This window comes from Platalea leucorodia (assembly GCF_965183815.1).
Source record: "Platalea leucorodia genome assembly, chromosome: 6".
In the NCBI taxonomy this organism is placed as follows: Eukaryota; Metazoa; Chordata; class Aves; order Pelecaniformes; family Threskiornithidae; genus Platalea; species Platalea leucorodia.
Genome location: NC_138828.1, coordinates 40,281,418 through 40,353,506, shown reverse-complemented (window position 1 = coordinate 40,353,506; position 72,089 = coordinate 40,281,418). Strand labels below are relative to the sequence as shown.

Here is a 72,089-nt window from a genome sequence, read left to right as displayed (position 1 = left end):
TATTTTAGTATGTTAACTACTGTAACAAGCTGGCTCTGATAATCTAAACCAAAGCTCAAGCAATAAAAATCAGCTACTCCAACTGAAGTAGCAAATTAATTAAAGTTCACAGTTTTCTGGGCAACGTGCTCTCCACTCTGGCAGAGTCAGTTTTTGAAAATTCGCCGTATGGAATACCATTTTGTTCTAATTTCAGATCAGAACAACATTTATCAGTTTCCTAACCTTAATTAATCAACCTAACAGGAACGATCTTTCAAAAGAGACAAAAAGTCAAATGAAGAGACTGGAAAGGTGAAATACAATTGCAACACATAGCTTGAACTAATCACTGCAAAACGGTCAGAAGAAGTAATTGAAATTAATCGCTAATTTAAAAAATAGTCATACCTGGCAATATGGCTTGGGGATAAACATTAGGTTTGTTTTTCCTGACTACACAGTAGATCAAAAAGTAGACGGTACTTGTAAGAAATATGCCACTGAAGTGTGCAAAAACATAATCTAAATCTGAAAGAGAAATTACAAAATTATATTAGATTAAAACACCAGTTATTAATTTTAACTAAATTTATTTCACTGATAGCATTCACATAGACAAAAACACATAAGGCGATACTGCTAACAACTCAAATTCAATTGTGATTGTGATGAATATAGCTGCCAGTCTAACTGTGGATGGATTTGGTCAATCACATATATATTAAACATGAATTAACTACTGCATTGATCCTAGGATTCGTCACAAGCTTTTATGCATTTCTGCAAGTTGTTATTTTCAGAACTCTACTAGCCAAACTACTGAATTAATTTATTAAAAACTTAAGAAAATCCTCAGGTGAGGCTACAAAACTGGGGTGAGGATTTTACATAATTATATCCTCTCCTGACCATCTACCTTTGTATTCCTGTATGTAGCCTTGTTTCTTTTCCGTACATTTAAGGGAAAGAAAACTGCACGTACTGTGTAAGCTAAACACGGCACAGTTTTACCCTTTTTTTTATCTTGAAAAACGTATCATAATTTTGATCACTATAATCATTAACAATAATAAATCCTTTATGGACTTGGTATGTGCTAAAGAGAATATTTCCAATATGGTAAAGCAGAAGCATGTAGCAAGGTGATCTCTATCTCCTTGGAGTTGTAAATCCTCAGCAGGAAAGGCGGCTACAGTAATGATAACATCTGTTTTGTCTAGGTGGGGAATATATAAGTTGCAGTATTCAAGAGAAATTGTATGTGACATAACAAACAATTTCTTAACGGCAACATTATGAGGTGTCAGCAATATGTTGCTCTCAAGCTGCTTCTGGTATTACCTGGTAGACTATATACTAAATCTTAAGGAAAATGTTTCTGGGGAAATGTTTGAAACTGGCAATTAGGCTTATGTTAAAAGGTTTCCATTTCAAAAACTACAAGGTTTTAATTACTTATGTTGTTATATATCTCTTCTGCTCATCAATCATCATCAAGCTTCTCCTCTTCCTTTACTGGTGTACTAATTAGGCAATTGGTACAGCTTGTGACCTTGTTTACCTCATGTTCCAGGCATATGAGCTTTGTGTTTTGAGAATGCTAGCTACGTTTCAAAAGGCATTAAATGCTATGAGTTAAGTACGGTATTCTCTGGGCTGTTTCTCACTGTTCTTTTAATGATGTAATTCACCTCTGGGAAAAAGGGAGTACTAGTATTATGATTACAACAACATATAACATAATGTAGAACTGATAAGCTGTCATGGTATATTTCCAGGTGTATCAAGAATTACACTCTATGCCTTTACGAAAGCAGGAAACCACAATATACTGATGAACTAAAGTAGAAGTGGTCTTTTAGCCTTTACCAAATTGACTTGCTCCTGTGTATATAGTTTCATTTCTTCTTCCATGGTCCTTGATGTAAAGTACTGGCACAAAACTGGAACCGTAGAGTATTCCAGCTACTACAGCCAGGCTACATCCTCTTTAAAAAGAGCAAAAATCAGAGAAAATAGCCTAGCGTTAATTAGGGAAGTAGACAATACACTTCAGTCCAGTAATGCAGTTAAAGACTGTGTATCACATGAAAATTGCTAGCAACACTATAATACATTTTAACACATTTTCATTTTCTAGTGTAGGAATGGTTCAACATAGTAACTTAGTTTTCCTATACTTTGTGGCCAAGGAACACAGATAATTCCTGCCCAAAGTGCCTGCAGTCTTGATTAATGACAAGAGAAATCAACTAATTAGGATTACCTAAAAGCAGAGCTAGGAGAAAATGAACAAAAATGTAGTTAAAATGCTCCCACCATCAGCTTCACTGTTGAAGTCTATACATTCTTTATAACTATTCCCAGGTTCATTGCCTCCACAGTCCCCTTCTCTGCCTCCAGACTGTTGTGTTCTTGGCTGTCTCCACTCCCCACACTAGCCCCTTGCTAGCTGCTGCTTCCACCTTGGAGCACTTCTGCTGCCTCCTTACCATACTGCCATGCCTTCTCCAGATGTATTCACTTGGAAACCACACCTGGAAGCATGTTATTAGCATAGGCTCCTTCTATGCTGGAGTGCTGATCAACCAGGTGATAAAAAACAGCTCTGTAATTATTTAGTTGCTATTTACTTTGCAAATGTTGCACTTTTGTAGTAGTAACAAATACTTGATAAGTTAAAGCACACACAACAGTGCAAAGGAAAAAATCTAATAAATTGAGCAGCTATACATATTGGGTTTTCATTGTATTCATGGGTATTCATGCGTTTATGAAAGGCAGGTCCTGCTTAACTAACCTGGTCTCCTTCTATGACAAGGTGACCTGCTTAGTGGATGAGGGAAAGGCTGTCGATGTTGTCTACCTAGACTTTAGCAAAGCCTTTGACACAGAATTCTCCTGGAGAAACTGGCTGCTCATGGCTTGGACAGGCGTACTGTTTGCTGGGTAAAAAACTGGATGGACGGCCAGGCCCAAAGAGTTGTGGCGAATGGAGTTGAATCCAGTTGGCGGCTGGTCACAAGTGGTGTTCCCCAGGGCGCAGTATTGGGGCCAGTTCTGTTTAATATCTTTATCAATGATCTGGACGAGGTGCTGGAGCGTTTCCAAAGAAGGGCAACGAAGTTGGTGAAGGGTCTAGAGCACAAGTCTTATGAGGAGGGGCTGAGGGAACTGGGGTTGTTAAGCCTGGGGAAAAGGAGGCTGAGGGGAGACCTTATTACTCTGTACAGCTACCTGAAAGAAGGTTGTAGCGAGGTGGGGGTCCATCTCTTCTCCCAAGTAACAAGTAATAGGATGAGAGGATAATGGCCTCAAGTTGCACCAGAGAAAGTTTAGGTTGGATATTAGGAAAAACTTCTTCACTGAAAGGGTAGTTAGGCATTGGACCAGGCTGCCCAGGGAAGTGGTTGAGTTTCCATCCCTGGAGGTATTTAAAAGAAGGGTAGACCTGGTGCTTAGGGACCTGGTTTAGTGGTGGACTTGGCAGTGCTAGGTTAACGGTTGGACTCGATGATCTTAAAGGTCTTTTCCAATCTAAATGATTCTATGATTCTATATATAGATATGCACACTAGAGTAGTACTTTAAAAACTGTTAGTGCATGAATGTGCTAGGAGAACCACAGGACAAAAATTCTGCTTTTCCTCTGTGTTCAACTGCTTTCTCTGGCTACTTGGCCTGCACCAGTAAAAGAACTGTTAATAACTTACATGAGTCTTTTTTTTGCTGGAGAAAGTCTATTCACCCATGAGTCATCAGAGGTATCTTCAGAAACATTAATAGACTGCAAAACACCAAGAGTTTTCACTCAGGCTTGTTTTGGTTTTGGTTTTGTGTTTTTTTTTTTTAAATCTCAAATATTGTATTAAACAGAACAGTTTTGGTTTAAGAAAATAAAATGAAAATGAAAGGAGAAACAATAGGAATTTACAGAAATATTCTGAAGAAAGGAGAAATATGTACTTTTTTAAGTAACAAAATAATACTTGAATCTACCTACCTCAAAGTTTACAATTATGAGTTTGGATATGGATTTTGGGTTTACTACATAACAGAGCATTCAGTAGCATTTTTCTTAAATCTGCATGCAGATAGATCTGACTTTCAAAACTTGTCCTTCCTTAAATTTGATGAATGATTTAATCCATAGATTTTATTTATGATGTGTTTTTGCCTTCTGTTGATAGTTCTCATGTTACTATGAGAATATTAGGACTATTTGCAACCAGGGAAATTAACACGCCTGTCTGCAACATAAAGAAATTGCAATATTCCTTTATTCTAATCCTGCAACCAGATTGTCTTCTCTGATTTGCTCTGCTAGTCTGGAACCTCTAGTGAGCATTGAGCACAGCTAGAAAACTCTGAGAGGCTCTCTGTTCAGGTAGCAATTGAGTTTTGATGCCTCACTGACCTACAAGAGTAAGGTAGAACGGTAGTAGGAGCCTACTGTTCTCCAGCTTTTGTTGCACACTTTGGGCTCCTGAAGGAGCCACAGCCAATTTCGCACCCCTCTGCGGCCTCCAACCTGTGCCACAGCTGATGCTGAGAATCAGAGACTCTTGACAGTCTTCTGGCTCAGTAATGTGGCAAAAATCTGGTGGATAAGAGTTATACATCCTGTTGCCTTTCATCTAAGTACCCTCCTATTTTTATAGTTAAGTTTTAATTAAAATTGGTTCCTCTTTTCAGATAAGAAAGTAATACACTTTGTCTTTTATAAAACCTCTGTCATAATGAAAAAGGACTTCTAAGCCATTAAAGCTGACAATAGAGAAAGAACACTTGGGAAAGCCTTTTCTGTTGCTCACATTTGACTGGATCCACAAGAGCCACAAATTGAATACAATCAATGCATATTTATGTAGTTTTATGTAGTCTACCACAAATCCTAGTAAACCTGGTTAACATTAAGCAATTTTTTTGTTTTTAAGTGGATATGTACTTTCACTGCTGTAAAATAACAACTGTAGAGTACTTACACTTTCTCTCAGTAAAGGCGTACTTTCTAATGAAGCTGAAGAACTCTGGACTTCAGTTTTTATAAAAAGAAATATGACAGCACTCAGAAGAGAAAAATACACCAATAAATACCATGACAGCTCACAAGGACATAACATTTAGCGTCCAGAGACGGAAGTTATATTTGGAGGCATATTACTTTATTTTCATTATTGCTCTAGAGTCACTTCGATACATTTTAAAAATGCAATTGTTTTTAACAGTCTTAACAAACAACTTAAGTGAAAGTAAGTAAATAAATTAGTCTTTGTATCACTTTGTAGCTCTCTCTTCTATGTAACAGGATTGAAATGTCTCCTTTTTACAGTGTGTAGTTACAACCACATGCTAACAGTTGTTTTAGTTAACCGCGCCCTTTTGTACTAAACCTCACATACAATGGAACACCCGCATGAAAATTCCGTATGAAACAACTTAAACCTGCACAAAATTGGCTCTGTGCTCAAGGAAAAATGTTAGGTTTTAGTCTATCATATGCGAGTGAGGGAATACTGCTCCTACAGGGCCTCATGCATCTGTGGAACGAGAAGGGGTATTGCTCAGTGTTGCTCCAGTGCACCAAGTGAACAAAATGAAGAAGAAAGGGTAACATTACTACTGGTACCCCCAGCTCCAGTAAATGAGGTAAATATGTGTAATCAGAACTGGCAGGATCTGGTTTTTATTTTTATGCAAGATATTTTAATGATTTAGGAATTCCTACTCATAGCTGTAAACAGAATGTCTCCATTTGAAGAGTAATTAATCTCCTGCTGATGGAATAAGGATGTCAGCTTCCTCCAGAGGGACTAGGCAAGCGTGCACAGGTTCCACACAGGAGGCTAAAATGAAATACATGCATCTGAGCTCTGCAGAGCAACATACACAGGCTTTGTGCAGCTTGCCAGGAAAACATGTTTGGTCAGGATCTTTTTCCCTGTTGATCACTTCTCCATGATATCTCAGAAACAGGCAGGAAGCAGGTAGTGAGCTGAATGAATTAATCAGGCAGGAATAGCAGTACTGCTACTATTTTGTGAGTACCTCACAAAATCACGTGCTACATGTAACGGCAACGGGTAAAATGCTGTGGAATCTTAGGAAAGAGGAAGGGTGGAAGCAAAATTCATGAATCTAAGGCAGCATCTCTCTCCTACCAATCAAGAATGGCTCCATCATCTCCAGGTTCTTAACACCCTTCTTTCCTAAAGGCATTATGTGCATCTGCTGTTCAGCACGCTTATGGCAAACATACTGCCCCTGGGATTTAGGGCCACTGTTATGTTCCTAGAAAGACCTTCCTGGCCACCCAGGTGGAAAGCAAGAACACTGCTATGTAGCAAAGACTTCTGTGTTTGGACCAAAATGTGCACTCATACAAATAATAAACAAATAAACAAAAAATAAGAGTAGAAGTCCTTCTGAAGATCCCAAAGGAAGTCACTGTTTGGGAGTTGTTGTAAGTGCGGCTTAAGAGTTATGAGACAGGGAGCTATTAAGGGCAAGAGATAATGCAAAGCCTCTGGCTTTTCATGGATGCCAAAGGATCTTGGAAGGGGTCCTGTGGCATATTCTACAGTTAAGAGGAAGGATTTGTACCCCTGACTGAGTGAAGTCAGATCAGAAATCTCACAGGTTTTTCTCACCAAGGTTCTTCTAGTCAACTTTTCCTCTCTCACAAAATTTGGGGAAAGTGAACCATTTGAATAACCTAGCTAGGGAGACAATCAGTGCATCACTGCTTTGCCTTGAACATGCCTATCAGCATAAAAATATGTTTCTGTGTTTATGAGTAACTTTTTCACCACTGTACTGGGTATCATGTATGTTTCTATTCTGAAATACAACCCTGGCCAGCTAGGTATGGACAGCTCATGAATTCTGCGGTAAATCCATATGCAAAAAATACTTCAGTACATTTGCCGTCTAGTTAAATTGTCCCTGTGGTTATTAAATATGTATTTTACATTACAGAAATTTATTATAAAAATAGATTTTTACCTTAACAGGGAAAGTCCAGCTCCAATATAATTTAAGATTGGTCTTGATACCTCTTCTGGGTCAATTCCAAACCAACCAAACCTGGAATATTTAACCAGTTTCACTTAGTTGCATTAACTGCATACAAATAGTTAAATTATAACCTAATCTCTGAAATCTTTACTCATGCAAATAATTCTGCTTAAGTTTATACTTGCAATATTGGATTGGTGCTTCAGTTGGCTTGCAAAAAGCTATGTCTCCTTTACAAAAATAATCTTTAAACTAATTTAATTTACATTGATTTTTTTTTAACCTGGGTATTTAAAAATTGAAGTTAATTTAAACTATTTTATCAGCCTGTGCTGCAGAAGAAAAAAATACAAACAATGTACTAATTTTACATTAACAAATACATTATTTATTCAGTCAATTAGTTTAATGAACATCACTGGGCATTCTTCTTCCTATTAAGACGAAGGAAACAAAGAGATAAAATAATTAACCTGAGTACTTTCCACTGAGAGGGAAAAAGATCTTATATATATGATAAATCCTCTTTATTGGTGATAGTGTTTTCACTGCAGTAATAAATGAAGAATTGGCAACATTAATTATGTATGACTTAAGACTTAAACATACTCACCTTGAACTTGCCCAACCAGTCAGCAAATTAAAAGAAGCCCATATCAAAAGACCAAGAGCTAAGCCAATAGTTTTAACAATAGGGACAACTGTAACGTTGCCTGAAATACAAAAAACAAAATTAAAATCAGTTAAAAACTAGCCTGTGATCTCGTATGTTTTCGCTTTAGATTCTGTGACTGCTCAGAAGGCAAAAACATTTAGGCAACTACAAGGTGGTAGAAAATAGTGGTTTTTAAAAATAAATACATTAATTAATACATGGACTTTTCATCAATACATCAATACAATTTTTAAAGTTATTTTTGGTGTGAATTTGCTGCTTATAAAACAAGCATAATAAAATAATATTTGTTATAAGGGTACAGCTCCATTAATACCGAGACTTTAAAAGGCCAAATAACTACTAAATATTACTACCTTATATATGGAAAAGTTTTTATCACTGTTTTATCTATGAAGAGTTAGGATTACTTTGTGTTTCAAGAAATAGAATCTCTTTATCCTTACCTGTAGCCCACACGAAACCCCCAACCATAGCCAGAGGCCAAAACCGGGGGCAATTCTGGATTAAATTGACCACCAAAGAAACTATCCATATCGAGGCACAGAGAATCCATTGGAAGAACATGCCTATGGAAAAATCAAATGCACACAATAGAGAGCTTGTGAAGTACTGCATGTGTGAATCTCTTAGCATACTATATTTTAGATAAAATAGTACAGAAGAACTGAAAGGTGGCCACCTCCTTTGTGAATCTCAGGGAACCATGTTACAATATATTCAAAAGATGTATTTTAGGGTGGGGTGTTATAATTCTGTCAACCTTTTCCTTACCATGCATTCTTTATACACAGCTGCAAAAGACACTTTGCTGGACAAAATTTACACAAGCCCTGATTCTCAAACACATGAAAATTTTGACAGGCTTCTGACAAAGAGGATATTCAGTTACTGCAAACTTCTCCCACCACCCTAGTAGCAGCTAACACAGATGACTGCACAGGACAAAACTCCTTCAAAGCTCAGAGCTCTGGCTTTTCCACTAATCCAGGACATTGAGGATGATAAAAACTTGGGACAGATCTCTTCTACCTTTGTAGATTCTCTAAGGGTCAACTAGGCAGACCTTTATGCCAGCTGAGCTAAGACTTTTGCTTTAAAGTCTAGCCTTGTCTTGTTAGGACCATATTTGGCACAAAGAAGAGAGAGAGGTTATATCCAGCCTGTAATGCAGATACTATTATTGCAGTAATGGCAGATTTATTCATCTAGGGATACGGTAATTGACTATGCTTCATATAAACATGCAAATACAACATGAACCTAGTATAGTAAAGTGATAAAATTCCAAGTAGGAAACAGAAGCAATTGTTTCCCCTTACTGAGTCACCAGATAAAAGTATTAAAATGTCAGTTTTTGATTGTTTTTATGTTAGGTCCACAATTGAAAGGCAATACTCCAAAGTCCAAGAACTTTTACAGTACAAATAACACTGCACGTATTTGAGAATCTCCACAAGAATAGAAGAAAGGTCACTTCACTCTCCATTGTGAAATGCTCATGAAATGCACACCATCACTGTTAAAGTGCACGACAACACATAAAAAGGCTCTTCTAAAGATTTGCCATATCCTGAACCAATACATTATTGCTTTATACCCTAACAATATCAAAGAAAATTAAAACATGCTCTATGGATTAAGGCTGTGATGATAATTGTAACTCTAGCTATAGAAACGCTCATATTTGCTGGTAGAATATTATTCCTATTAGCAAAAATACCAAAAGCAACAAAAGAATATAAATAAGTTTACCATCGCCGGTATCAAACTTCTTAACAGGCACAAAGTTTGTTCCAAATAGCAGGACAGCTACCGTGGAAGAGGTAAAGCCAATAGCTAGATCTGTTCCATTGCTGATGTTAAAGGTACTGTAAGCTTTCCCAGCGTTCATCTTTATTCTGAAGGTGCGTCTTTTTGTAGAGTTGTTTTGACACAGGTCCTGACAGATTCTGAAATCAGAGAGTGGAATTAAACATGTGGAATATTAAATAATACCAACCTACTTCAGAAATCTGAAACTTAAGGGACCCTACTTATTAATCTCTCAAAATCTGGAAAAAACTGCAAAGTATACTGTAGAATCCCATGAAAAGCTGCCATAAAACATGGATGAAGTAACCTAAGAACAGATGCACAAAAAAATCACTATTGTGTGTTTCATAATCAGCTTATCACAGAAAATCATGTCTGAAAACATACAACAGCGTGAATGTAGAGATGCACTCAGAGGTTATGAGGACTTGAAACTGTGAGGCCTATGGGAAGCCCTGATGCTTTACGGAGATGCTCTATCAGAATATTCCTTATTCCTGTAGCCACAGTGAAGTCACACTGGGGTGTGTAAAAAAGCAAGGGTTAGACAAAAACTTAATTGGCAGAAGAAGCTATGGCAATTTGCAGCCCCGCTGCCTAGAAGTCAGGAACAGGCGCAGAGATTCTATAGATGCCACAGTGGGATCAATATAGGATCATAAGGTAACCACAGGGATTGCTCTAGCTGATACAAAATGCGAATAAAGGCTCATTTTTAATGTGGGGAACAAAGGGAGAAGCTGCCTCTGAGGTTTCTTCATTCATTCCACATAACTGTAATAACAAAGGCAAAGACTTTTTTTTAATCCCATAATACATCTTTTTTTTTTTTTTTTTTTTTAAGCGGGAGATTCATCTTGAGGTTACACTCAACAGAAGTACCACATGTACTTTTGATATGGATTATGACTTTGACAGAAAAGGTAGCTCTGAGGACAACTATAACAACATGATCTTTGCATATGTAATCTTACCACTACAGTTAAAAGACTGCATGTAAGAAAAGTGTTTGGAAATTTAACTTCAAATGGCAACAGGATACTTAATATGCTGTGAGTATAAAGGGGCATATTTATAGAGATATGTATGCAATCCTGTTGCTGAAGTAATGCTATTTATACTGAATCAAATGACATCCTAATACAGTTTGACATTCCCAGTGTAGGTGGACTAGCTACTGCCTGGAGGAAAAAAGCTAAAATAGGATGGCAGAAATCTTGCCAAGTCTTGTAAGGAGTGCTGTGACTACACTCTCCACACAAAAGGAAGAGCTGAGCTGCTGCGTATTCTTTCATCTTATTTTACCCTCCAGTCTTACCCTCCCTGGAGTCCCTAGGACACTGAGAACTGTATCTGCTGAGGTTGTGCTTTTATCTACAGCTTCAGCAGGGCCATCAGTGTCAGCTGTAATTAATTATTTGCATTAGTAGGTGAAAAGTTCAATTCCATAACTAATATAAACATTTCGTTTCTATAATTTTTCCTCTGGAAAGATGTCAGTATATCTTTAACTTGAGTAATTAGGAAAAACACAGATGACATTTAGAAGACACATCATGAAGGTACAACAGCACAGGTATTTCCATTTATCTTATTATCTTTTTCTCTTTCACTCTTCATCTTTCTTGCCTACTCAGAGGATAAGTTTTCACTGTATTTAAGACTCTTCTATAAAGTACGTTTTACCTGGGATCTCTAGACACTGAGCAGTGCAAATAATAAGGCTGGGATTTCTTTGAAGAGTGACTTCACTGGGTTAGAAACACTGTGACACGAGTTAAGATACATAAAGGCTTATATCGGCTATCTTCATTCCACCAAACATGACTCAGTAAGTGAATAAATTTAATTCATTCAGTGGACAAGTAAGGCACAAGAACTTGCTTTTGCACAGGAAGAACTTCATGCTGTTAAGGACATAGAAATAAAGCTGATTACACTGCACCTCTACAAATGCAGGACTCGTTACTTTAGCCTTTAAATAAATAAGTCATTATGCAGGTGAAATACTAAGAACCTTTCAAATTTAAAGTGGTTTATCAGCTGTTTGGTTTTTATTAATGTACAGAGAAATGTTACTTTAAAAATACTTCAGTTTTTTATCTGCTAAGAGAAAATCTGTGTGCTGCAGCACAATATACTTTTCTGCTTGCTTTTTATCTTCCAAAAATCTCTATATCGTGCATATTGAAGATTGTTGCACAACTGGAGAACCAGAATCATGACAGCAAAAATGGAACAGAAACACAACTTCCAATTAACCAAGGAAGAGTATGCTTCATTCAGACTGTTTAAAACTCTGAAACTTTCCAAGGTTTGGGATACTTAGTCCCCAAATTTGGCTAAATTTTAGACCCAACTTTCAACTCCGTTTTAATGCCTTCAAGAGAAGGCTCAACCAGACAAGGCCTGGAGGTACCTGCTCTAACTTCGATGATGCACTGCTTTAAGCAGGGAGTTGAACTAGATGACCTCCAGAGGTCTCTTCCAAGCTAAATTATTCTACAATTGTATGATCCAATGTTAAAAGCAAACAATTTTTGCACATGTTTGCACATACTTCGTACTTCAGAGAGTTTCAGAGAGTTCACTACAAGCCTATTCTCTACAATCCTAGGTATTGCCAGACTGACTTGCAGCATACATGCCTCCATGGGTTTATAGCTACCAAATGCCAAACCAGAAGCACTTGCTGAAGGTACTGAGATGTTAGAATGCAGCGGTTGTATCTGAAACTGAAGCAGAGACAACTGAAATTGTTGCTGTTATGGAAGGGTTTTTGTCACTAACTAGCCCTTACTGAATGGCACGCTGGGGTTCCTAAGATGCAGAGGAATTATAATGGAATTTTGTTGGCACACATTGCCCTTATCCTACTAACTTCATTGGTTTACCTCACTGGAAAGTTATGCTCTGTATTTTCACCGTTTGCTCAGAATTATGCCACGATTTTCTTCCTTCGCACAGAGACAAAACAAATTATGATGCTCACTTAATGCAACAGCAACACAATGCTACAGTCTCTGCAGACGAGCATGAAATCAAGAAGCCTGCCCTTGAAAGTTTCTATCTCAAGGTAGATCCATGCTGTTGTCAAGATCAGAAAGAAAATGCCTGTGCTAATTGCGCAGGTATTTTTAGAGGCTGCATGTCACATTGACTGTTTATTTGCATGTTTCTCCTATCATCTATTTGCCATCAAGGGTGGATACTTCCATCCTTATTTTAGGAGACTCCCGTCAGGCCCCAGGTGGCTCAGAGTGACACCCTCCGGTGACACCGCCACCCTGATTAGCTGCCAGAGGAACGTTTCTTCGCTTCCCTAGGATGAACGCTTTTGAAAGTCATTCTTCGGGCAACATTCTCAGTAAGCAGCATCACGCAACAAGGGAAAACGCGCAGCTGAGCTCTCGACATAGGCGGATGTTGCTTCTCCTATTGACGCCAACATGCCCGGCCTTCCGCGGGGCAGGCCCACGCTGCGAGTGGGACGCGGCCCGCAGACAGGGCAGGCCCAGCCCTCGGCCAAGGCCGCGGCCGCCGGCAGCGCCAGCCGGCTGGGCCGGCCGGCTGCTCGGCAACGCACCCCGAGAGGAAAGCGAAGAACCCGCGCTCCAGCCGGGCACCTTCCTTTCCCCCGCGCCCTGTCCCCGGCTGGCCGCCGCGGCATGTTTTGCGGCGCTCCCCTCCGCAGCCGGCGGGGCGGGAGGCGGCCGGGGATGGGCCCGCACCGGCCGACCCCTCTCCCGGGCCCTCCGTGCGGCCTCGGCCCTCGCCGCCCCGCCGCTGCCCGCGCCCCGCCGCCCCAGCCGCGCCGCGCTCACGCACAGGCCTCCCCCGCCGCTCCGGCCTCCCGCCAGGGCCCGCGCCGCCCCTCGCCGCGGCCCGCCTCCTCCCCATCCGCTGCCCCGGCCGGGAGGCGGGGTGGAGGCGGGCAGGCGCAGGGCCAGGCAGGCCTCCGCGCCCCTCTCGCCCGCCTTTCCCCCGCGCAGGCGGCCCCGGGCTGCGGAGCCGAGCCGAGCCGAGCCGAGCCGAGCCGAGCCGAGCCGAGCCGAGCCGTGGCGGCGGCGGCGGCTCAGCGGGGCGGAGGGACTTTCCCGGGCTGCCGGCCGCCGGCCTGGCGGGGAGAAACGCTAAGAGAAGCCTTAGATTTTAGGCACTGACGGAGGGATAAAGGCACCGTTGCCCCTCCCCGGTCTTAAACGGCAGCTGATGGGACTCGGTTATTTTTCAGTGGCAGTGCACCCGTGTATTTGACGGGCTGTTGCTGGTACCATGCTACCCGTGGAATAAAAGGCGCCCGGGTGTTGGCAGCGCGTGCCCAGGGCCGCAGGCAGGGCTTGAAGACGGGACTGCTGCTAGGGAGGAACTCTTGGGGCGGCCCCCCTGGGGCTCCTCTGCGGGTCCGGAGGCCTCCCTGCTGCTGGGCTGGGAGCCCTCAGGCACCCGCTGAGGCCGGCGCCATCTCGGGGAAGGCAGCGACATGTCGAGGCTGCGCAGCGGCTGCTGACCCTGTGGTGCGCAGCAGGGCAGGGAAAGCTCCCTGCCGGGTCGGGGCATCCAGGCTGGGCAGCTGGCACGCAGCGGGTTTTTTTTCCTAAGCACAAAAATTATCAGCTTTGGCTCTGGGAAGCCCCTGTGTTATTCAACAACCAAAACCGAGTGGGGAAAAAACCCTTTTGCATGATGTTGAGAAGAGATTTTTTGCAGATTTCCCTGTATGGATGTGACCCAGACCAGTTAAAGCGCAGACTGTTAGTCAGCATGTTTAGTCACGAAGCAAACATTTCTCTCTCTCCTCATGGAGTACAGTTTCCAGATGGCAGCCCAAATCGATCTCCTTACAAACACAGCACAAGCCTTCTAAAGTAATGCTTCATATTTTGCAAATCAAATCTGCATTATCCATAATAAGAACATACGTTTTTTCTCCAGAGAATAAGTTCTCAGTCCCATGGACTTGGTAAAGCTAGGAGTGGGCCATTTATCAATCATTTTAACATAAATGTCTTTCCATGTGACATTTAGAGAGGTGAACTGCAGAACATCTCTATGGAAACAGTTTAGCTGTAGTGCATCCAAGAGGAACAACATCCCATACAATAATCACAAATGTAGCCTGGAAAAAAAGAAGTGCTTTTTATTCTAAAGGCAATGAGAATCTATGATGTGTTACATTATTTTATTTAAGAAAAAAAGAAAATGTTAAGAAAAATGTTAATCATCTTTTACATTGAACTGCCTGCACATAGAAAGCAAGAGCATGCACAGTAAGGAGCCTAGCCTGAAACTACATACTTTCAAGTGTCCAGATAAAGAGGGGTGTTGAGTTTGGCTTCAGAAGAATTTTTATATTGAAAAAAATGTTTTCCAAAAATCCTGCCCCTGGTTTCATTTGGAAAAATGGATCTGAGAGGAATCATCAGCAATCACTTCTAATTACTGTCTCTATCCCATTTGAATGGATACTCACCTTTTCCTCACTGTTTCACCTGTTCCTCACTATTTCTTCAAATCATGCTGGCTTTGGAGCATTGTTTCTCTCATTAACACAACGGTTGAAATGACACTGATGGTATGAATGACAGTCCTCAAATATGGACAGACTCTGATTCATTCATTTGTGCTCTTTGGTTTTATTGAAATCATAGGTTGCTGAAAAGCGTATGGGAAAGGAAGTCCATAAATGCACAGTGCTTACTAAAATGGAAAATGGCAACATTCATATTTCAAATTTCAGAGCCTTTGATGAGTATAACGAGTATCCACTTAAAGAGCATCTTTTGTTGCTCTACAAACCAGCACATACAATATTTTGTTCTTTGCTGAATCACAGCAACTTCTACAGTCATAACTACAGTGGGAAGAACCAAACTGAGACATCACGGAAAACTAAAAAAAAATAGACATCTTTAAATCCCACATCTCTTAAAACTGAAATGACTGCGTGGAGCAAGAAGGAAGGGTTAGAAGAAGAAATAGGAGATGTATTGCTTTAAAATACAAAACTGATACTTGTAAAAATTGCCACCCAAGCTGGCATTTTGGAGAGAAACATACTAGCTGCTAGGTGGCTTTTGTATTAATAATAACATTGTATCACTGTGTTGTTACATATGGTTTTCTCTGTGTTTTTCTTTAGTTCTCTGGGTGTAGTATTCACTATCTGAAAAGGCTGTACTTAGTCTAGATTAAAGAAGGAAGGTCACCTACAAAGGAAGTTGTAAAAAAGGAGTATGAATAATAATTCAGATGAGAAAGAAGAAGCTCTACTTGGTAGGATTAAGAAGGATGCGAAGGTGAAAGGCTATAGGAGATTGCGTAGGGGAGGATGACTGATGTATAAATCCTGTGAACTGTAGGTTTTGAGCACTTTCTGGTGAATTAGTGAATTTTTGTTATTTCCTAAAAAATGAGTTACTATTGCCTTCCCACCTTCAGAGATTTGCAAATGGAACAGAGCATTTAAGTAACTGGATGGTACTCTCTGAGGTTGCCAGCACATGAGTCAAGATGCAGGAGGTTGTGACTGGTGGCCATTGGCTCAGTCCACCCGTCTCCTGCAGGCTGGCCAGAGACTGTCTGCTAGGAAGGCTGGCGGCAGTGCTGGCCACCAGCTGCTTCAGAGTCTGTAGCTTGTCCAGCACCATCAGCAGCACCACGGGTGACAGTCCTTCCCACAAACACAAGTTGGTCTGGTTTCTTCTACAAATGCAGGTACAGGCAGAGATGAATTTCAGAACTTAAACCAAAAAAAAAAAAAAAAAAAAAAAAAGAAAATTGCAAATCTGCAATTCAGCTGCTTGTTTAAATTTTCAAACTATACCTAAGAACGTCAAGGACTAGAAAGTACTTATTAAATTCCCCTCTTCCACTCATTACTATTCTCCAATATTAGTTTTGATATTCCTGTGTTCCTAAACTTAGGAATAGATAATACTGGCCATGAAATGTGGGTATATAAAGAAATGACCTGAGAAGTTGAGTTTAATGGATGCAGATAGCAATACCACAGATATAGTTTAGAGCAAGGAATAAATACAGAATCTAACTGACATCACAGGCTAAATATGGGTAGGCAAAGTGCAATACCCTAGGCCAGAATTTGGTCAGACAACTAGTATTATTCAGTCTATTCTTTCAAAACATTGGTCTTGAATATTTTATGACCACAGAAGAAGTACCCTTTCAACTCAGTAATGCCCTTTAGTGCCCTGCTGCAGCTTTGGGTTAGTAATGATTCCAGAAAGAAGAATACTACCCACCTGAACAACCAACATTTTCTTTTTCTTTCCTGAAACACAAAGAAATGCTTGTTTTCCAAACAAGTCCATAACGATTCCAGCCTTGATTATTTTGTGAAATCTAGTAGGGCGCTGGAGCTGTACACTGCAAGAGCTGAAAAAAAGAATGTCTCTTGATATGTTATCTTTTAAAGATCCAAAATTAGAGGCAAATATCTGCTAAATTAACAAGATACTTGTTGTGGTTTAACCCCAGCCAGCAACTAAGCACCCCACAGCCACTCGCTCACTCCCCGCTGACTGATGCCCAGCATGTCCCCGAACACAGGGTGGCCTGTCATATTGAATCCTATTTAGTTGAATTCCTACCACCATCCATTCCAAAGAATGTAACAGTGCGACATTTAAAGAATGAGTTCTCCTTTCTGAATGTGAATAATAAAGGAAATATTATTGCTATCATCCCATTTAGAAAGCCTCAAAAACACGTCAACAGTCAACACTGTACACCAGTGTGTACACCTCATTTTAATTTCTAGGCTACCTAGGAAATGAGGAGTGAAGAACAATTCTCCCTATCGTTTTATAATTTCCTCCAAATAACCTTTAAAGAATTGCAGTAGGAAGATTATATAGGCTCCAAAATTTTAATTTAAGAGCAATGCCATAGCAATGGAAAGGTGTTAGTAACTGGAATGGACTGTCTTTTGGCACTGCTTGATTGTAACGGACAGATCATGGTGCTGTCTACATGCAAGAACTGGGCATTTGGAAACAACTGTTGCAGTGTGATATGTTTTCAACTCAAGCAACTCTGTGCCATTAGCACTATAAAGTAAAATCCAAAATAACAATTCAAAGACACTTGGGAGAAATATAGCAGAGTAAAAGCTTCATGCTGAATTATTTGCTGTCAAAATAAATGGTAAGTCAAAACAGAATCCAGAAAGTGCAATTTCTTTCTTTCTTTTTTTTTTTTTTTCCCCTCATTATTTATCCTTAAAGGGGGGAGCCTACCTTAGACATATTCAAAAAAATTTCTTCACGTGTATGTGTAAATACGTGCTATGGGTGAAATTCTGCTCTCAGGCTGCAATACCCAGTTACTTGTATTTATCCTGGTTTTAGCCATATAACTTTGCTGATATTTTGCACTCGCTTTGCACTGGTATTAAATAAGATATAGGAGGCCGTTCTCACTGTGAGCCATGTACAGTGTCTGTTGGTCAAACGGGCTGCAAACTGGTACCTCTCGCTAATGACCCTTCATCTTTCAGAGAGACCCTCAGGCATCTAAGGCTGATTTAATAATGTCCATATCTGGCAACTTCTTTAAAGTAGAAAAAGTGTTAAGCCCCAGTAGCCACACCTTTACTGACTCTATTGATATACTTGTCTGGAGCTTTTCAATTACTCTTTGTTTGGGATATGTCCCTTCAGTCAAATTTGAACTAAAAAAAAGAGAGAACCTAAGTGGCCAGAGAGATTTCTTACAATCCTTATTCCTCCAAGAACTCAGATTTGGAAAAAGCAGGTGATACAAAGGCTCTTTTCCTGGTAATGGGCACAGATGCTGAAATCTTAATTCAATAGTACACATTTAGACAAAAAGTAAAGTGATGGCCAGTGAAAAAATCTACTCCAAAGTTTTATAAATTCAGATTGGACCCATCTGAAACATAAACCAATTCCTTAACTGTCTATTCCCCTTAGTATTAATTATGGAGAAGAGAGTATCTCCATTCGTTTGAATTATTACAGTGAACATATATGTTTTATTATTTTATACTTAGACTAGACAAGGAGTCTGAAGTCAAAGCTGTGCCAGCATCTCACTGCTTAACTCTGCACAAGCCCTTAACTTCTCTCTGCCTCAACTTTTCCATCTGTATAGTGACTGTGCTATGCCTTGTTTTGGAAAGCACAAATAAGAAACACTCCTGAGCTGTTTAATAGCATGTTAACAGCATTTTAAAAGCCACTGTCTGTTTTTCATTTCTCATCACAAGAACATATGATTCCCAAAAGTTCTAAAATTCAGGGGACATGGGGTATGTGTGGTATTTTAAATTAAAAAAACCCAACCAAACAAAACAAAACAAAAAAACCAACAAATGTAGAAAATGGGAATTTATTCAGTACATTTGCATGCAGTGCACTAGAGGGCCCTCAGGAGTTAGAAATGGATGGAACGCACTTTTGGAAGACGCATACTTCACAGGACTTTTCATTACAGAATTTAAAATAGAAGTTGTTGGGGTTTGTTTGGAGTTGTTTTTTTTGTTGTTGGTTGGTTGTTTTTTTTTTTTTTTTTTTTTTTAACAACTTGAGGTTCATGTAAGTTTATAGCAGTGCATATGCAAACCACCTCTCAGTACAGTTAGCTTCCAAACAGTATTTAGCTTGCAATGAAATACCTAAATGTGAACCACACTTAAGACTGAAATGTGCTAGAATACTTTGAGAACGTCATCTTTTACTAAGTTACTTTTATTAACCTAAGGAGTTTACCAGAACACAGGACGTGTCACGCTGAATAGGTAAGAGATTTTATATTTTTTATAGCAATATATATACACAACATGCACTTATTCTATCTTTGTTTCTTTGGAAGGATATATAAGCCACTGTCATTTTATTTGAAAAACTATAGCTAGATCCTATTTATGGCTTCACAAGAGTGAAGAGAATTAACCATCTTTCATCTTTAATGTGTGTTTATGAATGTGAACTGTATTCATATTCAACTAGGGAAATTTGGCACGCTAATGTATTTTTCTGTCAGTGAATATGTGCATATTTAACTGCTATAGTTACAGTTATGCTTAATACTGTGTAATTTACAGCACTTCCATAACATGAGGTTTAGGGAAGACTTTGTCTCATAAGATTATAATGATCTGGGTTTGACAAGCTTTTCTTCTACTGCTGGAATATGGCTAGCTGAGATTGCAAATTGAGCCTGTATTTCATGATTTTGGTGTTTAATTTATACTGTAATGAGAAAGCAAAAGATGTATCCTGACAAATTTCTAGATGCATACTGTCTCATCTAGAACTTGTGTCTTAAAAATATAGAACCACAGATGCCATATGTAAGTAATGGAATGAAATGCTACTGCTCTTTTCTTTCTGCAGTTTGCAAAGGAGATACTTCAGATATTTTAGACTACAAGTCAGTAAACTTTGCTTACGTAGCTGGCTCCATTCATTCTCTGAAGCCAATCACTTTCCCTGTGGTGGCTGATAAGAATTTAACAGCTTGAGAAGGTGGAGTGTCAGCATCCTTAGTGCTAAACACGTTCCCGGGCATATCAGTAGCTTCTGTCTATCACCCATGCTGGAAGCTATTTGGAAAAGGAGAAATAGAAACTGGGGAAGGGAAATCATGCATCATCATCCTGGCTGGAACGTACAGAAGACTTTATGCTGTTTTCATCATGTGGATTCACTAGCGAAATGACCACCTTTGATCAGCCAAGTAAAATCAAAAACTTGTTTATTTGCTGCCTGTGCCCCCCACGGGTGCTGAGGCTCTGGACTTGCAGGCGTCCAAGGACAAGGAGGAATCTGCTCGTGGGCACTGCGTGTGTGATCTACCTGGGATTCCTCGTCAGTCAAGTGGGTCATGTTTTACCCCAGCACAAAGGCGGACGGCAAAAGATCAGTTCCAGAAGTCTCCAAGATGCAGCTCAAACTCCTTTTCTGGGCATCCCACTGGATGGCACCCTGTCACCACCTAATTTCAAGGAACCCCAGCTTGGTAGCAATGGGACCTTGCTGCCACCCAATGTAGTTTACATCACCCTGCGGTCCAAGCGCAGCAAGCCTGCCAATATCAGAGGCACGGTGAAGCCAAAGCGCAGGAAGAAACATGCAACCCCTTTGTCCTACGGGCAGCACTTTCCAAAAGCCCCTTTTATAGGCCGGGAAGAGGCCTTTGCCCAACAGCCGGGGAGGACCACGCATGCCGTGGGCACAATGGGAGCAGCAATAGCTCTGGAGGCAAGAAAGCACCAACTGGATGAACACAAGCATAAAGGAATGGCAATCAGGGAGAGGGGTCACCGGAGACCTGGCGGGATTTCTGGAGTTATAAAGGCACAGTCCCAGCCTGAGGAAAGCAATATCCGAATTTACAGCGAGAGCTCTCCCTCTTGGCTGAGCAAAGATGACATCCTACACATGCGCAGGCTGGCAGATTCTCGGATAGAGAACATACAAGAAGCACCTTCTCACAAAGCAGTCCTGGTAGTATTTGCGAGGGGTCCCCACACCACAGGAACTGCTTGTAACCAGGGGCACTGTGGCATCATCAAAAGACCCCTCGACATGAGCGAGGTGTTTGCTTTTCATTTGGATAGGATCTTGGGGCTGAACAGGAGCTTACCTTCTGTAAGCAGGAGATCAGAGTTCTTCCAAGGTAACATATTCCTATGGCTTTCAGCTTGCAGGTGGGGTGCTGAGGTTTCCGTCCCCCTCCCACGTTAACCACAGGGCAGCAGCCACCTTTAACTCCCACGAGCCTGAGAACTAACCCCATCATTACAGGGAAGGAAAGCTGGTATCTGTGTGTGATTTCTGCAGTGCCGTTATCCTGTTTGAAGGATGCAGTACCCCAAAGTTTAGATGAAATACCATTGAGCTGCTGAGGGCAGTAACAATTTCTCTTGCACAAGAGTCTGGAATGAGGGAGAAAAAAAAAAAAAAAGAGCGGGAGTCATCTGTAGATCGCATGACGTTGTACAGACTGCCTGAAGTGAAACTGGTGAAAGAAATTCCAGAATACCCTGTGATTCAATGGGTATTTCTGATTTTTTTAAAAAGTCTTCTCATCTTTTAGATTTGACTTTAATAAAATGTTGATGAATGATTGGTATAAAGTTTTCAATTAAAAATTTGATTTTTATTCTTTAGTGAAATTAAAGATCGATTTCAGACATGTAATGTGAGTTAGAAGTAAGTCTACTTCTAACATTGCTATCTTGTTAAATGTCTTCAGCCTAACTGCTATTTTTGTACAGTCACAAATCACAATCCAAAAGGACTACGTTGCATTTTAATGAATCATTGCTAAAGTGGCTAGCTATGTTTCTGCTGTTCCTTCCTTGCTGCTGAAATTAGCTTATACAAAATATTTTTATATCGGTCTGTGTTTTTAAAAAAGTAATGCAAGAATGACTTTCTGAAGTCTGACAGCAGGAAGAGGACCCAGTGATCTCTGATTTCATCCTGCTTTGTAAACCTTCCTTTTGGCAGCCTGTACAACAATGTGAATGAATCTCTAGGAAAAACAGTTTGGAGGCTTCTGAATATTATTCATACTTGCAGAGCATGGAAGATACATTATGTCTGGTTTATTTTTAGGAATAAGATTTATTGCTATAGAGCTGTCATAAGGCATTAAGGTAGTTCAGTTAGAGGAACTCTGCACAGCGTGGCTGCAGAGATGACAGACTGCAAGCCTCTGAAAACAGCTATTAGGCTAATTGTACATTATGTTGCTCAGTGTCTGTCACCTTACAGTATGTTTCAGACTGTCTAGGACAGAGAGAGTCATTCTGCCCTCTTTAATTTTCTTTTCCTCATAACTGGCTATGTTCCTATAGCAAGAAGAGTGTTGCTAGGTGATGAGAAGAGAAATAACATTATTTTGGTCCCACTTCATTTTTTCCAGCTAAAGGGTGAACAGAGCATTTGGAACAGTTACTGTACCTTGTCTCTCTCCATTTCTTTAGCCTGGAAATATGCTGGAGCTCAGATGCCTAATATCGACTTGAGCTCATTACTATTTACATGCTTGTGTTTGGCATAATCTGGAAAACATCTGTGTTGAGAAGATGAGCAAAAATATATTCTCAAAAATAATATGAACAATTAGTGAGCTCATTTCTATAACCCATATGCATTTAAGTTAAGATTAGGTAGGTACTGTACAGTTTGTTACAGGGCAGCTTGTATGAATCATGGTTATTCATATGGGAAAGAAAGCAATGCAGGATTAGAGACTCTGTATGTATGTATGAATGTACATGGTTTCTGGGCTGATATACCTCTCTCTCCATGACACTTCCCTTTAGCTTGCCTCTGTTGTGATCTGATCTAACAAGACATGTTTGATGTAGCATTAAAATCTTAAAAAATAGGCTTTTCAAAACTGTCATTCATGTTGTCAAAAGGAGTTTCAAAGAACTGCTTAGTAAATCCCTGTACAGGTTCTGTTTCCCCTATTCCCACAAATCCCTCACTGATTTTTTTTTTTTTAAAGTCTAGAAAAATACTGTATGCAAGTCCTCTGTCTGCTGCCCTTACCTTCCCTAGTTAATTGTAAACCCTTTAAGTGTTAACTGTGAATTTTTTAATTGTTTACTTTATTTTTCCATCATGGCTGGAAAAATCAGGTATGATAACTTTCCCTCACATTTTTGCAATGAATTGGCCAAATGTAAAAAGCCTGTGGAGTACAGGTGGGCAAAGCCCTTTTGAGTTCAGTGTTAGAGACTAAGAGAGCATGATTCTGGACATATGCAAACTCTCACTCATTACTCCCATTGCTACCTACAAGACGTGAAAAATGCCAAGAGTTCCAAAACACCTATAAATGAAGGATAAGCCTATAAAACAAGAAATAGTCATAAAACTGTGTCTATTGTAGGGAAAATTGAGGCTGACCCTTGTGTGTCTGAGTTTTGGGATGGTCACATTAATACCACAGGACTGAGAATCTTCCATTATTTGATCACACTGAGGAACAGGAGAGACAGAAGAGATCTTGCTTGGTGTCACAGCCCTACCTTAATTAATTTGCACAGAAGTAAAATGACTGCACATATTGCCTCTAGCTTAGCAACAGCATTTGCAGGGTAGGACGACGCCAGTGTTTGTTAGGGCTTGAGCTGCCACTGGAGTAACATGGGCTGGAGCAGGCTTGCTCCTGTGTTGTAGCTGACAGCTGTAGGAATAGGACTCTGGTTCCTTGGATCATAGCAATAAGGCTGAGCTCTTTACTCAGCTTTGGGAACAAAATATGCAGCTATTGCTATGCAGTTTTTTTGCGCCACTGGCTGAAGGCCTGAACTACTGCATGCTAACAACCACCCCTCTTCCCCCCTGGTTTTCTGATATCATAATTTTGGCTAAAGATTCTTTATCCTGTGCCAATAAGAATAAGCACAGGTGTACTCAATTCAGTTGGGCTTTTTTTAGCTAAAGATTGAACCTACTACTTGCACAGAACCACTTTTTTCTCCTAAAACATGCAAGAAACTCTTCCTTTGAATAACACCTTTCACAGTTGGTTTACTGCAAATAGACGAATGCCATGGGATAGATAGCTCCACTGGTTGTACTTGTCATTTTGCTTTACTGGCCTCTACATCATAAGTGGAGCCATAGGTTTTTCCATGTTATACCCTGCACTATCAGCCTGCCCTTGCCATCCCACCAAAAGTTATGCGAAAGTAGGCAAAGCTATTATGAATCACTAATGTCAGGGCAAAGAATAAGAAAAACTTAATGCTGCCTTATGCATTCAGAATGCTCTAAAAGGCTTCAATTTATCTGTCCTGTTTTCTGTCTATCAAGCCAAACAACTTCCATCACAGTGTTATACCTCTCAGAGGGGTACCAGAATGCATATTTCCAATATTTTGTTGAGTAGAGAAGTTCTGTAGAAGAAATAATGCAGTCCGTAGTCTAGAGAGCTATAGATGCACATTTCATTCATTCCTTAATTCTGACATGCACGAGCACAGGACAAACATTGCAAATAAGGTGCAGAGGGAAGAAAGAAAAAAGGCCTAACTTCTCTCTGCTTTCTGCTTCTCTCCCTTATGTTTTTCCTCAGAACTTAAACTCTCAATTTCAAGTCATACTCTATGTCAGTCCCCCCTCATCTTTCCACACTAAATTACCCTCTCCTGCTAATATGTAGGCAACTGAACTGTTTTTTTCAAATGTGGCAGTGTTAAGCTATACTGCTTTACAGCGAACAATGAGGAATTTGAGGAAGGGCTATGAGTACCTAGTGAAAGATTTGCTCTTTTTAGTGATGCTCTCATAGGCATGTTTGAAAATATTTTCTTTCAAGGAAGTTAGAAAAATTGCTGTAGGTACAAGTTAGAGCACAAGATGGAAGAGTAACATTTGCAAGAGCATCTTTGTGGTTAAGAAGCATACAGATTATTTTCAAAGTGATGTGGTGTGTGGATATTTAAGATGATGCCTATGTTGAACAAGCCATGCAGTGATATATTATCTAACTGCACATGAAGCAGTTTGAGTACCTTGAGGCAGTCTAGTCTCAGCAGCCTGAGGTTTCACCTGTGTCAGTTTATTCAACTTAGGATATCTTGAGCCATTAGCTCCTAATGGCCTAAGAAATTTTTAGAAATATTTTGATGTTTAAAAAATCTATATGAATTACTAGGAAGGTGGTTCCAGCACAAGTTTTGAAAAAAATCTTTCCCATACAATTTTGCAGATCATCTTTAGATAGTCAAGTAGATATATCAATCTAAAATGACAGGTGAAAAGAAAATGAAGTCAATCAGCTTTGGGGAAGATTCAGTGCAATGCAGCTGCGGCAACAGAAAAGCAGTAGCCCTTTGTGTTAATATATAAAGCTGATTAGGAAAGAAGTACATGCAGAACACACTGGAGTCATTCTGAAATGTGCTCAATCTCCTCAGTTTTGGCTGTATCAAACTGGAAGCTCTGATTCTTAGCCAGGCCTTACTTTTCACTGTTCAGTTAACTTCAGCCCCATCCTCATGAGGTTTAAATCAGAAGAGCTCCACTGATTTCAGTGGAATCATGCCAATTCATGCAGCTATGAATCAGACCCTTTATCTGCTTTAATTCAGCATCTTCACGTTTTTCCTGCAAGTGTCAGAAATTTGAGTCACTGCTCCTTACTGAAGCTGCTGTTTCATATTCCTGTAATTCAATTTATATTACAGAGTTGAAAGATTTTATTTTGGCTCATCTTTTCTGCTCCCATTTCCTCTGAAATGCAAACATTTCCTGTATTTAGCCTTGGTCTTTTAAAAATGTTTTTGTATCTTAATGGAAACTGGCAAGATATTATTCATATTTTTAAAGTATTTATATTACTATTGTTTATCATGTCCCTTTTGGGTAGACAGGAGATGTTTGTTTTGTTAGAAGACCATTTATGTATTTGGTTTGTGGAAGAAATCATGAATAGTTACATAAGCTGTTATTGGAGATATAAAAATAATAGATCAGACTTGGTCCTGAAGAAAGCTGTCCTTTTTTTGTGACAATCCCCAGTGCTTATATAAACTTTCTCCAGCTGGCTTGGAGAAGCAGCTTAGCCAATAGGTGACCTGACTTGGCTAAAGTAATCTACAATGTATGTGATGGAACCAGAGCAAAAGACATGGGGGAATGGCTAAGATTTCCCAAATTAAATACCTAAGAACTTATTTAGGCACCTCAGTAGAAGAGAAGCCTGATTTTCAGGAGTGCTCAGTGCTTTTTTTCAGCAGAGGAAAGTGTGGAGCATGGTGCTGATAAAGGTAGTACTGATCCTAGTGAGAGACTGATGTTCCTAATGGAAAGAAACTTTCTGTGTTCCTAAGGAAACACTGGGCAACTGGGAGAGAAGTTAAAGAGGTGGTGGAGCCACACATTAGGTTGGCTTGAGAAGGACTATCTTGTATGTGCAAGCCATGGCAGGGAGAAGATCAAGTACATTCTGGTTTTGGAGAGGAGTTTGTTTTTCTTTGGGGCTTGATTGCATGTGGAGCCTGTCATGCTCTGTTGGCGAATACAAGATGGATCTTTACATATGATTCACTGCTAAGTATGGGTGGGCAAAGATAATTTCTTACCTGTTGTTTTAGATCAGTCATCATCCTCTGAACAAGTTGCTTTTTGATTCAGCTGTATGGAGATCTGTTTTTAGCAGTTTTTGCTGCTTACAGATGGAGCGTTCACATTAGCAGCTTTTAGCTTGCCATTGGCACTGATACCTGTTTTCTATGTGCTATTCTCTGGCTTGCCTCTGGAGAAGGTGCAGTGGATCTCATTGCCTTCATGCGAGTTTCTGAAAGCTGCTTTTCAGATGCATCTCTGGCTCCATGGGCACGTGGAATACAAAGAGGCAGTTTAGGCTGCATTTAACTATGATGTGATAAATGGTGCAATAGTGTGGACTTTAGGTTCACTGACCTTCAAGATGAATAAAAATAAATTTTAAAGCTTTATACATGTTCCAACACTTGCTATTTAGCAAATAGCAGCTTTGCAGTTAAATGGTTCCTCCTGTCTGTACCAAGACATCATATTTTGGTCTTCTGTCTATACCCAAAAATATAAAGGATTTCTTTGTTTTAATGTGTGTGCAAGCCACAGTCAGTCCTGGGTCCTTGACAGTTTAAGGCAGCAGCAGCATTACATCAGCAATGAAAAGGAAAGTTCCACTTTCCTAAGAAGATAGATATGCCTGATACTTGATATTGGCTGAAATGTATTTATCAGTTCTTATACTGGGGAAGCTCATTTTAAATTCTTTGCTGAGATTTCTTCCCACTAAGAACTCTGAACACTTGAACTCCCCAAAGCTAGGGCTTGACTTAGTTTCAGGGAAGAGCATAAGAATTACACAGAAGAATTAAAGAATTTGGCCAAAATAGCTGCTGTACAAAACAGATCTCATGTAATAGCTGGGTAAAAACAAAAAACCAACAAACAAACAAAAAAAAAAACCAAAAAAACACCAAAAAAACCCCAAACAAACAACAAAACCCCCCAAAAAACCAAAACAACCTTGTCAAGGTGTTTATTCATGCTAAGCTCACACTTTCTAGTATTCTCATATAGCATTTCAGAGATGTGAAATCATACATTATAGGCCCAAAATACTAAAGACAACAAAATAAATCTGCTTTGAGTATAGCATTTGTAGTGTTTCTATGCCTATTATGCAGAAAAAATACTTTGACATAAATTTTCAAATCTTTTAAATCATATTCAGTTGACTGGAATCAGAGGGAAATTACATCATTGAATCACAGTAGCATTGCAGGCTCTTAATATACCTATAAACTTTTTAATAGTCTGGTTTAGGATATGATTTTGTACATTAATCTCTTGCTTCAAACAGAGAAAGCCTTCTGTACACCAAAGGCATTTATAATGTCTATGCCTCTTCCATTCCTGCAGTGGCCAGTTTTAGATGTGGAATAAGACCACATTAACCAAAGGATGTCAAGTGATTAGTCCCTGGCCATTTTTCCTGCCACATCTACAAAATGGTATAATTATTGATGCTTAGGCAATGTCTAAAGAATGATCAAGTAAGTCTGACAGTATTGCACTATACCAATGATCTGTTCTTCCTTTTTCAGATGGTCAAGCCTGTCCTGTTATTCTCTGGGATTCCTCACTGAGCCCAACAGATAATAGTACCCATTCTTCAGTGAAACTAACCTGGGGGCAATATCAACAGCTATTGAAGCAGAAATGCTGGCAGAATGGTAAAGTTCCCAAAGCTGAGTGGGGCTGTACTGAAATCCATCATCATGAGTGGTCCAAGATGGCACTCTTTGATTTTCTTCTGCAGGTAAAACATTTACTGAATGCAACTTTCTGCCTCAAAAGTCACATGAACACACATGGGACTCCTAGAAAAGTCATTTTAGTTTATTTCCTTTTCTAAATGGGGAAGAGATGTATTTGCACGACTAACTTGTTTCTGATTGTTTCTTATGACTAAAATATCCAAAATGCAACTTGTAATCAGGGAAAGAGATCAGGCACTTAACTGACTCATTTTCTAAAAGAGGAAACAAAGCCTTTTGTCTTGAGACATCTAGATTTACTTCACCTTGAGGCAGGCATACTGTTTCTCCTTGACTCCTTGTTTCTCCAAACATAGTTCTTGACTATGTTCACAACTGTAAATCACTGTTTTTTACTGTGTGGTCCTTCCTGCACCTCCCCAGACCCCAGGGGTGATTTAAGTGGTTTTGATCAGCTGAAATCTGGATCAAGATAACAGTTGTAGTGGCCAGTTTTCCTTCTTTTTAAAACCATAGCCAGTGTCTTAGTAAGGAAAGAGTAGAGCAGCAACTGACAAATGATATAGCTGCTGTTCTTCAATTAGGTATTGCACATAATCATTAGCTCTCCAAATAACACCAAACTAGGACTCTGCCCAGTGGTATCATAGTGTGTGGCTACAGTTACAGCAATTATATAGTAGACTATTAATACACTCCCTGTATTAGTAAGGACTGAACTGAACCACCTGGCTGGAAGCTAATTTTATGGCTTCCTGAGATATGGCACTACTTCCAATTGTCTGTGCCTACCAGACAGGTCTGGGTGACCAAGTCTCTTGCAGCACTTACTGGTTTATGTAACAATATTTGTATTTAAAACTGCAGCAAGCACTACTTTTATGCACTGTGTTTTGTTATTGATATAATTGAGCTTTTTATAGAGTTACATTTCTTGAAATATAAAAATCATGACTTAGTTTATGCCTAGCCTATCCCTGTCCTTCTCAGTCCTGTTCTAGGATGAATGGATATTTCCAGTTATTGGGGTTTACCTTTTTGCAGACTTGTTATGTTAAACAGAGCATTTAATTCTTCTCTAAAAATAGATGCTCACTCCACTAATGACTCCATCTTTAGTCCCACTATAAGCAAGCAATTCTTAGAATCTGGTATAAAGCCATATGTGGATTATTCTGATGCTAAACATAGTAATACCCCTATAGGAATGGTACAGAATATGTTTTCATGCCATTGTCTTCTTATTGAACAGTTTAAAAATTGTCATGAGCTCTGTGTTGATTTCTAATCTTAAGGTCTTCTAAGACAAGTTTTTAAACTTCATAATACGACTCCTAATATCCAGAAGGAGAGGTCAGTTAAAATAAGATACAACAGGATAGAACTGTACATGAAATAAAGAAACAAACAGTAGCTGGTGTCAGAGTGATTCATACCTCCAGTTGCCTATGAGACAAGAACATACCAGAAAGTGAGTGAAAGTGGGTCTTATGGTTCTTAAAGATGAAAATTTTATCTGGGTGCTCTCAGACTTAACTTTAAAGTTTATTGGCAGTAGAACATGAAGACTGTAAAACAAAAAGTGTCAAGAAGGGGTTCTGAGTTTAAAACAAACAAACAACTGTGCTTCATGAGTCATTCAGAAATAAAGAATAATGGTGAAAAGTATTCTCTATTAAATATACTTCCCTCAGAAGAATGGGTTTGGTGACTGTAATAGATGTTCCTAATCTCTGGTTTCAAATGCTATAAAACATAGGAGAAGGCTGAAAAATACTTATAGCTAACCTTCACTTGCCTTCTGCAAGAACTCATGTAAAATAAGGACATTAAATGTAAAATGGCTTCTTTAATTTTGGGAGTTTGGACCTCTCATGTACATAAATATATGACAAAAACCAATGCTAAACTATTAAGGTTGCAGCATCAATTCCAGAGTGTCCCATCATTCTGTCTTGCCCCTAGAATGATGCAAGGTATTATGAAGAGGCTGTCTGTAAGAACATGATCTCCTCGTCTATTTAATGCATGTAATGAAGTGCGGTGCAGATGAATTAGCGCTATACATCAAAGCAGTCTGTCCTGAAGGCCTCTACTTCATTTTTTGGCAAAGCCTTTGGATGAGTTGGATGACAGATCCCATGAGCTAGAACACTGCAAGCAAGAGGGGCTCTAGTGCCTGCAGATGCTGAATGCTGCTCATGATAGGAGAAAGAAGAAGAGAAATCTGTTCCTTTCCTCAGGATTTTCACAGTTGAAAACAAACAGACACCACCACCAAGCCTAGTGGCAACGGTACTACATACTCAATAAAAAACAAAGCAACTCTCAGACTTTCATTTGATGAACATAATTAGGAGGCATTTTCAACATATAACATAGTTCTACATCAGGAGGAGTCCTAACAGCTCATTTCACTGGGGTGTCACAAAAAAAAAATTGTAATTTTAGAAGGCTTGTGTGAACATTAATGCTTTCATGCTTAGAGCAGTTTGAAGAGTTAGCAGCATACAACAAACAAGGACAGAAAAAAATGATTTACCTTTGATAAGCTACTCATTAAGCCTTCAATGCACCAGACCAGACTTCCACTCTGTAAGCAGCTGTCAGCAGGAGCAGGGCTGCTCCCTGGGGAGATGAGCTGGAGCCAAGGGCAGCCCCACGGCAGGCAGGACCAGCAGCAGGAGAGGCAGCCCAGCAGGAAGGGTGGTGAAAGCCGTGGGTCCCATTGATAGCCCAGTGAGCATCAGGCACAGACAGGGCAGCAAGCCAGCTCCAAGGCCAACAAGCAGGAACCCCAAGCAGCAATCCAGGAGCATCAGGTAGCAGGACAAGCAGCAGATACACCCACCCCAGAAGGGCTAAGAGAAGGGCTGAGGTGCCAGGCCTGCGCTAAAATGGGGCTCCTGGGCCCATGGGCAGAGGGGGTGTGTGTGGAGGTCCCAGGTGAGGGCGCTTAGGTCAATTAAGGCCTATTTGTGCACTCAAGGGCCCTGGCAATATTGTATATTTACTCTCATCTAGTCAACAGGGGTAGAAGCACTTTCAAGGAGTGATTTATCCTTCCTGTACTAGATGGTTATCCTAAAATGGCATCCTTTGCTCTGGGAGTGCCTCGTTCTTGTCATTGTTTATGAAAGGGAAAATAAACGACTAAGTCAGAAGACATACTTAACATTTACACCACTAAAGTTAGACCAGATGTATTCGTTCCAGCTAAGTGCTGTGTGATGAATAAGCGAGGGTTTGCATGGGAAAAAATAACCTAGACCATCATGTCATTAAAGTATATACCACAGTGCAACTCAGGGAGGCTGCCCTGTGATTATAATTGCACTCTTCTTGTGTTTTGTAGCTTCTGGTGGTTTGCTGTGGCCCTTACTAATCTTTTCAATTATTTTGTGTACTATTAGTCTAATAGGTCCCGCAGAACGGAGACCCTTTGTGTGTATCAGGCTGTGCTATTTCTATTGTTCTCCAGCAGAGAAAATGTAAAAAAACTACAGCCTTCTGAAAAAAATAGAATTGTATTCACCGTCTTGTTATTACAGTTACACAGTGGTATTGTTCCATTATTTTCCAAGAATTTTTACTGACATAACAAATCATGGCTATAAAACAGATAAAATACAGTCTGGGAAATTGCGTCTAACAGTACGTGAAGTATGGGGACCAGGTCTTCAACACCACTTCACTGCTGACTTCATACTTGTCCTGAGCTTGCTTTCCTGTCGGCTGTGTTAGTGAGCGATGTCTTATAGTGACACTGTGCACCAAACGCTTTGATATTGTTTTCACTTGGCACTCTGCTGTGCTTTGTTTTAGATCTATAATCGACTAGACAGAAACTGCTGTGGATTCAAACCTCTCAAGGAGGATTCCTGCATGCAGCAAGGACTGAAGCGGCAATGTAGTGATCAGGATGCTGTTGATCTGACACACATAGTTCAGAGAAGGCATGACCGAAGGCATTTGGCCTTTATAGACAATAAGGGTTTCTTTGACAGAAATGAGGACAATCTTGACTTCAAAATACTGCAAGGAATCAATGAGTAAGTTTGAAGCTATTAATTTTTTTTAAAAGATTGATAATTTCTTCCCAGTTTGAGCATGTGACACTAAGTTACTGGAATAGATACCATTGGCCCAAGACATTTACAGGATGTGTCTAAAAATGTATAAGTCATCTCACTGCTGTAAAAGATACAATTAACATGCATATGATTAGCCATGCATGAACTTCCTTTGCTGAGTCGCAGTCTATATTCATAGAATTGATTGCTAAACCACAACATAAATATTGCAATTCAGAGTGATGGCAAAGCTGATGAACTGCTTTGTGCTTTTCCAGATTCCCTGAATCTGCAGTTTCAGTGCTGAGGAGCCAGCGTTTACGTGAGAAGTTGCTACAGTCTTTGTTCCTTGACAAAATATACTGGGAGAGCCAAGGAGGCAGAAAAGGAATTGAAAAACTTATTGATGTAATAGAAAGGAGGTCCAAAATTCTTCTTACTTATATAAATGCACATGGAGCCAAAGTATTGCCCATGAATGAATGAAGCAGTCTTGTTCCTATCTTGTTTCTATGTGTCTTTAAAAAATTTTGAGTGAGGCAAAAGCTGACAGTAAAATTGTTTTAATTCATAAGCGTATTTAATTTTTATTTTTTCCAAACTTTCAAGTTCATTTTTAAATAAGAAATCTTACATAGTTTAAAAGCAACATTTAAATGTCATCTGCAGCTCAACACAGTGCAGTCTCTTCTGTGTCACCAGTGAAATGAAAATAACCAAATGGTACAATAAATAATGTAGTAATATGTAGGTACCATGAACACTTCTTCTGTTAAACTGTCTGAAAATTAGCAACAGGATTTTCAGTACGTTAGGCTGGATTACTCTTACTTCCCTCATTCAAGTCAGTAAAAGTTTTATTGCAAGTTTAAATGGGGACAGAGATTTGTAAGCACTTAATACATTGATGAAAACTGTCATTGCATCTACCTGCTGAAACACATCTAGTACAGGAATTTGTCTTTTTGATTATGAATGCTAAAATGCCAACATTTCCAAAGGCTTATTTTGTTTTATTTTGTTTTGATCTTTTGAAATCTGAGGACTAAATTCAGCTCTTTTAAATGCAGGTGTGTTTGCTCTGGACATGAGGGAAGTTTAAAAGAGTGAGGAAAACATGGCTTTAACAATAATAATTAATTTGCCAAATACGGTTTTTACCTGTCCAGTATGGAGTACGATTCATCATGAGTCATTTGTTACAATGTACTATTTTCAGTACAGGTTGTTTTGATGTGTGGGTGGATGATCTGATATTTTCTGTCTATTGATTAACTCAGTTAATCAACAGAAATCCAAGAAACTGTGTTTTAGTAATCTTCACTGGGCTATCTTCCATTTAGGGGCATATGGGATCAGGCAAAGACTCATGTTGCACATTACTAGGAAGGGTGTAACCAAGAGCAACAGTCCAAAACCTGTGGGTGGGAAAAGACGATTGTGTCATTCTTGAAACTGCCTGAAAGCCAGAACCACATGAAATGGAATTACTAAGAAAGTCAAGAGAGTTTGCTGATTTCATAACATTGGAAGACAGAGCTTAAAATAAGTAGCACAGGCGCAGATGCCTTAAAATTCCTCAGAGGCCTGCCAGCAAGTTAATAATCTTAAATGTTTCAGAAGCTGAGGACATGAAAACTTTTGTGGAGCACTGTGAGAGCAGTTTCCTTCTTTTTTTGTGTGTGTATTCTGTAATGAACTACATTAAGGAAAGATAAATTCCGTGGTTTCAGAAGAACAAATACAGCTTTAGGGTACATTAAGGGACAAGCTTCCAGTAGCAATTCTGGGAACACTTCCACGCACATGTGTGTATGCGAACACAGATACATGTATATGTATATATACCTTGGCTCGTTTCTATAAAACGGTCAGTTTGGCTAATAAAGAGTGAGTTGTTTATACAATTTGCTGTTTACATGTAGAATTGTATTTGTGAGTTTAAGTCCAATTTTGGGTATACACTATTTGAAGTTGAAACAAAACATTATTATGGATGACTTTTGTTCTCAAAGAATTAACTCTCCCCTTGCTAACGAAATGATGTAATCTTAAAAGTTTTCTACTTACAATTGTAGAGAAAAACAGCAACATGTTTGTATCTGAGCTGACCTGCCAGACAACAGGGTGATATCTAATCATATGTTTTTATTGAGCTTTATGTTAGATATTGAATTTCCATTTTCTTTTGGAATCTGTGCATTATAAAAGTCAATTTATTTACCGTTTTATTAGTAACAGTAAAAGCATTATCACAAGTAATGAATTGTTTGAATCTCTGCTGCTATTTTCATATAATGTCCAGGAATATACAAAATAAAATAATGTCTTAATCAGATTTTCAATTCGGAACTCTAAGTTGCAATAACAAAACCATAATGCATATTAGTGTAATATGTGGCTCATTAGAACGGTTTAGAAAGAACTATGACCTTCAAACTGATTCTTCAGAGAAACAATCCAAACCAGATTATTAAGTTCTTCCTGTGGAAATATTTTCTAGCTGTTTACTCACGAGACTTGTAACTCTTTCTTACTAAGCTGATTCACTGTAGCTGTGGAGCTTCTGGTTACTGCAGCGTTAGTATTTACTGCCTTCGTTCCCCATTCTGACAATGCCTACTTACACAAACATTGAGCAGACAAGCCCATGCCCATTTGTGATGCCAGAACAGAAGTATTGGTCAATGACTGGTAAACTTTCTAATAGATCATGAGCAAGTACAGGAATAGGAGAAAGATGCTGAACTCTACACGGAATAGAGACTCACACAGAGTTAAAGTAGCCTAAGAACCTTTGGTCTCTGAAGTTTACATTTTTCCATGATCCAAGAGAGACTAATGGGAAACAGAAAGATGTTGAAACATTTTTAAACATTCTCTTTCCCACACAAAGTAATATTTGATTTGTTTTATTAAAAATGTTATTTATTTTTGCACATTACTGAATACTTCAGGCTAAATTCTCTCAGATACATTTGTGTAAATTCATGACAAGTCCACTGAATTATCCCATTTCCAGATGAAACAGTTAAAGTCAGTTAGGTTAATCCATATTCTGAACCCTAATCCATAAACTGAACCCCTAAGGTCAAAAGGAGACCTTAGGAGAGTGGCAAACAAATAAGAAGGAGAGTTGCCTGAGATATAGCACGGGTATAGAACTTGGCATGCAATTTCTCTAAACAAATATCTGTGAGCTCCAAGCAGGATCTACAAATTTTCCTTGCAGACTGTCAGCCTGTTTCACCTGTATTTCTGTGGGAAGCCCTTGCCTAGCCAAATACAAATGTTTGAAATAAAAAATAAAATAAGGAGTGCAGCAGTATCTTCTTTTAGTCTGTCATGAAATATAAGAACTGTATTTCAAAATGGCATTATTAAAAATAATTTTCCATGGTATATGAAGAATGCTTTAAATGTGGATTGACATCTGATTAAAAGACGGCAAGCTCAGAATGGAAGCCAGTCAAGCAATGGGTTCCTCCAATGATCAGTGCTGGGACTGATTTTGTTTATCATTTTCATCACTGACATAGAGAAGGCAGTGAACAGTGAAATTTCCAAGGTTGCAAATGCAACTAAGATTTTTTGCACATTCATATGACAGACTAATAGTGAAAAACTCTAGAAGAAACTGAGTAGGCCAAACCTGGCAGATGAGCTTCAGTATGGATTAATGTAAAGGCTTTACTTTGTCGCTATTTAAAACCTTAGAGAGCTTTTTAAATCTTGGACTGTGTGTGCAACCTGGTCTCCACATGTCAAGAAATATGAGCTGAAGTTAGGGTCAATAGAAGAGCAACTGAAGTGATCAAGGTGCTGAAACAGCTGCCTTGTAAGGAGAGATTTCTTCAGTTTGAAGATGAGAAAGCTGGAGGGGCTGGTAATTTAGGTTTACAAAATCATGAAGATGATGGATGAGGTGAATGCAGAAAGTGTTATTCAGCAAATCCTGAAATACCAGAGATGTGGAGCACCCAGTGAAAGTGCTATCTCTTTTAAGCAGATAAAAGAAAGTTCTTCACACAGCAGGTATTGAACTTCTGGAACTTGATGCCATGAGGGACTGTAGAAACTATGAGGAGATTCAAAGGGGATTAGACAAACTCAAGGACAGCAAGTTTATATATGGACTTTATAAGAATTAGGCAAACTTTCCTCCTCTAACATTCCTAATACAACAGTTCTGGAGGCTGGGGAACATAGGGGAGAGGGGACGCAGATACTGCTCCAGGGTCATGTGCTCACCTCACATTGCCACAGTCTAAGAGGTACTACTGGGCTAGGTGGCCCACTGGTGTGACCAGAAGGAAATTCCATGTATTCTTATATTTGGAAGCTATTCAGCCAGCTGCCATGCTGTAAGCTATTCAGGCCTTTTCCCTATTCATAAGAATATATAAAATTATCTTTATTTGCAAGGATGGAGATGCTTGGGTGTTGTGAGCCTGCTTTGGCTTCGATGAAAGAAAAGCAAGCAAGCAGATGGCAACCTTCTAATGCCTGAGGATGGTTTTCCAAAAGCAGTTCCATAGATTTTGTTCTTTTGGAAAGGATGAAATGCACACAAAATGCAGAAACATTTTTTCCCCACGGTGATGCATTGTTCTATCTGTATTGGGCACTGGATATATCAATGCCATTATTTAACTGAATCAGATCTTGAAATAGGTGGCTGACTTTCTCTAAAAATTAGTTCGGTTCCAGTAGTTATTTCCTTTTTAGTCTTCTGCAGTACATTTACTTCTTATTTAATCATCTGTGTTCAGCATTCACTGTTCAGGAACATTATCTGAATTTCCTTCAACAGAAAAGCTGGCATGGCATTCCATGGAGTCTGTTAAGCTGCACAAGCACGCCTTATCAGAGCTATTCTTCAGCTAGCTCTGTGAAACACTTTGAGATTTGGATGGAATTTATTAACTGCTAAGGAAAATAGCACCAGTGTGAAAGCCGATCTTATGAAGTGTGAGAACTATGTCTGACAGATGGTAAAAGCTGGCAGTCCAGCTGAGCTGCTTTGCTCTGGGAATTCTGAAACAATAGCAGGTTGTACATCTTAATTTTCAGATAGTCGTAGATATATCACATACCTAAGGCAGGGTCTTTTCTGGTCATCTCATTTTTTCCTACCTCAGGTCTCCTGAAAAAGAAATAACACAGTCAAAATTTTTAAATGAGAAGTGACTGAAGCATATTCTGAAGGCAGCTGTGGCATAGGTGCAGTAAACATGAGGAACTGGTGATACCCGAACAGAAGCTAGAGCTGCCTTATACCCAAACAGAAGCTAGAGCTTAGAGATGCCTTCAGCATCATGCTGAAGGAAGATAAAAGGGTTTGTACCATTACATGTGACAAGATCTAGCTTTAAAAATCTCACTGTGTGAGCAAAGCATCTGAGGCATTTTATCTTAGATAGGATGCTCAGGCCCGCAGGGCCTCCCAAAACTCCCCATTCGCTCATTCTGCTGCCTCTTTTCATGATCACATGGACAATTCTACCATCACAGCTGTCACTGGTCTATAACATGAACGTTACTGAACTTAGAGAGCTCTCTAGGTTTGAATACCTAGGATACTCCTAAATCTTGCTGATTCTTTCCATGTAATAGGCTCAACATTTCCTCCCTCTGGGGCTGAACCACTTAAATGAAAAACTCCCAACACTACACCTGCAGCTCTTATTTTTCACCTGATCCCTACAAGATGCAAGCCTCGTTTGCAGCCAATAAAGACCCATTTGTTTTTCTCTTGGTGATCTCCAATGATGCGAAGCATCGGTAGCAATTGTCTCTCAGATTTCAAATACAAAAGTAACATCTTTTTTTCTTACTGGGTCTTTTTCTTCCATATAATATTCCTGTTATAGCAGATATCACTGCTACTATCCAGAATTGCAGTTGCAGCTTGGATACATAAATGCCTTGAGAGAATCTCCTAATTTATTTAATGTGTATCATTATTAGAGTGTATCTGTCTAAATTTTTGAGAGGAGGGCACAGGTGAGAGCTGGATTGTGATGAAAAATCCAAGAAGCCTGTTTTTTTGTTTTGTTTTGTTTTGTTTTGTTTTGTTTTGTTTTTTTAAAAAGTCTGCTGTGAGAGAATGTGAGACCTGTTATCACATAGGTAATCCACAAATTACTGCTGGCTCCATCTTGACTGATCACCGTTGTGGAGGGCCTCAGCTGGCTCATTCCTTCTGCCGCGGGTTCCTTTTGTAGTCATTCAGTTCCTGTTGCACTTTTAATTAGGAGACTTCTATTATTGGGCTCTTAGCTGAGCAGGCTTTGTAACATAAAAGGGAAGGGGAAATAAAAAATACCTATTATATACACTGAAAATGCAGTGTGTTGTTTTCTTAATAATCAGAGATGTTAATAATCCTAATAATCTTAATAATGAGATGTTATAGTTCAGTTCAAGTGCTGCTCTGCCTTTTTCTGGCCTTCCGCAGAGAAGGTGCTCAGCAGACTTGGCGGTTCCCCCAGACTCAGTGCACTGCCAGCTACCTGAGCAGCTGCTTTCTAAAGCTGCTTTCTAACTGAGCTATGAGGCTCTTTCTGTCCAGCTGCAGGAGTCACTGTGCTTGGAATTGCAGCTGGGGCCTGGGCTGATTCATGGGATTTATACCCCAATGGGTAGAGCTTATAGTACTTGCTGCTAGAAAGAGTGCAAAATACCATCAAAACCTACACTTCTAGTCACACTTGAATGCTTGCTTGGCTGTATCAGCATGAACTAAGCCAATAAGGCAACTCATGCGACAGAAGTGTTGATGTATTCTGAGAGCCACAAAAGGTCAAAGAACAAAAGAGATTAAATCCCCATTAAAATCACAGCTTCCCACTTCATTTTGCTTTGTGTGCTCGTATGTCTAAACTTGAACTTGAAATGCTAGTTTGCAAGTAGCTATAATGTGCAAACACAGCTTTTGTCAACTTGTTAGTGTTTGTGTTCTGAAGCAAGAGATCCGAAAGGCAAAGAACAACAGATTAAAGCTTATGCAGTGTCAACACCGTACTGGGAAAGAATTCTTACCCTCTATCACAGTCTTATCTGAGTGATAATCTGCATGGCCATGGAGAGCTGACGCGTATTTTTTGTTACACTGTTGCCTTAGTGCTAAGATTTCTTTGAATTTCTGCTGTCAGCTTTACCACCCAGTGTAGGTATCCTCGGGCTTTCACAATTGCTGCCTTTCCTGCTAAGAAAACAGAACTTACATGTGTTGCAGTACTTCTTGGCACCCTGCCTCCCACATATAGTTTAGGGTCAAATTTTCAGCCTATTTGCTTTCCCTGATTTTAAGTATAAGTAATAGTGTAATTAGCAAGGAAAAATAAATCATTTTTCCTCTTTGGTGGGGGAGAAGTCCTGCCAAAAACTGTGTAAATATGCCTTGTAAGGAGGGACTGCAAATCATCGGAGAAAAGCAGACTTTATAAGTGTAGATCTGAAAACATGATCTGATATTCATTCAGTTTTGCAAATAGAGCTTGTGGAGCTCAGTATCATGGCTATTCTACTGTCTAAGGACTGGATGAATGTTTAAGAAACCAAAGAGAATTTCCTTGAACAAAACTTTTTATAAGCTGCCACCCTCCCTGCCACTATAAGATGACAAAAGCCTGGAAGAGTCCTGCACTTTGGATGACTTTCACTGTGGGATCTGGATAAAGGAAGGCCACACTTTCTCACATAGCTGGCTCTAATCTGCTTTCCCTTAGACTCCATCCCTGGGGGCCACTCTAGGAGCCTCAAGTCTCGGAGCCACAATGGTATTATGTTGCAATACAGTTTATGGTTAGTCTTGCTAGATTTTGTCCCACTCTTGCATATGTTTTGAGTCCACAACAAAGTCCTTGTTGGCATTAATGGGAGCAAAGTTTGTGTCCTGTAAGGCTCAAACCTGAACCTCCAGTTCCAGGGGAACTTCTGCAATTACACATCATGTTCCCAAGCTTTGTTTCCCATTTCTTGACATAGAGATATCACCAAAATCCATTGAAGCATTCTGGACTGAAGTGAAGCATGTATTATGCTTACAGCAATTTCCGTAGACCTAAGCCTTTGGTCTTCGTATTGAGATGTGCTTAAAGCCCAGTGGAACTAGTACGTCTTTTTTTCTTAGGGATGATGAATGTAGTAGAGACCAGAGCTTGATTCCTCTGCATTTCAGAGATCTGCTCTGACCTGCAAGGTTTTCTAGTGAATTTTCTGAGTGCCAGTTGGAATGGGTTCAGCACAAGGAATTCAGAAATATCCATTTCAGAGAACTATTGTAATGATTCCTTCACAATTGTAATAGTTCCTTCCCCTGTAGAGAGGTGGGATACCTACGTTCAAATACTATTTAACTGAGGAGGACTTCACTCCAGGTGCTTTTCAGCCCACAAGTGTGCTCTAACCATTAAGCTCCTTTGGAAAAGGACCGCTTTGGCCAAGTTCACAGCTGTTATTTCCTAATAGAAATAGGCGATTTCCTCCAGCCTGCGTGTAGACATCCAGCTTTCAGCATTTCCTTCTGGCTAAGTCAGGGGATTGCCCAGTCAGCGTGCTGTGTTTTGTGGCACGTCTCTCACATCATGAATCATGGGCAAAGAAGAGGCTAGCAACATAATTTGGAGAGAAGATAGCTAATGGAAGATTAGGTAATGTGAGGTTGTATCTAGATTGCCTCTCAGTTTACCCAGCTCCTCCCTAAATACTAACAATGTTTAAATACTCCCCTGGGCATGATTTCACAAAAATGGAAACTTTGAATTATCCACATTAGCTCTTTATGTGTTCCTAATGGGGTTCTGATTCTCATTTATACTGAAGTTTTTATAAGAGAGAATTCTTTACAGTAACTTCAGTGTAAGGCTCTTCAGTATGTTTAATGATACCAAAATATATTCTATACTTGCTAAAATAAGCAATAACTTTTCAGAAGCACAGTAGATAACAGTGAATTTCTAGGTTGGACATGACGTGACACACCTTTCCATTAATTCCAGATACAAAATCTACCCCTCAGAGACATCCTGCGAATGCTCTCCAAGGGTCTTGCAAGAACACGAGCAAAAGAACACTTTGTACTCTTCTCCACACATGAAGTTTCCACCTCTGGTTCATGTTATATTAACAATACTTTTCATTTAACAAACAATCCAAGTATTATTCCGCACATTTTGCAAACACAATTCAGAATTGATTTTCATTTAAACCATTTAACAGACTCCTGTGTAGAAGGATATGATAGATTAGAAATTGCTAATATGGTTCATGAGGAAGGACATTAGTGCTTTCTGGCAAATCATTCACCTTTGAATTAATACAAATATGTAATATCATGAATTTTTGTCTGAGGAAAGCTCTCTACTTGTTCAGGTTTCATAATCAGTTTGAAAGCTGCTAAACTGTACATGCTATATTTTACATAGTGCTGCAGTTTTGAGGTGCAAAGTAATATGGATCAAGTATAGCAGAATGTTTATGTCAGAAAAAAAAAAAAAAAGATCCTAAAATCATTTCAGCTCGGAATTCATTTCCAGCTAAAACAGGATGTCTAAACTGTTTGAATGCTGCCATTTTATCTAAAGGTCATTCCTCATTTAAAATCTGGTAGAACATTCCCTGAAGACTTAATGACAGCAGTCCCAGGGAATATGGTAAGCGTTGGCTCAGGCATGTGATAATGATGATACATGGTTACTCGAGAGTCAGGGTAATCTGTGCTTCCCAGCATGGTGAGTTAGATCTCTGATTTCCAAAATAGAGTAAGATCATTAAGAAATTTGCTCCAAACAGATAATCAAGGCCAAAACCCAAAGTTTAAAAGAATGCAGCAGACTGAGTCTATAATAATGATAAAGATGAATGAATGAAACAGGTTTAGAAATTAGGCGGTAATCTTGGATAAAGCTCATTTTTCTGTGGGTGAGTTTTCTTACAACACACAGATGTTGGGAAACTTTGAACATTTAACATTTTTCAGTGTGGTCAAAATGGATCTGAAAAGTAAAAGTAATCTTGCTGTTTGTTGTGAAATCTACACTGACAACGTGTGTGCAAGCATCACAATGAACCCTGAGAACAGAACTTCTTTTAATCATGAAATGGGAGTTATTTCTGCCTGGCACAACAGAGGAAAAATGTAGCAAAGGGCAGAAGTGAACATTGACTCTGACGCTGCCTCCTCATAATACCTTTCTCTGGGCTCATTTGTATAGTTCACTTGATTTCTCTTTCATTGAAGACATAGTCGTGGATGCCACATCAAATTAATTAATTAGTTACCAAATGATGCAATCAAACAGTTCTTATAACGGGCATTCATTCCGTACCATTTTAGATATATTTTAGTAGAAGTATGGCACACTGAAACAGTTGAATTCCCTTTGACTTCTCACTTTGTGAAGGTGATATATTTTTTTAAACTCTAATTAGAAAATTTCACACAAGCCTAATGTTACTATTGAAAAATGTTTCCTGAAATTGTATGAGTTACGGCTGGTTTAGGATCTGATAACAGCTTTGAAAGCCAGTCAGCTGGGTGATGCCAATAGCCCCGTGTATGACAATACAGCTTCAAATCAGCTCTAAAACAATCACCACAGGATGTCCAGGTGAATACCTGCAATTCCTGAAGCTGCAAGCTAATTAGACAGCTTTCATATTTAAAGATATGAAAAGATTTCAATTCATTCTCTGAGAGATGTGGAACTGTTATTAATTTTTGGCAAAGAGCATTAATCTTTAATTAGACCATTGTAATTCAGAGCCAAGTTCTGGAACGGGTGACACTTACCAGCTCGTTTTCTCAGGTGGGGGGTGTTGGGTCGTGAAGCAAAGCCCCCAAGGGCCCAGAAGGTTGTTAGTGAAGCCCTGTGTGCTTCCACTGGCTCTTGTTAATGCACATTTCCCTTTCATCTACTTTTCTGTGGTTTTCTTCTCCTGTATCTCGATGGGCAGCTGCTTTCTTGTAGTAATTATTTTTTATTGTAGCTCTGAGAGCAGACAAAAGTGTGTTTCAGGAGTTAGCAGTACCAGTGTTAAGGCTCAACATCAGAGTTGTAGGCATTTTGTCTGTCAGATGGTTTATCTACAGCTACACAGAAGTATCTCCTTTTAAATGGGCCTGTTTCCTGGAGCTTTGATATAATTCAGAACTTTAGATGTATAAAATTTCTCACACATCCAAAACATTTCAGTTACATAAAAGAACATTTATGAAATATGTTGGACTGAAAAACCAGAGCACTCCAAAAATTACATGTAATCAGATGGGTTTTATTTGAGTTTTGGAAATACTCCTTAACTTGGAAGCATTCAAATTAGGATTCAGTTTGCATGTAGAGCTTGTCTGAGGTCTAGCTTCAGTTTTTACACAATTATTGTCCCAAGGCATTTCCTTTCTGCCCAAAAGTAGGATGCAAGTAGTTGAAAAGATAATTGCGTGTTTATAAAAAATGTTGGCAGAAAGACCTGATTATATTGTGGGATTGTGGGAATGGGTGTTCAGTTTGTGTTCAGGTGCTCAGGCCTGTCTTCCACTTCAGCTGTCCTGTATGTCTCTATGCAAATAGCTAGACCACAGATTTATAAGTGTGGTTAAGTGTCTAATTCTTACGACAATCATTTGGATAGCAATACCTTTACTTATTTGCCTACATACTTTGATTCACAGCTGGTAAAATGGTGACTCTTGCCTGATGTACTGACCTGTGACAAAAATAAGTACATTAAAAACTGCAACAGAGGCACCATTGAATTATGATTCTGAGCCTGAAAACTTGCCAATTTTTTCCAAGTGTGTCAAATAATTTCTTAAAAGCATTTGTCTATTTCTGTAAATTGCTTTGCTCAAAAGTCAAGATGCTGAGTACATTAAAGGTAGCCATACATCGCATATGTAGACTTCTTCCTACACTCTGATTGAATGTTTCCTTAGCCTCTTCTCAATTCTTTAATACTGATTTGATCACATTTTCAACCAATGAAGAGGGAGCTGGTAGGAGTTTGAAATAGATATAATTTTGAGGATAAAATTAGTGATGTCCTTAAAATCAAATGTTTGATAGATATAATTCAAAATCAATTACTCAAAAGAGAGAGGTAAAATCCAAAATAGAGCAATATTTTGAAGACAGGCTTTAAAAAGAGAAAAGAAAAAAAACAACAACAAAACCCACCAGAAAACCAAAAATCCAAAATGACAGAGAGATAACTATAGTAATAGGGTTAATTTTGTTTATTCTTCTGTAATTCAGCCATGCAGAACTCACTGTTTGAGCTTTCCAAGCTAGCTTTACGAACACTTTCAAGTTGACATCAGCGAAAACAAAAACCAGGATGAAAACACGAAATGAAAATTAAATAAATCCTTAAATGTCTTTTGACTACTCAACACAGGATGACTGTTTCTAAAAATAATCCTTAGTGTAGAATAAAACTGTCATGCTGGATGAACATCTCTGTTTAGGGCACACAGCAACCTTACTTCTGTTTCAGCATTTGCAAAAGCAATGTGATGATGCTGTGAACCTAGCCTTGCATCCCAGAAAACCATGCAAATATTTGGTTTTAGTAGTTCTCCAGCATGAAAATGGAGACTATTAGGAAATCCTGTGTCTGTTTTGCATACTATTGTGCAATTGTTGCACATAGAAAACTTCCAGAGTACTCCCTGGGAATCAGAATGGGTGACAGCCACGCAATGGATGGTAAGTAATAGTATTTTTGAGGCATCCTTTGCTTTCCCAAATACTTTTCAACAAAGTTTTTGTGATGAACTTTGAGAGCATAAATTAATTAGGTTTTCTAACAAAATGAGCTTTTTTATGTTTCCTCCAGATCAGATCAGGGAAAGCTCAATTGCTTCTATTTTCAGGATAACACAGGCAATTCTTATAGACAGGGACAAAACTTCACCAGAATCTATTAAAGAAAAAAAGGCTGCTTTGTGCAAGCCCAGCTGCTTGGAACTGTACCAGCACATATCCTATAGGAATTAATCTTGTTTTTTGGGGGGTGGTGGTGTCTAAATTACCGTAAGACACAATTTTCCATTTCTAAGGCTTGCTTAGTACATGAGGCTGTCTTAATGGAGCATGGCGAGTCAAGTCAGCCACTAGAAAATGAACACCATAAAGCATCTCCTTGAAAACTTTTGCTCACTTTAGCAGAAGTGATCAGTAAAGCTTCTCCTGAGCCTCTTGCTCGGCTGGCAAGTGAAGGAGACACTGAATGCAAGACTTTGTAAACGCACTGAACAACTTAATGTAAATGAAGGAGACATCGTGGGACAGCGAGCGTTCAGTTGTGAGACAAACAACGCCAGAGCCAAAATCTTCACGCAGAAGGATGTTCACACCATCTGTGTAACCATCCAGCCATACAGGAACTTGGAAACAATTGTCTGTTTTAGGATGAGGATGATGTATGGGATTGTTTATCTAGGCTGGGCTGCTTGTCGTAGAGTTAGCTCAAAAATAGAACCAAGCAGAAAAGATAAGAGCAAGATTAAGAATATCTCACACAACTCAGCTGAATGCATCGCATTGAGAGGCAGGTCCTCAGTACTAGCCATAGAGAAAGAATTGCTTTCCGAAGAATGTGGAAAGCGATGAGGAGGAGCACAGGAAGATTAGATTGTCCCCGGTCATTTATCTTAGGGGCCTGTGGGAGTGGAGGCAAGCTGGCAGCTGAGGCTGGCCCCAGGGGCAAGAGTGCTGCCCCCCCATCCCTAGACGGGAGGGACAGAGCGGGTCTAGTGAAACCAAGTTCAGCCAACAGCATGGTGACCACCAGGCAAGTCCACGTAGTCGCAAGGCAGGTGCAAGGCCAGGCACAGCATATATACAGCATAGCATATGTACAATATAGCACAGGCAAGGTCAAATTTTCTCCAGTGGAAGGTAGTTTAGCGAGGGAGAACAGGAAAATACGTACGTTTCTGCTGGGAGGTGATAGTGAAACGGAGGGGTGCTAAGGTTTGCTGCAGAGGAGTGGAAGGGAAGCCCAAGGGTGTGTGCATCAGGGCAAGAGAGGGTACAGCATCTTGTGTTTGGCAGTAATGGTTGCCTATGGACTTGGAGGTGCAATTCCTTTAAGGCAAATTGGAGGTGCAATTATTTTTTAAGGCAAAAGAATTTGAGAGACAAAGCTTTGTTTTCCCTCCTAGCTTTTTACTTCAGCCTTATTGTCTCCATCTCCACTTCCTCTCCATCTACCCTCTATAAAGTGGTTTTCTCCCACGCCCTGGCACCGCAGGGATGGGATGTGGGACTGAGGTAAAGCTAAGCTGGGAAAAGCCAGAAAAATACTGAAAGAAGCTGTAATTAAAAGGCTTCTAAGATGAAGTCATGCTCTGGCTATAGAAGGATTTTCAGTCATGACAGTGAGTAAATAGTAAAGAGCATAATGATTTAAATACCCTAGATGTCTGAAGGAATTGAACAGCAGGCTAAGGGAAATCATAATGTATGTGTAATAATCATAATATATGTTTAATATAATCCTTATAGAGATGGGTCGTTCTTGATTAGCAGTTTGCACCAAATACATAGTAATTCAGGACCCTTTTATGCTCTTCGAAAATGCAGAAATGTATTAATTTTTCACTTTTGCATGCCACTTTTCACACCAAGATAGTGCTCTTCTGGGAAAAATTAAAGACAAACTATAAAAAGAATCTGAAAGTTCACCATTGTTTCAAACAGTTCCTCATTGTCTGTATTTTTAAACTGGCTTGAAACACCAAGCCTCCACTTTGTTTTGACTGGCCTCTGCCTGATACCATCTCATGGGTTTCTTGCCAGCAGCTGAAGTTTAATGAAGATTTTAATCTTTTTCCTCAAATCCTCCCAGACAGCTCCTCTGTCACTGCGGACAACATCAATAGCTGGCTTGTCACTCAGGCCTGCAACTTCGCTGTCAAATTCAGCTTTGCAGTTCTTCTGTGCAGCTTCTGTAGGATATAGCCTTCTCTCTTCCACCCACAGCTAAGAGTTTTGTACGTTCTCATACCATGCCTGGAGTCCTAAAACACCCTTTTGTCCAGGGAGGCTTGCTATTGCAATGTTCTCCTATATGCAGCCATTCATAATGCTACTAGCAAAGGTTAGGGCCATAGCAGCTCTCATTTGGATCTTCCTAGCAGCGTTCAATTCCCTAGCACACCAAATGCAAACATCGTCTCTCCTTTCAAGAACTTTTATGGCATATTCCTATGACAAATTCTATCGTGTTGGTGCCAAAATCAACAGGCTCTGACTGGCCTGTGGTGCCAGGCCCATTGCCAGACTAGAAATGGTGTCACTAGCATTTTGCTATTGTTTTCACTGAGGGTTGCCTCTTATACAGGTCCATAGATAGCCCTAATTTTATACTGTAGAAAAAGGCAAAACATATTTGACACTTAGCAGGCGGTACAGAAAGAAAAAGGCCCAATGTTGCAAAAAAAAGATTGGATCAGTGGATTCAGTATTCTACCAGTTGGAAGGGGTTGCACACCCAGTGGTAAATCGTCACAGGATAAAGCAGAATGAGTGATTTTTTTGCTGTAAGGCTAATTTAGAAATGCTTTTCCAGTGCCAGTGGAAACGGAAGTTAACTTTTTGGGTAATATGTAATTTCTTTAGTATGACTACAGAGTTATGAAGGACTGTACACTTGCCAACTCTGTTTTGTTTTTTAACTCTAACTGGACAAATGGAATGAATTAAAATGGAAAAGACCCACGAAGTAGGTGGAATCCAGTCCATAAAATGCATTAAAACCTGGATGGAATGCGAAAAGAGAAATTAATCCATTTTTCGTGATTAGTGAATACTAATTATAAGTTGGTAGAATATTCCCACAGTTCATGATAAATGTATAGCTAAATCTCTAAGATATGATTATCAGTCTTTTGGTCTGTACTCAATGTGAGACAATTGCTGACAGAATTTGCTCCCTATGTTTTATAAAGTAGCCCCCAGACCCCAGATTTCTGAGATGAAAAACATTTTGAGAAGTTTTGAGTTTGCAAGCTTAAGTGCTTAATTTTGCAAACAAACTGTAAAAGTTAAGATCTCTGTGCTACTACAGAAATATGTTGGGACTAAAGACCATTATATCCCAAGAGGAATTTTGCAAATAAGACAACAGCAGCATTGTTTCAAGCAAAGGGAAAAGGTGATTGAGATTTATAAAGTTAACTTGTTCTTGTGATGCCTTGGTATTTTGCTGCATGTGTAGGAGGATTTGCAAATTCAGTCAACAGCAGCCCATATGGCAGAGCCTTGACCAGAGCTGAATGAACCATTGAGAACTTTCCTTTAAATAATAGCTTTCTAATACATCATGAAATTCAGTAAACATATTACTTGCTGAATGCATTTGACAGACTATCTGGTTCTAGAGGGAGTAAAATCTGAAACACAGCTACAATGCGGCCAGTAATTTTAAAGAAATGTGCCAGAAAGGTTATTCTACACATATTAATCAACAAGCTCTCAGCCTGATGTCAGATGGTGGCTGAGTGCTTTGGCAAGGACAAATGGAGCATTATTTTCTGTGGGAAAAAAAAAAAAACAAACAACATAATCTTTACATACTGCAGGTACTGCTTCATACCCTCCTGCTCGCCAGGTCAAATTCTTCCCGGCTTCCTCATGTCCTTGTGCATGTCAGTGTTTGAATTCGCCCATATGCATCTAATCTTTTTCTTGATGTGTTTTAAGCCCTGTAGCATCTAATGGCAATGAGTTTCATGGGTTATCAGTTCACAGAAATTTTTAAGTGTGCAGCCTTTTAAAGAACATTGTTTCCTCAGTCTCCTGTGAGCTCCAAGTATGAATTTATACCTGACAGGCACGACTCATTGCATTTTCCTTTGCAATGTGTCTTTCTCTCCTTAGACTGAGCAGTTCTGATCTTCTTGCTGCCCTTTCTTAATGTCTTGGTTTGGGACATGGTAAGGTCAGAGTGGCTATGCCGTTTCTGTCAAGCGAGCATGAAGGCTCGGAGCTCAGTAGTGGAAATGTGTGAGCTTTAAGCATGCAGAGGGATTGCAAGGAGCATTTGCTATTTCAGTAATGCTGGACTCAGGTGTCTAAAAATCATTACTTCATCTGTGGAAATGAGTTCAGATGAAAAACAGTGAATTCAAAAATATGACAGATAGACATTGGCTTCTTTCCTGTGGTCCCCTGTTTTCTGTGCCCCAAGAGCTGTGTATGTTTCATTTTTTCAAGCTCTTTTTTTTTTTTTTTCCCTAGACAAAAGACCTAGAAATATGCTTTAAAAAGAGAAAAAAGTCTCCCTTCCCTGATACTCTGTTGTTGGTCAGCAAGTTGGGAAATACCACTCAAAAGGGCAAAACTAATACTAAAGCTGTAAGCTCTGGCAACATCGTTGCTGCATACGACTGGTAAATTTGCATTTTCTTCTGAAATGCAATGTAGTGAGATGTCAGTTTTCTCATGGCACTTGTTGTGGGGCCAGAGAGGGAGCGCTGACCCAGGGATTTTAATGGCAGTATTGAGACGGTCAGTGCAGCTGTTGTACAGCACAACGAGGAGAAAAATTTCCATCAAATTTCTGCTGTGTGGGGTGCGAGTGGGAACATTTAAACCCTGTGTTTAGCTCCCAGATGCACAAACCACATGTCTGAGCTGACACACAGGGAAGTATTGTTCATCAGTTAAAAATTGGCATCAATTACTTCCTCCCTTTGGGCCAAAGGGGGAACCATATTGTGACTCCTTAGCTGCTGTGGCAACAAAATTACATACTGCCCCACACTGAAGAATTAATTATTAGTCCAAAGGGAAGAACTATGCAATACAACAGAAATCTGGAGTATGAAATGCAATTGGATGAGACAGGTGACAGGAGGCATACATACCCATACGACTTCAAACTGTATCATATTAAGGGAATCGATGCACGTGCCACTGCCATATACGTTTGTCTCACCTTTTTTTCCCCCCCGATCTTTAATAAATATTGGAAAAAAATACAGAACAAAATTAAAAACTCGAACTAGAGTAGAGAACTGTTGATGTTTACAAGACCCCAGCTGGACTGTGGTCAGATCAGTCGCTTTGCCGTTGCTGATGTTATTTCCCAGGGTAACTCCCCCATGTAAACTACAGCTGCGAGCAGGTGGCAGCGCTTGTTCATGTGCGCTCCATGTAGGGGAATGGCCTCTCTTTGTATCTTGTGCATTTTTTCATGTTCAGCTGAAAACATAATTTACAATGGCAGGCAGATGTAAACAAGAATTTCACAAGATGAAAGCAAAATACTTAGTCCAAAACTCCTAGTGTTTTGGTTTCCTTTCATGGTTATACTTGATATTTAAATATACTTTACAATGAAATACATCTTTAGAAAAGAGGTCATATTGGCTGAATACATAAGCTGATTTCTTCCTCTTCAGATGAAAATAGATTTTTTTTTTTTTTTAATTGGAGAAAGGTCAAGCCTCTCCCCTGTTGCTACATTTTTTTCCATGGAGAATTGACTTGATTGTTCTCCAAACATTGTTTCCTGTTCTTCACAGAGGGGAAATGTTTGTTCCTTGTTCCTAATAATCAGACATACTGTAATAACTTGCTCACAGGGAAGAAAAAAAAATACAGGAAAGTTAAGACTGATTAACATTTTCTTTATGCTGAAATTTTGAAAGCAGTAGAGCAGTGGCTGGTCTAGTGAAATATGTATAATACATTTAAAAGCCTGGATAAGCTGAAGGATGTATATCAAATGTATAGCAGGAGTACACAGAGGCATTTATTTGTCAGAGAAAATTGAGAGAAAGGTTTTTTCTTTGTCACTGCTCATCCGAGCAGGCACAAATCTTTTGGTGCCTGTAAGAAGGGTACAACTGCAAAACTGGCAGGCCATCACACCAATGCTATTCACTTAATTACTTTATTTTGGTTTGATTGGAATGATCACAATGTGTCTTTCAAGTGGTAATTTAATATGTCCCAGCAGATAGTTTAAAATACTGTTTAGGCAAGATTTGTTGGGGTGACTGTTTCAGGATGTTCCTGAAGCCATAGCTATTCCCCATGCATCAGATCTAGGAAACCCAAGGTTTTGCCTCTAAGAGAGAGTTTGTCAGTTATACTAGCATAATTACACTGGAGCCAAAGTGCACAGCTGTGCATACTAAAACTCTTCTTAAAATTACATAGGGTAAGCTGAAACAAAATATGGCATTTAAAGCCACAAGCCACATGGTTTTCCTGCCTTAATTTTTGACATAAAGTCCTATCATAACTTATACTGAAAAAACTTTCCTACACAGGAAAGACCAAATGTTACATTTTAACTTTTCTACCTCTACGGATAGATTCAAGGCATGAAAAATACTGCTGGGATAGCCACCGTATCCGTTGTTTTCTAATTAAAATAAACGTGTCAACACTTATTACTGCCTTCAGTGACCTACAGTTATTCACAATTTGCTCACTTCAGTATAGATTAATTTTTGTGGCGTAAATGGTGGGGTGTTGAGTTGGTGGGATATCTCAGCATCGGTTCCCAATCTTTGAGTGTCCTTTTGAGCCACGGGAAACAATAAATACGTATGAATCTCTACCATTCTCATTCTACTCAACTCCTTATTTCCTACTGCTGATACTTAAATAGAGCAGTGCTGCTCCCAAGGAAAAAAAAATCTCTTTTTCTGAATCTCATTCCTCTTCTGGCTGCTCATCTGGAACATTCACCTCCATTTTCTGCTATGGCTTTAGAATAAGAGTTGTTACTATCCCAAAAACCAGCTCATTAGTTGCTATTAGGGCATAGGAAAAGACTGATAATTGTATAATTTAATCTTTTGGGATTTTTTCACAGATTTTAAATATCTTTTATTTAAATATAATTTAAGATATTATAAATATCTTATTATGTTATAAATATAACATTATTATAATTTATAATATATATTATTATATATTATATAATATAGAATTATTATTTATATAATAATATCTTATTATATTATAAATATCTTTTTTTTTTTTTTTAAATCCAGAGATAATACATTTAAAGTGACGTGTATTCCTGTTCTTAAAAGTCCTTGTTTTAAGAATGCCTTCCTCAGTTTTTCCCTTTTGTCCCTAAGACAAATGAGGAGATAATTTATGTGCTTTATATTCTTCCTAGATGTTTCTATTCAGCAATATAATGTTAATTCTCAAATGTAATGGTTGATCTAAATTAAGATATAAAATAAAACTAATTAATTAAAATGTAAATGACTATTGGAAGCAATGAAAACAGCAATGAAGAGAAGGAAAATGCACAAAGAATCTAATACTAACAAGCATCAACAGAAAATAATGTTATTATGTGGAAAAGAAGTAGGCCAATTTATTTGTAAAAGTTATGAATTTTTAAAGTCAAATCTCTGGAGGAAAGAGGAGTTTTGTAAGGATTCTATCTATATATATAGCAAGAAAAGAATTATATTAATGAGAAGTGAAGAAAAAAGCCTAAATCTGAGGGAGAACACCAAAGTTGAACCGAGTTTGCAGTACACTATGGCTGCTACAAAAGAGAGTTGCAAATCTTTTCTGAGGTGCTTATTTCAGAATTCCAGCTGATAAAACAAGAAGACGTCTGTGTTAATCTAATTCCACTAAATTTAAAGAATCACACTGAGCACTATGTTAGAGGGAAGACATTGATAAGCTGGAAAGGTTTCAGGAAAAAGCAGCAAAACTGAGTGGAGGGGTAGGGTGTGAAGTAAGAGGAAAAAAAGAAAAAAAAAAAAAACAAAACCAGAGCAGCATGCCTTAGTTAAGCATAGTGAGAACAGGAAAAGTGGTCATAGCCTATGAACTCTGGGAGACAGTGAACCCACATGTTCCTAAGAATGTGAATAGGAAGAATAGGATGGCACCAGTGGTGGTTGTGGAGTAAATAATAAAAGAAAAATACCCAACAGTGAAAGTCAGTGCTTCTCATGTCACCACACACCTACCACATTAGCTTGGTATGTGACAGAAACCAGTCCCAGGTCCCAGCTTCTGCCACTGCCCAACCACAGCTGAGGCAGGAGCCAGCACTGGCCTCCGCCAAGTGCCAAGGCTGTGCCTGGGAGCTAGTTCACAACATTTCCAGGCTCCATCAGAGCTGGGAGCTGGGACCTGGCTCTCGGGTCCCATGAGGTGCAAGTCCAGGTGGAGGCAGGCTGCAGGCCTGTGGCACCCATGCCCAGCGCCACCCCCTTGCCTCCTTCCAGCACAGGATCCCCAGGCAGGAAACGTGTGTTTAGAGCAAGAATTTCAGTAGAGAAGGACGTGGGGCAGCAACTCCAATCGGTGGGTGTTTATTACATATTGCAGTATTGGATCTTATCTCTAGATTGTACAGTAGAGGAGGGAAAAATAGGCACCATTTTTCTTCTTGCACAAGAACATGGTCAGGCACAGGGTCAGGAGGGACTGTAGATGCTGCTGAAGCTGTGGGCATCGTTTCTGCAACTGCTGCAGATTATGTGAGCAAAGAATAATCCCTGATTTCTCATAAAACAGATCTAAATCTGTCACAGAGACAATGGATGAACCATGTATGTATTTCGTCTCTAACAGCCATGATTGTATAATAAAAACATAGAGGATTTTACACATCAATATTTGCTATTATTTCATGTTTCAGGATTACTTCAAGGTAGGCAGTAAGAGAAAAGCTGGCTGCAATCAGAGACATCCCATACATGTATTAACCATAGAGCTGGACGTGTTTTGAGCCTTAGGGAGAACAGCAACATAAGTTATAAAAGCAGTGATTAGGATGAGGAGGACAGGAACACACAAGAGTTAGGTGAATTGCAAATATGTGACCAGTCTTAAAACAGCAACATTTCAGCCTGAGCTGAAATAATCATGTGAAATTTTAGCACAGTGTTTTCTGCTACTAAAAAGGTGATGCCTTGTGTAAGCAGCTGTGAACGTCTGAAATCCCTGCTAAGCCACGAGAAATAATTAGATCAGTTGACTCAGATACAACAGTGCTATTATTCACTGACTGGGCTTACTTGTGACACTGGAAAGGTCTAAATTTTTACAGGTTTATGGGGCTGAAAATGAGACTGTCTTACAAGATGCCACAGCACTAAAAATGACAAGTAATGGGTCAGAATCTGGTGATAAAGTGTAATGTGAGGTTTTGGTGATTAACTAGCACCCGCATCTTATTCCTTTAGGATTTTGCTTCCTGCATGCTTCCATCTGGCTTGTGCACACCTCAGCACGGAGCCCTAAATCCTGCTGTTTGTGTGTTTATAGTAGCGTAACCCTCAATTCAGTGGCCTTTGATAGCTCCTCTCTGGCTGCCACACACCACACGTGCAGGAGATACAACAGCGGCGGAGTCAAGCTGGCCGAGAGCACAGACTAAAGGCTAGCAAGACTTTGCATAGCTCCCAGTTCTCACATCAGTGAAGTGCTCCTGTGTCTCTCCAGTAGCTCCTGCCAGCTTCAGCTCTGTCTCACTGTGAAGCAGTTCTTTACTGCACTCACCTTCCCTTTCATTGTGCTCTCTCTTCTCCTCTTCTGTGCCCAGCTGGTAGATGCAAGCGGCTGAAGGGTTAGATGCACTTATGTAGGGTGGGCTCTTTGGGAAACCGTGGTCTAGATGCTGCCTCTCAAGAAGCCTGTAAATCACTGGCATTTGGAAAACAGAAGGGTATACCAAGATTATTTTAGACATAACTCGTTTCTATACTTTTTCCCTAAGTATCAAGTACAGGCAAGTGAAGTGGGATGACATTAGGTGGATCTATTTTATGGATCAGTAAGGCAGTTTTTAAAGGGAATATATTTTAAAGAACTTCTGAAATGATAGTAACTCCCTTTAATTTCTTGGAATAGTTGGTTGAAAAATGTAGCTGTTTTCTAAAGAAGTTTTTAAGGGATTATCGCTATAAGACTGAGTTTGGCAAACATCTGCTATATTTCTGTATACCAGCTCAGAAATCTGTGTTTCAGATTTTGCATGTGTGGTCTATGGCTGATTGATAGATATTTTTTCACTTTCTCTGATATGAATTACCTACCTTACATTGAATGAACAGGCTTAAAAGAAACAGGAAAATTTCACTTTTTTCCTATAAGCTCATTCATTTATTTGTTGAACATATCTCTTGGATTGAAAAAATATCATTATAGCAACTTCAAATTTATCTAATGAAATAATTTTTCTGTGATTCATTGAAAGGCGCTCTGAGAAGTTAGAATACGAACTTTTCCTTGGTACTAAGAATGGCCAAAAGAATACTCTTTTGACCTTAAACCCTTGCACAATTCATATAGAAGCATAAATTTCAACCTACAGATGTAGGTAGTTGCTGATGATACCTGCCTGTCTGCTGTTAATTTGTTTTATACCCATGCAATGCAAATGAGAGCTTTTCCCAGAGTCTACTAGGGACTAAAGAACAGAAAATAATGAAGTGTCTGTTGCATATGCCAAAGAAAACTACAGGAATACTAGTAGCTGCAGGAAGAGGTGAAAGGGGCAGAAGTAGCACACAAGAGCTAAGTGGTGTCATTGTTATAATTTGCTCCTGATTAAAGGGCTACTTGTCATGACTGATCATTTACTAGAGGTTCAAACAAGTGGCCATCAGAGAATGCTTCACTAGAACTGCAGCGATGAGGTTTTGAAGACAAATATACATTTTACTTATCCTGCCACAGCCGCTGGAAAATTAACGTCACTGTTAACGAAGAAAAAAGTCTCTTGGGATCTTAGGAAGCTGCAGAGTTAGAAATGTGGTTTTTGTTTACTCTCTATAGAGGAAAGATATCTCAGTGCTTTTTCTGTCACTACAGTTTTTAGATATTTCAATTTATAAGTCCCTAGCTTCTGAATAACATATACCTAAAATAACTCCTACTCATTAAGAGAAAAATTACCATGTAAAATAGAGCTGGGATCTATTTGCTCATGGTTTATTTTACTACATGCACATGTACCTCAATCTAGTTTGGTCTTCTCACTAGGTAGGTTTTCATAACATCCTGTGACAGTTAGTTAAGCAGTTTAAAGTCCATTGCCTTAGAAGTGCAATTGCTGGTGGAAATGTCATTTAAAGCAACAACAAGAAGCTTAAAAAAGCAATAAATACTACTATTCAACATTGAATGCAGGTTGGGAAAAAAAGAAAATTTTAAAATAGAATTTACTTAATGAAATATTTTCTTGCCGTAAGACTGGATGTTTGGGAAATATCTTGCATCATTTTTTTTTTCATGATTGTGGATACAAACTTTTTTTAAAAAAAGGAGGGGCTTGGAATAAACTTAAAAAAATAGAGGGGCCCAAATTAGTCTCCTAAATTCTTTTCAGACAGCTAGCTACATGGCTTCTCTCTCCTTTTCTTTAAGCACTCTTACAGCTCCCACTGACCCTTCTTTCATTTGTTCCCTTGAATTTAAAAGTTTCTATATTTTTCAATGTTTCAAAAATCTGACTTCTTAAATTAGAACACTAAATATAGGTTATGAGTTCAGTCATAACTGGACATTAAAAACCAAGAAAAGAGGAAAGCTGGCTCAGCTTCATATCCACACCCAGAAGAAAACATTATATACTAATTATTACAAAGAAGCATATGAGACTATATTAAGAGGGATTTATAACTTTTTGAGAGCAAGTGTTCAAATACTGTTAACCCTTTACAACTGTGAAGACACAGGATTTCTTAATAAATTTTAGAAATATGCAGAAATCACAAGGAATCTTCATAACTTCAGAACAGTTTCAAAAACCCTGCTATCAAGCAATCTTTTCCAGAACTGAAATGTCTTCTGCTCAAAGTATGAACTGGGTAGTTGCATAGAAAACACAAAAGCTTTGTTAGTTGCTACAATTAAAATAGCTGGAGTATTACAATAGAAGCCTTTGTGTTTAGCAGGTTTTTTTCAAAGCTGTTAGCTAAGAGCTTGCTGCAGTCTTCTGGCATATATAGGAATGAGACCCTATGAGGTCAGTATGTCTATTTCCCTTCTAATTCTGGATTCTATCATGGAAAATACTAGTATTTGCTGAAGTCATCAGCTGACTGCAAATAAGACTTCCATTTTCTAAATACTTCTTTTTAGATTTACTGCTGTAAACACTGGACAAAGGATAGTCTTTTCAAGTAAACCAAGTTTTATCATATGCTATGATGTTTTAAAATTTAACTACATTGGACTATGAAATCTTGCATTTGATTGAGAAAGGTTGTAAAGTGAGATGAACCGAAGGATCTGGTGTGGGACTGGATGGTAGATGCTGGAGACGGGGCTCTGTCTGCCAGACAGCCCTGGCTACAGCGGAACAGCCCTAGGCAGAGAAGTCCCAGGAGAAAGTGAGAACAACAACTTTTTATCTCAAAGTCTATACCCGCCTGTAAAGAAAGACTGGAGGAATGGGGGGAAATAGAGCAAACAAGGTTATCCAAGATATTAGGGGATTTAGTACCCCTTGCCTGTTTTGTGAGAGGGCATTTCTTTCCCGTTCAGTTCTGCATATAACTGAACGAAGTAGCTACTTCCCTGGCTCTGCTCCTATGAATAGCAAGTTATTTTTGTTACCCTGAGCTGTCCCTTTCCAAAAGTGGAAATAGTTTTTAATGTTAGTAAATATTTTTAGAGCGGGTCAAGTGTGGATCCAGTGACTTTATAGGCACTTATTAGTGGTTTCTTATCTAGATCCACTCTAGCTGTATGCTTCTTATTATTTGCTTTATAAAAACCGCTTAACCATTTCTGTGATCATCCTAATGTAACCTCCAGGTAATCTGCAGGAAGAAAGGCAAAATGATGCCATTTTTGAGGAATGACTAGGGAGTGCCAATTTCAAGTTGAGAAAAACCTTTTGTCTTCTAGGTTTTGATCAGAGGACACAGAATTGAGTGTACAAGGTAAAAATTTATGGTGCTTTCAGAAGAAGATTGGATGTCACTCTTCAATGGCCTTTATCAGGCTAAAATCACAAGAATAATATTTATATAAACATTGAACTGGTTGCAATGTGTGAAAGGAATGATCTGTGCACAAAGCACACCTTACAATATCATTTCTAACTATGAAAAAAATGAAGACGGAGGGAGGAGTAGGAATTTGCCTGATATCTGTTAAATTCATACTGAATTCAGTAAGGCAGTTTTAGAGTTAAATCTGTTCAAGCGAACCTGGAAGTTAGCATGAACTCACAGTTTCTAATCCTTCTCTCTGTCCATCTTGCAAAGTACAGTACCCAGCTGCAGATAACTAGCCAAATAAAACTTTTTTTTCTTTTTTATGTTTTTATGTTTTATGAAAATTTATAAATTTTCTTGTTTGTGCATTTCATTTGCTACATATGCGACATTGCTTGATTTACTATACCATAACGATTTTTAAAACCACTTCCACCTAGACAAGGAAGATCTAGACTTCTGTGACAACTAGGATACATACCAAGGTATCTCATGAAGATTAAAAACATCTGTCTTTGACAGAGGCAAATACAAGGAGTGGACCCTTCTCCTTGATATTCACATAAGGATGTACCACAAAAGAAGGCTAGAACAGACAATTCCAGCATAGACTAAATAAATAAATAAACACCTGAAATATGTTGTGCAATTTAAGATTGATATCATTTTCCAAACTCTGTTGGGTGAAAATGAAAGTTTTCAAACTTCTGTGAAAGGTTCACCTTGAAATACAGATCAAAGACAAACATTATTAATCCACTGTGATCTCACTTCAGTGTTCTTTTTCCTGTGAATGTGCCCATCAGATTGTCTCATTGTTTGTTATTTTTTTCTTAGTTTAATATTTGTCTGAATGGTGCTAAATTCTTTGATCTATTTTTATTGGACTCACAAGAAATCTTCAGAACTTCTGTCAAGGAGGCACAGAGAGAAGCAATGTGTTTCTGTTCTGCTTTTTGTTGCCTCCATTTGGTTGTCAGGGACCCTGTGTCTAGAGAATAAACGGTAAAAGGTATAGGGTACTATAATGCCATGTAAAATAAAAAGTGGTGGCCAACATTCAGTTCACATTCACTGTTAGAACTAGTATGAAATTCTTTAGTTGTGTATTGGAAAAAACCCTACATACTACCTTAACCATACTGTTATAGTCCACAGTGTATCTTTCTGTTAAAGGTTTATTTCAGTCACTGCCATGAAAATTTTTGAGTAGGACCCCTTTTGCACTTGTACTTTCCTTTCTTCTTGTTGTTTCTAGCATATCTTTATTTCTAAAACTATTACCTGGGCAGGATTCTCAGATATTCACCTTCTATGCCAGTGACTTGTTCATGCTCTATGATGCCATTCCTCCAATACTAATTTCTTTATGAGAGTCAACTGATGTTTAAATGAAAGTCTGATGGAGTTGTAGTATGCATTTTCTTGCCTTCTTGTGTTATGGGGTAATACACCAATCTGCCATAAACACAGTAAACTAATGCATATGAAGTTCTGTAATGGTTATGCCTCATGTCAGACACAGCACTGTATTCATGTTCATGACACACTGGCTCAGTTTCTGTTAATTCTTTATGTCTTACTCCAAGGCACAGTCTAAAATAGCCTCTCAGGCTGTATTATATTTATATGCAGAGTGTGTATGTCTGCCTGTAGCTATTGTGGGTCTCCAGTAAACCTGTGCAGTTGAGCCTCCAGACTTGAGTGAAATGTCCTGAAGCAATAAATATAACTCTCTGAATGGGACTTGGAAGGCAATAAGATGCTGCTGCACTTTCTACTGTCTTACTTCATTAGGAGATTTTCAGTTAATGCTTGACTGACAAAGCCAGCACTGCCCTGTGGCTGGAAATAGAACTTTTGGCACATTAGGAAATGTAACCTTAGAAGAAAGATGCTTAAAAATGCTTTTCTGTGAAGACTGGAGGCACAGCCCCCTGCTAAAATCTCTTATGGACTTGGAAACATTCTTGGGACAAAAGCAGTAGAGCACGATGACGTTCACTTAATATTTCTAGCAGAGGTAGTTACTGCTAATGTCGCTGAAGATCTCCTTTTGTCTTGGAAGTTCATGTGACTGCACAGAAACAGTACCTCAGCAGCAAACAGCTAAAGGCTTAGCAAGACATTTGTATAAAAAAGAAAACTAGGGCTATTCTTAAATTTGAAAAATGACACGCACAGGGAACATTGCCTTTAAATCTCAGTTGATCTTCCAGGAAAAGTCTGGAGGTCTCATACATGTTTCTGCTTTCCCAACTTGCCCAAGAAAACCTCACACAAACTGTGTGACCTAGAGTTCATTTTGCCACACATAAAAGTGGAGATAACACATCTACAAGTGAGGTTTCAATCTGGAATTTATGAAAAAGAATAACTCAGTGTTCTTCTCTCAAAATGAGCAATAATTTGTCTATGACTTGTCACCTGTTCCTTTCTGATACTACTTCCCCAAATTCTTGCTAATGTAACTTTATAGATCTGCCTATGGGCTTCCGGTTCCCCTCCCCCCAAGAAAGCTGCTTAGCAGGGGAGACTCTTTTCTAATGGCATCTAGATCCATGTACAATTGTAGGGACTCTATGATAGCTGGAAGGATTGCTGCCTGTGTAAAATGCCCTGGGGTTCAGGTCTCATGCAGTGCAGGACTGGTCTAATTACTGCCGTATGTTGCTACTGGTCCTTACCACAAGACTAAGTCTTTTGTGACTTCACCTTTGAGATTTACTTCTGTTTCAACATTTGTTAAAATCTAGCATCAGTTCTTGGCTCTTTGTATGTCTACCTTCAAACAGCTGATTTCAAGAAAAACACAGAAAAGAAATTCACAGCATTTGACAATAACTGCTAGCTATGCGTGTTGCTAATCGTGCTAGCTGAGGTCAGATTTGGGAGAAGTACTCAATAGAAAGAGACAAATCAGCTACGCAAGCTATCCAAATAGTTCTGAAAAGATGGCAGCATATAAAATATATGCACTTCTCTGACCCTGCAATCCTTATTGCAGGTAATGTTTTGGGACTGAAAAGCCATTACAGTTATGCTGAATAAACTTGCTAGAGGGCTGCCTTAGGCCAGTTCCATCTCAGTCCTTTCTGATGTGTAAATGCAGAGTTTTGTATTTCTTACACTGTTACAGATTATTTGTAAGACTTCTGCAGGTACAAACCTACAGTTACAAACTTAGCTAATCCCTTAATTTAAGGGTTGAATATGAAATGCACATGAAATGCAAGGGTCTCCATCTGAGCAAACATAACACAGAAATCAGAAATGTTTTATTAGTTCCCTGATTTCAAAGTTCCAGTTAGTGAATGAGTTCAACTTTGAGTGATGTTCCCCAAGTGTATCTTTATCATTTACACCAATGATGGTCTTCTGAAAATGTCCAGTTGGAAGCCTTTTAGATATTTGGCTAGTTTAGCAACCATTTGGTCAATGTCAAAGGGTGAAGGCTGCAACTGGGTCAGCAGGGCAGAGAGCGGAACAGAAAACAATGTAACACTTGTAACTTCACCCCGAGTCCCCTCTTCAAATAGAGATTTATTTTCTTTGAAATGTCTGCATCAAATCCAGTAATTCCTTTGCTGTTCTTGTGTTCTACCAAAACGTATAATGGTTTGTGGTGTTGACAACTCCAGTCAAAACTGCATTTAAAAGAAAAATATGAGCAACTCTTCATACAGAGTTCACATTCTGTATTCAAAAGTATGGAGCTTTAAAAAGTTCAAAATACAAATGCGTTTCACAAGTCAAACTTTTCCTGTGTGTGGCTGGACACATCTGTTATGAATAAGAATTTTCATACATCATGGAAGACAGAAAAAAATGAACGTTCTCAGATCTCTCAAAAATGCATATAATCTCCTTTCATTCAGTGAAAGATGTAAATTTTCAAAATTCAGGGTCACTACCTCTGCATTGATCCATACAAAAGTCTACAGTGGTGCCTTGTGTTTGTGGCTTTCAAATTTCTGTTTAGCTACTGGCACTTTTAAGGAGCTTGATTACTTGCTAGAAAAATTTTTAAAAAGAGGAAGGGTTAAGAATGAGAGAGAATACTACAGAACTGACACGGGAGTCTTTCTGACATTGGTAATGTGCGGTGATTGCTTCTACCTTTTATTTTTACCAAAAACAAAAATTCACCAACAACATTAAATATATACTTGAGTTTATAGAATTGATACAGACTGAAAACTTGGTTATTACAGTGGTTAACTAGTGTGCTAGTTAGAGAGGGTTTTGTGAGCATCTTGACCTGAGATACTTACAGGTAGCCATGCAAAAAGTCCCTATTTATTCTAGTTCACAGGGTACTTATGGGCCCCTTTTTATCTTTTATCACAGTTCTTGTGGCTGTCCTTCCCAGGAGCTAGCTGCGCATATGGAAGAGAAACAGAAAGTACTAAGCCAGGCTGAAATTTTTAAAGGTAAACACTAGCTCTTCCTGAAATCCAATTCTGTCTTACTATAGTGTATATGCAGTGTTGCAAACCATCTGGGCAGCATAGGAAATTTTGCTGTAGCAGCACACTGTCACTCTAAGTAGCAGCAATTTCTAAGGGACTGAGACCGGTGTGATCAAGCAGAAAGGAATGAAATCAATTCTCTGCAACGAATCCTAGGTGCAAACACAAGTTGTTCCATGAAGACCTGCTCGAAAGCCTGTCAATGCTGACAGAAAGAGTTGGGCATTCAGCAAGCTTTGATAAGGGCCACTGAGGGGAACAGGAAATCTTCCTTTCTTGCTTTTGCTTTGAGCCATTCTGGAGGTTGTATGCTGGCCTGTGAAAAAAGTCTGACCTTTCTGCACGACACCAAGCAGTATATCTACTCAGACTACCGTTTAGCATTGTAGGGGTTCCACAAGTGGTGTCCATAGACAGCATTGCTAATGTTCTCAAATCACTTTGTGAAAGCAAACTTGTCTATAAATGAGAATTTTCTTCTTCCTGCTTCTTTCATCTACCCATTCAAAAAACATGAGAAATTATCCATCTCTTTCTAAAAGAGTGAAAGAACATAGGCACAGATAACAGGGAAGGACCGAGCAAGGTACTGACTCTCCAAGGCACACACCTAAGTGAGTGAATCTGAGCTATTTACTGCAAACAAAAAAAATGAAAGTACTGTTTCATTTCCCTAAAATATATTCTTGTTCCAACACAAGTCCTACAAACCTCTGTAGTTTACTTGCATGTTGAAACTTTAAAAACAAATACTACTATGCTGCTTCAGACTTAAAAATTTCAGCAATCAGCACTGAAAGACTTGATTATCTTCAGTCTACCTATAAAGTACGCAGTGAACTTTACCCTCTCTCAATATTTCACATCTTTTGGTATCTAGAGGTGATTTTTAAAATCATATATTGATCCTGAACTAAATATTTTTAGAAGACATAATGTCAGAATAAGCTCTACCTGGACTGTGAACATGTCATCAACCAGTCCAAGTGCAAGCTTTGCCTGGAGGACAGAGATGTGTTCCGTAAAAAGAATGAACTCAGTTTTCACTGATGAATGAATAATAATTGCTACTGATATTTCTGTGATTTATGTGGAAGTTCTTTAGTTGTTGATGGTAAACTGTCAACACAAAACACCATTCAAAAGATGGAGATAATGGAAATTATTTTAGAACTGCTTTAAAAATAAAACTTTTTTAAGTCATTCTTTTTAGAGAAACATGAAAATACAGAAAATGACAAGGTGGCCTCTGAAGAAGTAATCAGAGCATACCAGTGTTATCTACAGGTAATTTATCTTGATATGACAGTAAAGTACATGTTTTTATTTCCCAAGATTTCATAAATGACTTGATACATCTTGGTTGAGCTTGAGATTTATGTGATGCCAATAATATTCTGTCTTATCTCTCAGCTGATGAAACAAAAACGGGCAGATAAAGATGTTTTTCTCTGTGGCCACTGGTGTCTTTAACCAAAGATTTATCAAAATGCTTCTCAGCTTCCTGACTGCAAAACAGAGAAGGGAATTATCTATTATTCTGAAGACATCAGTGAAGCTACAGTAGGAACATTTGGCAAATGTAGGAAGAGTACTACATCACATTATTTGAACTCTCAAATGTTAGCTCTTGGACACCAATTTGTTTAGAAATGAATGGAAAATGAAAATGACTACCTGTCCATACTAATAATGTGCTCCTCTTTGAATTTCCCATGTTGACTAATACAGCAAAAAGATATTACAGGTTATGAAATAAAATTTTCCAACTCAAAGAGTCTCAGAATGCAGGGACTATAATTATACCGATTTTTAATACAGATACTGAGTATTTGTATCCTTCTTTCCATTACAGCTTTTTAGAATAGGAATCATTCCAGTGAAAACAGTTAATGCTTAGAGAGATGCAACTTATTTTTAACATTTTGATGATAGAAACAATGGTTTCTGGATCTTGAACATAAGAACACACAGATGACTACTAACTCTAATAAAAGAGAAGCCATGTGGTTTCCATACTAGAGTAAAAGAGCAATTAATCTTACATTTATGTTCTGAAATGTTTGCAAAATAGATAAGAAGGAAGCTTTATCATATATCTTCATAGGAAGCTGGTGAGGTTAGATTCTTCAGCAATATGCCAGGGAAACTGGCAGAAATTAGGCAAGAGGCCAACGTCAGGTCTGTGTTTAGTCAGGACTTTGATCAAAGTGGTGTTACTGCAGAACAGTACTATATCAATTCTACACCAGCAGATCTGCTTGGAAAATTGTCAGGAAGATAACATTATGAAACCTGTAGCTAACTACGTCTTGCAAGGATTTTTTTGAGGCGTACCCAATCAGCCAGTAAATGAATTGGACCACTTATGGTACACAAACTGCTGCCCTAATTATGAACACAGTTGCAGCATTTCCTACTTGTGTGTGGCTGGCAAGATACAGGTGAGGCAGTAAGCATGCTCTGATACTAACATCCATACAAAAATCAGGGTGAAGTACACACGCGCACACACACACACATAAGTTGAAGGCCTGGCTTTTCTATTTCATTACTACCCTTTCATGATCACCATTCATTTAACAGACATTGGGAAAATACTCTGAAAGCAGTTCAGACTCTAGAAATAGACACCTGTGAAAGAAAAGGTAGAAATGTAATTTGAAATTGAACTATTTTATGCACCCCTTTGTCCCCTTCACTGTCATCTCCAGAACGGAGTTGCTTAAGATTTTATCCCTTTCAGGAAGAAAAAAAAAAAAAAGTTGTCTTTTGTTTAGAAGTCTCATTGTTATTTTTAGACCCTCATGACAGGACTATATAAAATAATATAAGCTTTTTTTTCCCTTCAGCTAGCACATAAGAGCTTACAGAAATTTCCTTCATGTACCATTGTCAGGCTTAGCAGGAGTCTGAGTTGCTGAGCAACAATCTTCCTTATTTGCTGTAATACATCTTTTAACTACTAGAAAGAACCACTGATGGATTGACCAGAGAAGGGAAAGCTAAAGAGCAGGAACTACTAAATGAGCACTTATAATATTAATCAGTTTTGACAGATAAGTAATGAAAATTCATAAGCAAAAATAACACTTCCTTATGAATTGTATCTTAAAAGCTCACCTGCCTTTGAAAATGATGTATTGTTTCACCAGTGTGCTTATGAAGCTTTCATAATACTGCTTCGTCAGGTCAGAACACTGTCTGAGAAACAAATGATAATGGGCTAAATTATGTAGGAGTTTAAATACGTTGAACTTGCATACAAGCTGTTAGTGAATGTAGGGTAATACTGATACTTATTAATTATATTATAATTGCCTTTAGAGGCCTCCTCAGAGCCTGCTAAGGCACCTGTGAGGAGAGGAATGGGGAACCTGTGATGCCATGTGAGCACCTGAGGTGTTTGCAGGAGCAAAATGACCATCTGCTTGGGGCAATTAGTTATCACAGTCCTTCTGATGGCTCTGCTTTCCTGAAGCTATGGGAAGTCACAAGGCTGAATTATCCTGGATTTTGACATGTTTGCATTTTGATATGTTTGCATTTTGATAGATAAGCTTCTTGCCCAAGGAATGCACGAAAACAATGACTTTGCAAAAAGGGAAAAACTGTCTAGATAGAGTCCTGGCCTGGGAAAAACTACACCAAGAATGTGGGAAGGGAAATAAAGAGAAAGGAGATAAAGAATGAAAATATTTTATGTGAGTGTGAGAGCTGGCACCAGCTTCTCTTCACCTCAAACATCACCTAAAGGTATCCTTCCCTAGGTTCACCAGTAATGGTGAACAAAGACAATAGTCTTATTGTCTATAACCCTGTAGTTAATACAGCAACAGTATTGGTACTGGATGAAATGTTAAAAATGAATGGATCAAGAAAGCATTTTTTTTGTATTCAGCATATAAGCCTTGTTGAGCCGAATCTGTGGCCCTGCCTCTTGGAGACACATGAATTTAGATGGCTGCCAACAGCTTGCTATTTTTCTGCAAGACAGTTCCCAGGGTGTGGCGCACCCTTAATATAGGCAAAGCTTTTGGATCTCAGCTCCATGGGCTGATGTAACCCCTTTAGTCGCTGAATGACGGCTGTTGTCACACAACTTGTTCATTGGCTGCGAGCGGTGACTGGGAAGACAAAGCTGGAAATAAAAATTTAATCATAGAAACACAGAATGACCTTCTGAAAAAGGTATCCTGATGTGGTGGTGACAATTTAAGCCTTCATTGTACTCAATAATGGCCACAATGCCAAGTGTCCGAAACCCTCACATACCGAAGGCAATTTACAAACTAAATGTAGTTATTCTTAGATTGGTTTAGTGGTTTGATAAATGTTTCTGTTCTTTTACTCTTTGTAAGTGTGTGGACAGTACAGAAATTGTCAAATAGTCATTGAACAGTCATCAGAAGAGATGTTCTGGATCTGTAATAGGGTTGTTATTACATCTATATTAATATAATTTGTATTTCTGGTGGTATTTCACCAATTTACGTTGATTGCCTTTCCTCTGAGAGCAAAGGAATTTTCAATCAATCATCAGCTGCATTTTTTTTCTATTTGCCACTCACCAGCACAGATGAGAACTGCAGGTGATTTTTTTTTTTTTTTTTAAAACTAAACACAAGCCATTTTGGATAAAAAAACCTGTGCACCTTGAAATTTGTGGTTGCTAGTGAGTGTATAAATTACCAGAATAAAAGACTTTCTGTTACAAGAACTTAGTAAGTAGGGTTGTTCCATGAGCTCTCTTACCCAGACTTTTTTACTGGGAACAGAAGCTGAAAGAGACTCAGAAATCATAAAATATTCTTTTCTCTGAAAAATGGATTAACATCTTTGATCATTTTGATATCCACATTTATCAGCTGAATTTGGCTGTTAGAAGTCAGGCTTCAGGGCTAACATGAATCATAGAATACCAGGTTGGAAGAGAGCTCAAGGATCATCTGGCCCAACCTTTCTTGGCAAAAGCATGGTCTAGAAAAGATGACCCAGCACCCTGTCCATCTGAATCTTAAAAGTGTCCAGCATTGGGGAATCCACCATTTCCCTGGGAAGATTATCCCAATGGCTGGTTGTTCTCATTGTGAAAAATATTCCCCTGCATCCAATTGGAATTCCCCCAGGAGTAACCTGCACCCATTACTCCTTGTCTTTTCCATATGACTCCTTGTAAAAAGGGAGTCTCCATCTTCTTTGTAGCCATCCTTTAGATACTGGAACACGGTGATAAGGTCTCGCCTAAGCCTTCTTTTCTCAAGGCTGAACAAACCCAGTTGTCTCAGCCTTTCCTTGTATGGCAGGCTTCCTAGTCTTTTGATCATCTTTGCGGCCCTTCGCTGGACCCTCTCCAGCCTGTCCACATCTTTTTTCGCATAGCGGGAACCAAAACGGAACACAGTATTCCAGGTGTGGCCTAACAAGTGCTGAGTAAAGTGGAATAGTGACTTCTTTGTTTCTGCTGGTGATGCCCTCGTTGATGCAACCCAGCATCCTGTTGGCTTTCTTTGCCACAGCAGCACATTGTTCACTCATATTGAACTACTTGTCCACTAGGATCCCCAGGTTCCTTTCCAGAGAGCTGCTCCCCAGCCAGGTAGATCCCAGCCTGTGCTGCACTCCTGGATTGTTTTCCAAGGTGCAAGACCTTACACTCATCCTTGTTGAACTTCATAATGTTCTTGTTAGCCCACTCTTCCAGCCTATCCAGGTCTTCCTTCAGGGTGGGTTTCCCTTCCAAAGTGTCCACTTCCCCACTCCGTTTGGTATCATCAGAAAATTTCATCAGGGTACACTTGATCCCATCATCCCAATCGCTTATGAAGATATTAAACAGCCTTGGGCCCAATTTCAGTCCCTGGGGCACCCCACTCATGACAGGTTGCCAGTTTGAAAAGAAGCTATTTACCACCACCCTCTGGGTGTGGCCTGTCAGCCAGTTCCGCACGCACCACACAGACCACTTGTCTAGACCATAACGCATCAGTTTCTCTAGGAGGGAGCTGTGGGAAACCATAATGAAAGCCTTGGATAAACCCAGGTATACAATGTCCACCACTTGCCCCACGTCAACCAGCAAGGTTACTTTGTCATAGAAGGCAATCAAGTTTGTCAAGCACAGTTTTCCCTTGGTGAATCTGTGCTGGTTTTTCCCCAATCACTTGCTCCATTTGACTTGTGATAGCCCCCAGGAGGATTTGTTCCACAACTTTCCCAGGGACTGAAGTAAGGCTGATGGGCCTATAATTTCCTGGATCCTCCTTTAAGACTTTCTTGTAGATTGGGGTGACATTAGCCTTCTTCCAGTCTTCTTGGACATCCCCCAATCTCCATGACTTCTCAAAGATTGTGGAGAGTGGCCTCGCAACAATGTCAGCTAGCTCTCAACACCCTCAAGTGGATAATGTCAGTGCCCATCAATTTGTAGGGGTCAAGCTCCTGTATAGTTCCCATACCAAAAGTTCACATATTGCTAAAAGGAATGAAAAATACTTTTCTTATGACTGTTGCAAGATATTTTTAGTAATTTTCACTTGGATAACTTGTGCAAAGTCATAACTGCTTTACATATTATCGCCGAGGACTTAAATCTTTAAACTGCTGTTGGAATTAGAGCAGCATGAATTGAATTACCTTTTTTATTTTCCAAGCTACTAAGCAGGAATGGGGATCAGCTTGTCATATAAAAAAAGAAATTGTGGGTAAAAACACTTATCCAACAGATAATAATTATTAAAAAAGCAAAGACCTGGCTCCTGTGGCAACACTTACAGAGCCATTTCTTTCATGGAATTGAAGTCTGTGGGTTGAACAGAGGAAAAATGCTGAACTTCTCTAATAGTTAAAAATATTGTGTCCTTATCATATATAAAAATACCGTGATACTGAAGAGAATATTAAGCCTAAGGAAAAGGAAACATCATGTTCATCGTTCACATCCCTCCTAAGGAAGCTCTGCTATAATTGCAGTGCATACTAGAGTTAAGCCCAAAATAGTATTAACAATTGAAGTGTCCACCACTCATTTTTCCCTTGAGCAGGCAAAGGCTCTGAATGCCACATAAAGCAGGGCACTGAAAACAAACTTTAACCATGAGATTTTGTGAGATTTCATCTATTCTTGTTTTGCTCTTGGCAAAACTTTAAAGAACTGGCTAGCTTGTATCTACATTTAAATGCGGGTTAATAGGAAAAAATGTGCAGGGACGTTGATAGCATAATGATGAAATAAATTAAAGTTCATCTTGTCAGTAAAATACTGTTTGTGCACATTTTGGAGTGGAGAAGGTACAGAGACTTCCTGCTGGTGCTTTAATCTTTTCCAATAACCAGTATGAAGTCCTCTTTGAAAAAGGTCTAATACTAGATAAAGCTTTGTACTTGTGTATGCACATTTATATCATCATGCATTGCATTATAGATTCATCATACAGAATGCGTAGATAAGAAATTTGAGCCTTAATGTAATATGTGATGTGATCTCTAGGAATTTGATGGTCAAAAGCACTTCATAGATCATCCTGTCTTGAGGCAGAAAAAAATATAAACGGCAGAAAAAAAATATAGGTGGCCTCTGAGAGTTTTCCAACATATTATTGGAAGCTCCTTCACTGGATGCATTCTTACTGCTGCTCTGGGAACAAACTATGTAACATACCATTCACCAAAACTATCCTCTTCATTCTCTGAACAAATGTTACTGTGCTATGAGTTATCAGTACCCCATTGGTACCAATGAATGAACCTGAAGTTTCAAGGGCACTTGAGAATCTAAGTTCTTCCTGATGTAGGCTCTCACATCTTAGAAAACAGTGACGATGCTGAAGGTGGCACAAGCAACTGAGTGTTATAGAAGTTATCTGTGAGCGAATACAGGTTTTCATTCATCCCTTGGCCTTATCTCAAATATATCTCGTTGTCAGCAAGATGGCAGAGAGGATACTGCAATTAGGAATATCCCACTTGCATGGAAATTTGTTCCTTATGTAGAAAAACAAACAGCAGTAGGCTGGAGAAAGCACAAGAACCAGTGCTGAGAAGTAATCTGAATTAGGTTGGAAAAAAGAATTTTTAACATCTAAATTTAAACTGATGTTTTCTGATGCTTGCAGAAAATTAGAGAACCATAAAGGAGCTTGTGTTTTATTAAAAACTGTGTTGCCCAAGAAAAAAATGGATTGTCAAAATGCTCATGTGGATTTAAGCCATGTTTTCACTGGATAGTATCAAGGAATAAAAAAAAAAAAAGGTCTCCAAGCAGAAATCACACTTTTTATAGTAAAAGTAATTTCCTAAGAAAGATTCATTTAAGAACATTAATAACTAAAAACCTTTCTAATTACAAAAGTACCTCACTAATAAGACAGTTACCTTGAAAGTCAGAGAAGAAAAATGAACATCTGCTATTAATTTTCTCAGTGTATTTTAAAAGCTGGGGTAAAAGTAGGAAGTGCTAAAGGAGAAATTTCTTTAAAATTCTTGCTAAAGAGTAATATTTTCATAAAAAAGCTAGCAAAAAAATGCTTTGTTTTTAATCTTGATTGTGTTCCTTGTTCATACTGAAAAGTTTAACTCTGACAAGCATAGGTATCACCTACAAAATTGCTTGCTTAAAAACGCTCCTACAACATTAAAATATTTCAATAAGAACAAACTTTGCATTTATTAACTATTTCAGAATTATGTATGTTTTGGCTTTTCATTAAGTCAATAGAGCAGAAACTCACGTAATCCATAAGCCTCAGCTTGTGTCCTTTTCTATTGTAGAATAAGAGGAGACAGTAGCTTTTAAGTAGGAGAAAATTAATATATAACTCGGCAATGCATTTCTTAGCTGTTTCAGGCCTTCTTGCACATTTCCATGACACAATGTCTGCAAGTACAATGGCATAATGCCCACTGGGGAAAAGACTGGAATGCTATTTGTTCCCAAACCCACATTTCCTTGTAAGGGAACAAGCTTAACTTGGCAGACAGTTTCCAACCTTTCACTACATTTTCAGATAAAATCAAGGTTGTCTTTTCTTACTTTTTTTTTTTTTTTTTCCTTTTTTAAGATCAGAGGATTAGGGAAGGAGAAGTAAACATCTTTCTGTTTGGTAATACTGAACACAAAGAAGGTTCTAGCAAGTTCATTCTTAATGGTTAATAAACAAGCCATGTCAAGAGTTTTTTCCTAATTCATATAAATAGTTAGATATTTAAACCTAACAATGACTTCAATGCCTCCTAAGAAAGTGCTTCCTGAAGCTGCATTGGTACAGTGTAACACAGAGCTGCAGTGATATGAGAA

At 39.0% G+C, this 72,089-nt stretch overlaps 2 protein-coding genes across 2 annotated transcripts in view; one reads left to right on the top strand and one right to left on the bottom strand.

Moving 5' to 3' along the window:
- The window catches only part of TMEM144 (transmembrane protein 144), a 17,345-nt gene extending 3,993 nt beyond the window's left edge, over nucleotides 1-13,352 (bottom strand). Inside the window, exons 1-9 of the mRNA XM_082315315.1 lie at nucleotides 13,319-13,352; nucleotides 9,431-9,627; nucleotides 8,122-8,244; nucleotides 7,613-7,712; nucleotides 6,988-7,068; nucleotides 4,968-5,049; nucleotides 3,696-3,769; nucleotides 1,852-1,970; nucleotides 391-510 (exon numbers count right to left, since the gene is read on the bottom strand). Of these exons, the coding sequence (XP_082171441.1) occupies nucleotides 391-510; nucleotides 1,852-1,970; nucleotides 3,696-3,769; nucleotides 4,968-5,049; nucleotides 6,988-7,068; nucleotides 7,613-7,712; nucleotides 8,122-8,244; nucleotides 9,431-9,569 (838 nt within the window). The 5' untranslated portion in view covers nucleotides 9,570-9,627; nucleotides 13,319-13,352. The remainder of the gene's footprint in view (nucleotides 1-390; nucleotides 511-1,851; nucleotides 1,971-3,695; nucleotides 3,770-4,967; nucleotides 5,050-6,987; nucleotides 7,069-7,612; nucleotides 7,713-8,121; nucleotides 8,245-9,430; nucleotides 9,628-13,318) is intronic.
- A 6,689-nt stretch (nucleotides 13,353-20,041) lies between these two features.
- GASK1B (golgi associated kinase 1B) lies at nucleotides 20,042-34,612 on the top strand. The gene is made up of 4 exons (XM_082314966.1): nucleotides 20,042-21,157; nucleotides 28,110-28,324; nucleotides 32,109-32,335; nucleotides 32,635-34,612. The coding sequence occupies exons 1-4, from the start codon at nucleotides 20,161-20,163 to the stop codon at nucleotides 32,840-32,842; spliced, it is 1,647 nt and encodes a 548-aa protein (XP_082171092.1). The 5' UTR covers nucleotides 20,042-20,160; the 3' UTR covers nucleotides 32,843-34,612.
- Nucleotides 34,613-72,089: the final 37,477 nt, after the last annotated feature.

Coding starts and splice junctions, on each gene's coding strand:
- GASK1B (XM_082314966.1), top strand. CDS start 20,161: ATGCTGTTTTCATCATGTGGATTCACTAGCGAAATGACCACCTTTGAT. Junction 21,158..28,109: donor GAGATCAGAGTTCTTCCAAG/GTAACATATTCC, acceptor TTCCTTTTTCAG/ATGGTCAAGCCTGTCCTGTT. Junction 32,336..32,634: donor ATACTGCAAGGAATCAATGA/GTAAGTTTGAAG, acceptor GTGCTTTTCCAG/ATTCCCTGAATCTGCAGTTT.